The 72,089-nt window shown below is 45.3% G+C and overlaps 1 protein-coding gene across 1 annotated transcript; it reads left to right on the forward strand.

Moving 5' to 3' along the window:
* Positions 1 to 22,864: 22,864 nt before the first annotated feature.
* LOC134949816 (transforming growth factor beta activator LRRC32-like) lies at positions 22,865 to 54,448 on the forward strand. The gene is made up of 4 exons (XM_063938537.1): positions 22,865 to 22,952; positions 23,325 to 23,524; positions 41,664 to 43,499; positions 54,431 to 54,448. The coding sequence occupies exons 1-4, from the start codon at positions 22,865 to 22,867 to the stop codon at positions 54,446 to 54,448; spliced, it is 2,142 nt and encodes a 713-aa protein (XP_063794607.1).
* Positions 54,449 to 72,089: the final 17,641 nt, after the last annotated feature.

Raw genomic sequence — 72,089 nt, forward strand, 5'->3', positions numbered from 1 at the left:
GTCAATTATACTATCCATCCATACCTGTGGTGCATTTCAGTTTTGCACAGTTTGCTGACCACCAGTATATAATATATAGCAGTATGGTACAGAAGGCCACTGCTCTACCTACCTCTGTGCCGTCAAGTATACTATATCCATCTATACCTGTGGTGCATTTCAGTTTTGCACAGTATGCTGACCACCAGTATATAATATAAAGCAGTACGGTACAGAAGGTAGAGATGTGCACCGGAAATTTTTCGGGTTTTGTGTTTTGGTTTTAGGTTCGGTTCCGCGGCCGTGTTTTGGGTTCGAACGCGTTTTGGCAAAACCTCACCGAATTTTTTTTGTCGGATTCGGGTGTGTTTTGGATTCGGGTGTTTTTTTCAAAAAACCCTAAAAAGCTTAAATCATAGAATTTGGGGGTCATTTTAAACCAAAGTATTATTAACCTCAAAAACCATAATTTCCACTCATTTTCAGTCTATTCTGAACACCTCACACCTCACAATATTATTTTTAGTCCTAAAATTTGCACCGAGGTCGCTGGATGACTAAGCTCAACGACCCAAGTGGCCGACACAAACACCTGGCCCATCTAGGAGTGGCACTGCAGTGTCACGCAGGCTGGCCCTTCAAAAAACTACTCCCCAAACAGCACATGACGCAAAGAAAAAAAGAGGCGCAATGAGATAGCTGTGTGAGTAAGCTAAGCGACCCTAGTGGCCGACACAAACACCTGGCCCATCTAGGAGTGGCACTGCAGTGTCATGCAGGATGGCCCTTCAAAAAACACTCCCCAAACAGCACATGACGCAAAGAAGAAAAAAAAGAGGCGCAATGAGGTAGCTGTGTGAGTAAGCTAAGCGACCCTAGTGGCCGACACAAACACCTGGCCCATCTAGGAGTGGCACTGCAGTGTCACGCAGGATGGCCCTTCAAAAAAATACTCCCCAAACAGCACATGACGCAAAGAAAAATGAAAGAAAAAAGAGGTGCAAGATGGAATTGTCCTTGGGCCCTCCCACCCAGGGCCTCCAAATTGCCTCTTTTTCCTGCCAGTATAAGTACGGACTGTCTGACGTGCCTACTTGGATGCGGTCACTCATATAATCCTCCACCATTCTTTCAATGGGGAGAGAATCATATGCAGTGACAGTAGACGACATGTCCGTAATCGTTGTCAGGTCCTTCAGTCCGGACCAGATGTCAGCATCAGCAGTCGCTCCAGACTGCCCTGCATCACCGCCAGCGGGTGGGCTCGGAATTCAGAGCCTTTTCCTCGCACCCCCAGTTGCGGGAGAATGTGAAGGAGGAGATGTTGACAGGTCGCGTTCCGCTTGACTTGACAATTTTGTCACCAGCAGTTCTTTGAACCCCAGCAGACTTGTGTGTGCCGGAAAGAGAGATCCAAGGTAGGTTTTAAATCTAGGATCGAGCACGGTGGCCAAAATGTAGTGCTCTGATTTCAACAGATTGACCACCCGTGAATCCTTGTTAAGCGAATTAAGGGCTCCATCCACAAGTCCCACATGCCTAGCGGAATCGCTCTGTGTTAGCTCCTCCTTCAATGTCTCCAGCTTCTTCTGCAAAAGCCTGATGAGGGGAATGACCTGACTCAGGCTGGCAGTGTCTGAACTGACTTCACGTGTGGCAAGTTCAAAAGGTTGCAGAACCTTGCACAACGTTGAAATCATTCTCCACTGCGCTTGAGACAGGTGCATTCCACCTCCTATATCGTGCTCAGTTGTATAGGCTTGAATGGCCTTTTGCTGCTCCTCCAACCTCTGAAGCATATAGAGGGTTGAATTCCACCTCGTTACCACTTCTTGCTTCAGATGATGGCAGGGCAGGTTCAGGCGTTTTTGGTGGTGCTCCAGTCTTCTGTACGTGGTGCCTGTACGCCGAAAGTGTCCCGCAATTCTTCTGGCCACCGACAGCATCTCTTGCACGCCCCTCTCGTTTTTTAAACAATTCTGCACCACCAAATTCAAGGTATGTGCAAAACATGGGACGTGCTGGAATTTGCCCATATTTAATGCACACACAATATTGCTGGCGTTGTCCGATGCCACAAATCCACAGGAGAGTCCAATTGGGGTAAGCCATTCTGCGATGATCTTCCTCAGTTGCCGTAAGAGGTTTTTAGCTGTGTGCGTATTCTGGAAAGCGGTGATACAAAGCGTAGCCTGCCTAGGAAAGAGTTGGCGTTTGCGAGATGCTGCTACTGGTGCCGCCGCTGCTGTTCTTGCGGCGGGAGTCCATACATCTACCCAGTGGGCTGTCACAGTCATATAGTCCTGAGCCTTCCCTGCTCCACTTGTCCACATGTCCGTGGTTAAGTGGACATTGGGTACAACTGCATTTTTTAGGACACTGGTGAGTCTTTTTCTGAGGTCTGTGTACATTTTCGGTATCGCCTGCCTAGAGAAGTGGAACCTAGATGGTATTTGGTACCGGGGACACAGTACCTCCAACAAGTCTCTAGTTGCCTCTGCAGTAATGATGGATACCGGAACCACGTTTCTCACCGCCCAGGATGCCAAGGCCTCAGTTATCCGCTTTGCAGCAGGATGACTGCTGTGATATTTCATCTTCCTCGCAAAGGACTGTTGGACAGTCAATTGCTTGGTGGAAGTAGTAAAAGTGGGCTTACGACTTCCCCTCTGGGATGACCATCGACTCCCAGCAGCAACAACTGTGACAGCCCACTGGGTAGATGTATTGCCTCCCGCAGCAAGAACAGCAGCGGCGGCACCAGTAGCAGCATCTCGCAAACGCCAACTCGTTCCTAGGCAGGCTATGCTTTGTATCACCACTTTCCAGAAGAGGCACACAGCTGACAACCTCTTACGGAAACTGAGGAACATCATCGCAGAATGGCTTACCCCAATTGGACTCTCCTGGGGATTTGTGACATCGGACAATGCCACCAATATTGTGCGTGCATTACATCTGGGCAAATTCCAGCACGTCCCATGTTTTGCACATACATTGAATTTGGTGGTGCAGAATTATTTAAAAAACGACAGGGGCGTGCAAGAGATGCTGTCGTTGGCCCGAAGAATTGCAGGCCACTTTCGGCATTCAGCCACCGCGTGCCGAAGACTGGAGCACCAGCAAACAGTCCTGAACCTGCCCTGCCATCATCTGAAGCAAGAGGTGGTAACGAGGTGGAATTCAACCCTCTATATGCTTCAGAGGATGGAGGAGCAGCAAAAGGCAATTCAAGCCTATACATCTGCCTACGATATAGGCAAAGGAGGGGGAATGCACCTGACTCAAGTTCAGTGGAGAATGATTTCAATGTTGTGCAAGGTTCTGCAACCCTTTGAACTTGCCACACGTGAAGTCAGTTCAGACACTGCCAGCCTGAGTCAGGTCATTCCCCTCATCAGGCTTTTGCAGAAGCTGGAGAGATTGAAGGAGGAGCTAAAACAGAGCGATTCGGCTAGGCATGTGGGACTTGTGGATTGAGCCCTTAATGCGCTTAACCAGGATTCACGGGTGGTCAATCTGTTGAAATCAGAGCACTACATTTTGGCCACCGTGCTCGATCCTAGATTTAAAACCTACGTTGTATCTCTCTTTCCGGCAGACACAAGTCTGCAGAGGCTCAAAGACCTGCTGGTGAGAAAATTGTCAAGTCAAGCGGAACGTGACCCGTCAACAGCTCCTCCTTCACATTCTCTCGCAACTGGGGGTGCGAGGAAAAGGCTAAGAATTCCGAGCCCACCCGCTGGCGGTGATGCAGGGCAGTCTGGAGAGAGTGCTGACATCTGGTCCGGACTGAAGGACCTGCCAACGATTACTGACATGTCGTCTACTGTCACTGCATATGATTCTGTCACCATTGACAGAATGGTGGAGGATTATATGAGTGACCGCATCCAAGTAGGCACGTCAGACAGTCCGTACGTATACTGGCAGGAAAAAGAGGCAATTTGGAGGCCCTTGCAGAAACTGGCTTTATTTTACCTAGGTTGCCCCCCCTCCAGTGTGTACTCCGAAAGAGTGTTTAGTGCAGCCGCTCACCTTGTCAGCAATCGGCGTACGAGGTTACTTCCAGAAAATGTGGAGAAGATGATGTTCATCAAAATGAATTATAATCAATTCCTCCGTGGAGACATTCACCAGCAGCAATTGCCTCCAGAACAGGGACCTGAGATGGTGGATTCCAGTGGGGACGAATTAATAATCTGTGAGGAGGGGGATGTACACAGTGAAAGGGGTGAGAATCGGACGATGAGGAGGAGGTGGACATCTTGCCTCTGTAGAGCCAGTTTGTGCAAGGAGAAATTGATTGCTTCTTTTTTGGTGGGGGCCCAAACCAACCAGTCATTTCAGTCACAGTCGTGTGGCAGACCCTGTGGCTGAAATGATGGGTTTGTTAAAGTGTGCATGTCCTGTTTATACAACATAAGGGTGGGTGGGAGGGCCCAAGGACAATTTTATCTTGCACCTCTTTTTTCTTTCATTTTTCTTTGCATCATGTGCTGTTTGGGGACTATTTTTTTGAAGTGCCATCCTGTCTGACACTGCAGTGCCACTCCTAGATGGGCCAGGTGTTTGTGTCGGCCACTTGGGTCGCTTAGCTTAGCCATCCAGTGACCTTGCTGCACCTCTTTTTTTCTTTGCATCATGTGCTGTTTGGGGACTATTTTTAAAATCTGCCATCCTGTCTGACACTGCAGTGCCACTCCTAGATGGGCCAGGTGTTTGTGTCAGTGACCTCGGTGCAAATTTTAGGACTAAAAATATTATTGTGAGGTGTGAGGTGTTCAGAATAGACTGAAAATGAGTGGAAATTATGGTTATTGAGGTTAATAATACTATGGGATCAAAATGACCCCCAAATTCTATGATTTATGCTGTTTTTGAGTTTTTTTGTAAAAAAACACCCGAATCCAAAACACACCCCGAATCTGACAAAAAAATTTCAGGGAGGTTTTGCCAAAACGCTTCCGAATCCAAAACACGGCCGCGGAACCGAATCCAAAACCAAAACACAAAACCCGAAAAATGTCCGGTGCACATCACTAATTAATATATATATATATATATATATATATATATATATATATATATAGATATAGATATATATACATAGTCCAGAAATAAATTGCACACACTTATGTAAGCTCCAGGGGTGTCGCGTCAATTCATTTAGATACAATCCATTCCCTGTGTTTCCCAGAGAGGTCTAACACAAGGAGACCAGCACACCACCATATAGCAAAATTGAGAAATTTTTTTATGTAATAGCAGCATTGTCAGGCCTTAAAAAGCAAAGCTTATGCTCATCACAGTTATGTGGAAAAGTCCAAAGGTAAGTACACAGCCATCCCAACGGCCCGTTTCGGTTGTCACACCTTCATCATGGGGTCAGCTACAACACAATGCTCAAGTATAAGGCCTTATAAAGCAGTATAATTGGTGTGAATTACATACACCTGTCCATCCCAGCCCACAAGTGATGGAAAGCACCTCCCAGCACATGTAGCACGCCAAAGTGGAACCCTAATGTCCAGCCCTTGTTCCCAGCGGTGTGGACTCAGGTTCAGCTGTACCGGAAGTGACGTTGTGGGAACGCGATCATCAACTTCTGCCCGGCCAGGAACCAGCCTCACCTCATGGGCAGTGGCGTTAACACTCGGGCTCAAAGCACAAGGCCTGTCACATGACGGGGAGGGGCAGACCAGCCGATAAACAAAACATACATATCAAAATAACAAAACAGAAAACAGAATACATATGTATGTTATCATCTGCATCTGTGCGCAACACATCAATATTTATAAATAATGTGATAAGAGAGTGATTATCACACAATTGGATCAGTATCTGCACTAAAAGCTAAAAAGTATTGAACACATACATATACATAGAGAATCACTACTAAGAATGAAAAAGTATGACAGGTGCAAATGCATAAATGTCAATATAGGATCCAAAAACAAAAAAATCGTATAGTAGTTACTAATTATGTTCACAGATAAAAGGACATTCTAAAAAAAGAAAATAAAGAAAAAAAAAGGAGAAACAGAATTGTCTGGACATTAGCATAGAAACACTATTAGTATTAACAGCCTAAAGGAGCAATCAAAGAAATGGAGTCATAATCAATTCTTCATTCAGACCATCTGGAGCAGTGGAATTGAGTTTATATATCCATTCACATTCGCGCTGTAGTAACATGCAATGTCTGTCGCCTCCCCTACGCAATGGGGAAATGTGATCAATTGGCATGCATTTGAAATCCGACAATGTATGTCCACAGTTTACAAAATGTCTAGCTACAGGTGGTGTGCTGGAATCTAAGACAGTACAGGCCTTTTTTATTGAACTCCTGTGCATTGATATACGTTCTTTCAGCATATGGATAGTTTGCTTTGGGAGAGCACATATGAACACACAGGAATCTGTCTAATTTATCTGTGGTTAAATCCATTGTTTTTTCACCCATAGTGGGATTCTTATTCATTTTTGATATTGGACCTGCATACATTGAGAATAGAGGTCTGATTGGTTCATAAAATTGTGCAACAAACCCAAACTGTTAAGAGGTTCAATGAGCCTGAATATTCCTTAGATTGTCACTGTTTGAATTGATTTTGTAGCTACTGTGACCATCCCTCTGAAGAAGTCCGTAAAGGACGAAACGCATCAGGGTTGAAGAGCAACAAATAATACCCTTCATTTCATCTATGACACAAATCATTGACTGTGTATTTGAAAGGGTTATCTCTGTCTGCATAATGTGCTTTTAATAAATTATTATTAATCAATATATGTGGTCAATTATATGGTATATGGTATAATTGTAAAGTGATTATTAGCGCCCTCTGATTCATTGTTTGGAGATATATATATATATATATATATATATATATATTTGTATGTAATGTCTGTGCATGGAGAGCCAGCACTCACTGTAGTGGAATGTGTGCCTGGGTGCCATCAAGTACAATGTGTATAGTCCATCAAACAAGATGCGGCATTAACAGGTCCTAATGTAAGCCGTACACAGCAGGTTTTCATTGGCTTGTCATTTTTTCAATTATTTGTATACATTTTGTCAGGACACAACTAAATTTAAAATGTAAACAAGCCAGGAAAACCTGCCGCATCTCATTTGATGGACTAGTTTCGGCTTCACAACACTCCCACCTCCCCTCAAAGTCCACCACACAGCACTCCCCTCCCTTGTCCATAACACAGCACACGTAGCCCCTTTAACAACGACCTCACAGTACCCTTTGGCCCATCAAATGTCCTCCTCAAAGTACTCATTACTCTCTAGCATACTGCGTCAGAAAGTTAGAGCACCCCCTTCCAACTAGGGGGGTCATTATGACCCATTCACTCGCTGCTTTTTATCACAGCCGAGTGAATGGGTACCCACTGCGCATGTGCCGGCGCCGTAGTGCACCGGCGCATGCCAGACGGCCGAAGGCCATAGCTGGGCTGTGTTCACCTCTGCCTGATTGACAGGCAGAGGCGGTCGCTGGGCGGGAGGGGGCATGGGCGGCCAACGCAGGCGAGGCCAGACCGTGCGGGGGGGGGGGCGGGCCGCAGTGGCTGCATGATGTCATACGCAGCCACTGCGTGCCAAGGAGCGACGAGTAGCTCCCGGCCAGCACGCTAAAGCTGCGCTGGTCGGGAGCTACTCTTGAAGTGCAAAGGTATCACCACTGTGCGATGCCTTTGCACTTCTGCGGGGGGGTCTGGCCTGACATGCGGGGTGGACTAGCCCTGGCGGACTAGCTGGGCGTCCCTCCACATGTCAGTGTGAATGATCGTAGCTGTGCTAAATTTAGCACAGCTACGATCATCTTGGAATGAGGGCCTATATCCATAATTTATACTTTTACTATTTTTAATATTAATATTACAAAAATACAAACATTGGCTCCCATAGGAAAAAAATAAATCATATTGCCCCCCACAGAAAAACACTCACATTGGCCACCTCAGAAAAAAATAAAAATAAACATTGGCCCCACAGGAAAAAGAAACAGAAAAAACATTGGCCCTGACATTAAAAAATAAAATTGCTCCCATGGCAAACAAATATACACAGATTGACCCCATAGGAAAAAAAAAAACACATTGTACCCACAAAAAAAAAGTAAAAAACACAAAAAAAACAACAACAAAAAACACACAGTCCCTGACAGGAAAAAACCCACATTGGTGTCCATGAAAAAACAAACATACACATTGGCCCCCACAGTTTAAAAAAACACAAAAAAACATTGTCCCCCATGGGAAAAAACGAAAAAGACACATTGTACCCCACAGGAAAGAAAGAAAACATTAATCAGGTGATCAGGTTGAGAGAGAAAAAAAGGCATTTTGTTTCCCTCAGCACCCTGAATGATAACAGTAACCAGATATAAATCCCACATAATAATAATATAATTCAGAGATCTTCATTACACATATTTGCGCAAATGTGTGGTTAAGCCCCAAAGCCGCATCAAGGCGTCGCTGTATATTTGGGGTCCCTATCGCTATATCTAGGTGCAGGGTGTGGCACCCCAAAACACCTGCATAAGCCAGAAAGCCCAGCGTAGCATACCAGTGAAAAACTATAGTGTTAATAAATTAGTATTTAGGAAGCCGAAGCTATAGAGAAGGTGATACAAAAATGAAATGTAATTAAAATAGAGAAATAGTGTTAAAAAATGAATAAGTGAAAAGTGTTAATAGAATGTAAAGGTATGCCACACTGAAGCCATCTAGCTCAGCCAGTCCAGAGGCACCACACCTCCATTACCCCCAATCTGGGTCTAAGAATAACCAGCAAGGAGCCACATGATAATGGCTCCTTACTACAATATGTCTAAGCTAAAAGCTACCTACCTTGGAGCAACCCCATAATGCTCCATGTGGCATGTCAGGGCCTGCACCTCCTCCTAATGCAGGAACCTCTCTGCCTCTCACAACAAACATATATATTGGTAGATGCTCAATTAGCTTAGTGATATCATTCAGGTGCTCGAAAGGGAGGGGTATTTCTAAGCAAGAAAAAAAGGCATTTGTTTCCCCCAGCACCCTGAATGATAACCGTAACCAGGTATAAATTCCACATAATAATAGAATTCAGAGATCTTCGTTACACATATTTGCGCAAATGTGTGGTTAAGCCCCAAAGCCGCATCAAGGTGTCTCTGTATATTTGGGGTCCCAATCGCTATATCTAGGTGCAGGGTGTGGCACCCCAAAACACCTGCATAAGCCAGAAAGCCCAGCGTAGCATACCAGTGAAAAACTATAGTGTTAATAAATTAGTATTTAGGAAGCCGAAGCTATAGAGAAGGTGATACAAAAATGAAATGTAATTAAAATAGAGAAATAGTGTTAAAAAATGAATAAGTGAAAAGTGTTAATAGAATGTAAAGGTATGCCACACTGAAGCCATCTAGCTCAGCCAGTCCAGAGGCACCACACCTCCATTACCCCCAATCTGGGTCTAAGAATAACCAGCAAGGAGCCACATGATAATGGCTCCTTACTACAATATGTCTAAGCTAAGAGCTACCTACCTTGGAGCAACCCCATAATGATCCATGTGGCATGTCAGGGCCTGCACCTCCTCCTAATGCAGGAACCTCTCTGCCTCTCACAACACACATATATAATGGTAGATGCTCAATTAGCTTAGTGATATCATTCAGGTGCTCGAAAGGGAGGGGTATTTCTGAGCAAGAAAAAAAGGCTCAGAAATACCCCTCCCTTTCGAGCACCTGAATGATATCACTAAGCTAATTGAGCATCTACCATTATATAGATCAGGTTGAGAGAGCCTACTTGGGGCAGATGTGATAGGTAACAGGATGATAGAGTCTGCAGAGAGATGTGGTGGGTGATGGGGTGAGAGTCCATGAGGACAGGTATGGAAGATGACATGGTGAGAGAGTCTGCAGGGACATGTGTAAAGGGTGACAGGTTGAGCGAATCTGCAGGGACAGGTGTGGAGGGTGACAGGGTGAAAGTCTACAGGGCAGATGTGATGGGTGATAGGGCAAGTGTCTGTGGGGCAGATGTGGGTGACAGGGTGAGTGTCTGTGGGCAGATGTGGTAGATGACAGGGTGAGAGTCTGTGAGGCAGATGTGGTAGATGACAGGGTGAGAGTCTGTGGGGCAAATGTGGTAGATGACAGGGTTAGAGTCTGTGGGGAAGATGTGGTGGGTAACAGGGTGATATCCTGTTGGGCAGGTCTGGTTTCAGCAAACCCCCTCAATGCACTCTCCTCCTTCAATACTCACCTCACAGTGCTTTCCACTTTTTGAATACTACCTCACAGTACTCTCCCCTCATTCAATAATAGCACACCACTTTAATAATCACCTCACAGAGCCCCACACACACTTCATTAATAATCTCACAGCACTTTCCTCCCTACACACACACACACACACACACACAAAATGTATATATATATATATATATATATACACACACACACACACACACACACACACACACACACACACACAGTATATGTATAATTCTTGCACTTTTAGAGACAGCAGGTGAACCCCTTTCCCCCCCCTCCCGTACTTCCTCACCTGCCGTGACAGCCAGCAATGGACACAGCAAGCAGCAGCAGCAGCCGGTGTACTTGGCGCCGGCGTCCGGCACTGCATCGCTCTACTAACAAGAAACTACACCTCCCAGCAGCCTCTGGTTACTGATTGAGTTGTGTTTCATTGTGTGTGCAGTGTGAATAAGTTGCAAATTTAGGGGGTCATTCCGACCCAGTTCGCACAGAGTGGTTCTTCCCTGCGGTGCGTACTGGTCGTAACTGCGCATGCGCAGCGTTGTTGGCCGGCGATGGATGTTGCCGGGCAACAGTGCACACAGCGAAAAAAGAAGACGCAGCGCCGATCGCAAGAAGACTGACAGCGGAGAGGCGTTCCGGGGCGGATACTCACCAGTGGATGCCATTTTCAAGGAGTGGTCGTCTGAACGCAGGTGTGTCCAGGCAAACGGAGGGCGGATGTCTGACGTCAAAGCCGTGAGGAACATCGCTGGATCTGTCGCACATGGTAAGTATAACCAGCCTAACTCTTCAGCAGCACAAAACTTTTATAGCTTAGCAGGGCTGCACAAGCGAACACAGCCCTGCTAAACTAAAATACACTCCCCCATAGGCGTAGATTAGTTGATCGCACCAGCAGCAAAAAGTTGCTGGCTGCGATCAACTCGGAATGACCACCTTAATTAAAAAGTAATTGTGCTACACTGCATGGTGCAGCAGGCCCGGCAACAGAGGGGACAAAGGGGACACACGTACAGGGCCCTGAGGATCAGGTACACAAAAAACGGGTCAGCAGTGCCAATATTGCTTTTTAAAGTGCTCAATTTATGAAAACTATTAACAGGCCCCCAAACCTTTTCCCCCTCCTTTTACCCTATCACTTTGTCCAGGCCCTTTGGTCCATGCTGTATTGCCATAATTATGCATAGCGCTGTGCTGGCACTTCCCTGTCTGTCCCTGCCACCATCACCAAAGAGCCAGGTAGCCCAGGAGTAAAACCGCCCACCGACAGCCTGAGTCCAGATGGCTCCAGACAGAAACTGGCCTCAGCCCCACTGCTGTCCAACTCCACTCACTACAGACAAGAGACACCCTGTCTGTGGTGTGCCCCTGTTCATACAGTATGTATATATATATATATATATATATATAGGTATATATAGGCCACTGCACCCCAACCTGGGAGTGGCGAGTGCAGGTGTGCACCCCATTCCTAGGAAATGGCAAGTGCAGTGGATTTCTGTGTGTGTATGTATATATATGTACATATATAAGTTGATGTACAGTATGCCAGGGCTACCGATGAGCCCATGGCACACCCACTCTTCTGCACATAATACTTTTTGTTGAATAAAAAATAATTCATACTCAATATAATCTTAAACATTTTACATACCACGTTGTTCTGTTCAGTGCTAAAGCTGCTGTATGTAACTAGATGTTCCCCAACAGCAGCAATTCCTTAGGTATGAGGAATTATTGTGTACAGACTTGTAACATCCATAGAGACCAACTACACCCCCTGTGGGATTTGCTGTATTGATTCCAATTGTTTAAGCAGCATGGTGGTGTCTAATAAAAAAACATTTGAGACTGTACAATGGGTTGAAGAGTCCAAAAATACAGCTGAGTGTTGAAACAGAGAATCTCAGGCGGAAACTATCGGGCGACCTAGAGGGAGAATTTACCCCCTTGTGTACCTTCGGCAGAGTATAAAGTAATGGGGTCTTTGGAAAATCAGGAAGTAATATTGAAAATATTTCTTTATTTATTAAATCAACTTCAAGAGCCACCAACAATGCTTCTTTAAGCTTTCCCTTATATCTCGTAGTAGGATCATTGTCCAACGGACTATAGACCTTATTGTCATTTAGCTGCCTCGTGAACTCTTGTCTGTAATCTTCATGATCCTGCAAGACCACGCATCCCCCCTTGTCTGTTGCAAGAATAATCATGTTTGAATTCTGGGCAAGGTTCCTCAGTGCAGTTCTCTCAAGTTTATTCAAATTTGGTCAAACTGGTGGAGCATACTTCACACAATCAGCTACTTCATCTTTCAACATTCTTGAGAAGGTTTTAATAGTTGTACTGTTAGATAGTGGTTCGAATGTTGATGGTCTTTTTCCTGCCTGCAATTGCAGATGAATAGTTCTCCCTTTTCGTATATCAGAGGTAACATTGTTTTTCAGAAAATATTCCTTTAACTTTAGTTGTCTTATTAATCAAAGTTTTTCCACTTGCCATTTCACATTATTAAAAACTGTTGTCGGTACGAAGGAGAGCCTTTGATCAGGAGACTCCTCTCACTGTCTTTAAGTTTATAAGATGACACGTTGTAAATCACTTCCTCCCATTTGAAGGTGTTTTTTTTGCCACCTGTTTTTTATTTTGTCCGCTTTTTCGGTTGTATCTTTTATATTGCCACGGGCTTGCCTTCTGATAGTCTGCCTAAAGTGACAGCGGGCATGTTTTTATCTTTATTTTTGTTAGTATTCTACCGATGGGCACCACAAGTTTCTGATCCACTACTGTCATTCTGTGCTTCCCATGATGAATCTGTGTCAAATGCAGTTTTGGGGTAATGTCCACATCTAAACAAAGGGTTTTTTCATTCCATTTGTCATCCCCCGGTCAGCCACTGAAACACTTTATGATTTTCATAGTCAGTTTCCACTTTTTGGAGCTTTTCTCTTTTGAACTTAATAAGATCGCGTTTATAAATTGCAAGTTTCCCTGGAGATGTGGTAGGTGGACGTGCGTCGTGCAAGTGCACGATAACGTCACTGGATAGCACCGCCAGGAGGACTCCTGCGACAGATTGCGCTCACATGGTGAGCTGATGAATATAAGGTGAGATGTTTAGTGTTATTATTTGTAACCCAATGAAAATCTTTTAATAAGATTGAAATGTTGTTGACTATGGTAGTCGTTTGCATTGTTTCTTCCTCCTCTGACCTTTGAGTAATGCGCATCTGCTTTTATATATATATATATATAAAAACAGCAATTGTGGCAGCACTCCATAGTAACAACGTTACTTGCCAGGTGCCCTCCTAGGTACCTCAATAGCTTAAGGTCCAAAATAGCAGACAGATGGGCGGCACTCAGAAATAATATCAGGCAACAAGCAGGGTAAGGCAACGTTTCGAAGTGTTTACTTCTTCATCAGGACAATATAAACAGTGAAACACCAACCTTATAAATGCTCACCACAGCGTGTCAAACAGCTCAGACGCGGGACGCGAGTGCAGACGCCCATAGATGACGTCATCAATACTCAACGCGTAACCGGGGCAACTGTAAGCAAAACTTCACAGTTTCAGACAAGATCAGAAGAGTACCGAGCTATCTGTCACAGATACAAACAGTAACACAATAACATACAAACATAAACAATCATTAATTACATTTAAAAACATACTGCAGCGGTTTGGAACAGGGAAACCGGTACCTGGCCATAATGATAAATGACAAGTTTAAAGATAAGTTTAGCGATAAAACAGAGCATAACAAGGGCATAAGCGGCACACCAATAATGTTACAAATAATACCTTATAGAGAACGATTTAAAGAAAGCAATGTAGTCCCAGGGTTTCGTTAAGTCCCCGGGGGGCAAGTGTTTGTAACTCGTGAATCCATCTGGATTCTTTCCATAGTAAATCTGAGCGATCTATCACCGCCGTGCTGTCTCAATGGTTCATGATCAATGATCATGTATTTTAAACAGGCAACGCTATGTTTTGCCTGTAAGAAATGACGCGCAACTGGTTGATCACTCCGACCAGTTGCTAAAGCATTCCTAATGGCCAATCTATGATTGGCAATCCTCTCGCGAAGCGTGCGGTCGGATTTGCCAACATAGTTAAGGCCATATGGGCAGGTGATCATATAAATGATAAATTTTGTTGTACATGTGACCCTGTGCTGGATGAAGTATTTTCTACCACTAAAGGGATTGCAAATTTTTTTACCAATGGTGAGGTCTCTGCAAGTAGTGCAATTGAGACACCTGAAACAGCCTTTCTGCAGTGTCAGAAAAGTATTTTGTTCGCTCTGGGTGCTGTCAAGTCCTGTAATGTCGGACTTAACCACCCAATCCTTGATATTCTTACCCCTGGTATATGAAGGCATGATAAATGTCTCCTGTAGTCATAGACTATTGTCCGTGCTAACAATGGGCCATAGTTTTTTAGCAGCATGTGAGATATTCCCGTTCAGAGTGTTAAAATGGTTAATCCACGGTAACCTCTTATTTTTGGGCAAAGGTGCCTTGGGCAACAGGAGTGTATTTCTATCACAACTCAAAGCCTTTAATTTAGCCTGCTGTAAAGATTTAAGTTCATAACCCCTCTGCACGAATTTACCAATCATGCGGTCAATCTGAGCACTAGCAGTACTAGTATTGCTACAGATCCGTACCGCCCTTAGAAACTGGGAGTAGGGTAAACCAAATTTTAGTGTTTTAGGATGGCAGCTATCTGAATGAAGGATGGTATTCCAATCAGTCGATTTTTGGTATAATTCAGTAACTAAATGTCCGTTAACCAAACGGACCAATACATCTAGATAGCTAACACAATCAGGGCTGATATTGTATGTGCATTGGATAGGATGTCCAGTAGAGTTGTGTGTCTCAAGTCTCTCAACCAGTGACTCATAAGTATTGTTCCAAACAATAAATAAGTCATCTATGTATCTAACAAAAAATAAAATAGACTCAGAAAAACGAGGATTATCGAAAAGAATCTCCTGTTCTGCTAAGAACATGTAAGTATTAGCGTATGATGAGGCCACAGGGGACCCCATTGCACAGCCAGAAGTCTGCAAATAAAATTTACCGTCAAACAAAAAATAATTAAATGTAAGCACCATCTGCAGTAGATCCAGAAAAAAATCTATATCTGGACCTAGGTATAAGGGGTTGTTACTGATTCATTTTCTAACTGCACTAAGTCCTTCATTGTTCGGGATTACTGTATATAGACTTGAGATATCAATACTGCAGAGTAAACAACCTGGTGGTATTTCACCCAAAGATTTCAATTTGTTAAGAAATGAAGTAGTGTCTAACAAATATCTCTCATTATCAACAATACAAGGTTGCAGCATGGCATCAAGAAAGTTAGAGACTCTCTGAAACAAACCATCACGGGTCTAAATTATCGGGCGCCCGGCGGATGTAATAAAGATTTATGCACTTTAGGCAATGCATAAAGCACCGGTACCATAGGTGTCTCAATAAATAATGCCTTCATGAGGGTTTCAGAGATCACACCAGTTTGTGATACAACCAGTAATTTATTATATAGCAATTTGGAAAATTCACGAGTGGGATCACCCACTAATAACCTGTAAACACTGGTATCACACAATTGGCATTCTTACTCTGCTTTGTAATCAGACAAGTTCTGAATCACAATACCCCCGCCCTTGTCGGCGGGGCGAATTGTGATATCAGTGTAACTAGACAGATCTCTAAGTGCTTGAAATTCATCTCTACTCAAGTTATTTCTAACCACAGCAGACGAGTCAGACCCCACCTGTTTGGTGACTGACTCACTTTTTTTTTTTTTAATATAATTTTTATTAAAGATTTTCAAGAAATATCAAGACAAAGACAGCAGGTAAAGATTCAAATTGTAGGTGACATAACAAAATGTATTTGACACTAACAAATCAGTCTAAGCAGTGCACTTTCTCAGCTAGGAAACATGTTAGTCAAGCAGTAGTGATATTATTGTCAATACAATCCGATGAGGGAAGTTGGACTGATTCAGACTGAGTGAAACTCAGCAAGATTATATTGAATCAGAATTAGGCTTGAAGAGTGTCATGATTATACATATATCAATGAAACCACCTACAAAATGTTATAAAATAAAAACAAGAACATTTTTCTCAAAAAGGGGCTATTCTAGTTACAAGACAGACGTTAAGGAAATGTGGGATGTGGGTAGGAAGAATAGAAAGAGAAGAGAAGAAGAAAAAGAAAGACATCAATCTGGCATTCTGTCCAAACTAGATATCAGTAAGGATCATACAGTCTTAAGACTACCCCAGTACTTCAGGTACGTTTAGGAGTAGGGTACACTTATTCAAAAACCGACATAATATGATTTTGTATGTGAGCGTCTAAAGTAATAATAAAAGGCATCCATTTCTGATAAAATTTTTGAACACCGGATAGTGCTTCCAATCTAGCATATTTACGTTCAAAATACAATATTTGGAGGAGCTTCTGTTTCACTGCAGCCAACTGGGGAGCCGTTTTTTTAGTCCAGTGAGCCAAAATACACTTTCTGGCCACTGTTATAATTGTAATAAGTAAAGGAAAGACAGGTCTCTTCAGTTTTTGTGCAATCCAAACAGAAAAGTTAAGCCCCATGCATGCAAGCGGGTCAAAGGTTAACTTAGTGTGAAGAAGTGAGTTAATGTAAACAATTAGCTTGGACCAGAAGTGTTTCAGCTTATAGCAATTCCACATGCAGTGGGAATAATCCGCAATCATGGTCCTACATTTCAGACAGTATCCTTGTTCCTCGATGACCATGTGGCGCCTTTGACTTGGTGTTATATAAGCCCTATGTAGAGTTCGAATATACACCTCTTGGAGATAACTGGACTGTAGAGTTTTCAGGGAAAGAGAGTGTAGAGAAAATAAATCACCAATTTGAGTAACAGATGGGATATCTAGTATCCACTTTTGTACCAAAGCCGCCCATTGAGGGTGAGTATTGCAACAGGCCTTCAAAAGAATTGTATATAAGTATTTTACCTTGTAGGGTTTATTTAGGAGAAATTCTAGTAGGATATCTATATTCATAAGTTGTGAGGGGAAAATTGGAGTGGGATGAGTAATATTCCAGGCTATTTTGATACTATTTAGGTAGTGTCTGACTTGGAAATACATAAATCTATGAGTATGGGGCAGTTCAAAACGATTAGAAAGCTCTGAAAATGGATATATATTCCCTCCAGGGTCAAAAACTTTATGTGAGGTATCTAGTCCTCTAGATTTCCAGTAATAAAAAAGTGAGTTAGTCAAGGACGGGGAAAAGGAGGGATTACCCCATAAGGGGAGGAAACGAGAGATGCAAGGATTCCTATGACAAATTTTATTCAAAGAAATCCAGGCAGCATATGTATCTCTAAACAAAATGTGCGATTTTATCTGGGTAGGAATCTTTGAGAGTTTGGTCTGAATCAGGGCTCCAGGGGAATATGGGTGAAAAATAGCTTGGTCCAGGGTAGAATCTGTAGAAGTAGAATTGTTTAAAATCCAATCATTAATGTATCTAAAAAAGGTAGCTAAGGAGTAATTATTTAGATCTGGGCATCCCATTCCTCCATTTGCCCGCGGAGTGATAAGCTTAATTTTAGCAATTCTGGGTCTTTTGCCTTGCCATATAAATTTTGAAAACAAATTCTCCACTTTAGCAATATCCGATTTATGCAATGCTAATGGGATCATTTGCATGCAGTAGTAAAGCTTCGGGAAAATGATCGATTGGATTATGGCAAGTCTGCCTAGTAAGGAGACCGGCAAGTCCTTCCATGATTCCAGTTTAGTTGCTATGTTGGATATTATGGGGGGGAAATTTAGGGAATACAATTTAGTTAAATCCGAAGGAATTTGTACACCTAGGTAGGGAAAATGTGCGGAAGCTATTCTAAAAGGAATATCAGCTTCGTCGATAGAGTCTGGGGCAGCTCCTCCGAGCAACATTATTTCAGATTTTGTCAAGTTGACTTTGAACCCTGAAAGAGTTTCAAAGGAGTCAAGAAGGTGGAGCAGGGCAGGTAAAGATTGTGAAGGTTTAGATAGGAAAATAAGTGTGTCATCAGCAAATAGAGCTATCTTCGGTTCGAGAGAATGTATGCTAATTCCATGTATAAGGGGGGAGCTACGTACAGCGACAGCAAGGGGTTCAACAGCTAGAGCAAAGAGAAGAGGGGATAAAGGACATCCTTGGCGTGTACCTCTTTGAAGTAGAAAAGGGGAAGATAAAAGACCATTGCAAGATACCAGTGATTTAGGGGAAGTGTATAACGTCTGAATTATCTGTATAAACTGAGGGGGGAAGCCAAAATTGTGTAAAGTTTGAAAAAGATGGGGCCACAGTACCAAGTCAAAAGCTTTTTCCGCGTCTAACGTAATTACCATGTTGGGAGGGGAAGTGACAGATGCCGAGGAAGCTTGTTGGATGGCTGCTAACAGTCTTCGGACATTCACTACAGAATGTCTGCCGGTGATAAATCCTGTCTGGTCTGAGTTAATCAAGAGGGGTAATATAGGTTTCAATCTCTCTGCCAAAAATTTTTTCAATATTTTGTAATCTACGTTTAGCAGAGAGATCGGCCTATATGAACCAGGGAGGCTGAGGTCTCGCCTAGGCTTTGGGATGACTTTTATAATAGCATCAGAAAAGTATATAGGGAGAGATTGTTGGTCTATTATAAAGTTGAAAGTGTCCGCCAGCGGTCTGGCTATCTGTGGAGACAGTATTTTGTAGAATTCATTTGAAAATCCATCAGGGCCCGGTGCTGAGGCCAGTTTCAACTTTCCAATAGCCCAAGAGATCTCTTCAGGGGAAATAGGATTCGTCAGGGTCATCATTAAGTGTTCTGGCACTTGCGGTAAGGTAAGGGAGTTCCAATAAGAAGAAGAAAGAGAAGAGGTATGGGTTGAAGAGGAGGGGGGGGGGTGAAGGGAGGGTCGGGGTAGAGTCTCCTCCCAATGACTCCTCTGGAACCGCTTCCGGAGCTGAGTACAGAGACTGATAGAAACATTTCATAGTCTCGACTATTTGTGATTTAGAGTCAGTCTTGGAGCCGTCTGGACGTATCAAAGGGTGCACAACTGTGTGTGGTCTGGACCCTTGTAACAGGTTAGTTAGGAGTTTTCCAACTTTATTCCCGAACTTATAAAATTTGGAATGCACATTGAAAAGGTATTTATCTCCTGAAGTTTGGAGAAATTCATTATAGATTAGTTTGGTTTCAAGGTAAGTAGCTCTGTGAGCTGGTGTAGGGTGTGTCTTGAACACTTGGAACGCATTAGAGAGTTTCTCTTGCAACTGCAAATATTCTTGTTTATGGCGCTTTTTAGTATTTGCGACAAAGGCTATCAGGTCGCCTCGAAGGACCGTCTTGGCCGTTTGCCAAAAAAGAGAGGGATTAGTAGAGGAATGGGATGCATTTAATTCTGCGTAATTGTTCCATGCTGTCAGAAGTTTTTGTTTTAGACCCTGGGATTGAAACATGTGAGAGGGGAATCTCCACATCGGAGGGGGAGTTTTACTTTTTGAAAGAACTAATTTTGCAGTGACCAGTGAGTGATCTGATAAAAGGGGGGGTTCTATCTCTACTGAGGCAAGGGAAGAAAACATGGATTCAGCAAGTAATATGTAGTCTATCCTGGACCAAGTATTATGGGTTAGTGATAAGCAAGTAAACTCCCTCTCCGTAGGGTTGAGAGCCCTCCAAGAATCTATTAAGTTAAGATCTTTGCTGAGGTAGGTGACACCCAATCTAGGGAGAGGAGTCTGCCGTTTAGAGGGAGGGGATCTGTCTAAATATTGAGAAGATATTAAGTTTAAATCTCCACATACTATCAAGGAGGACATGTCGTATTTATGTAGATGAGTGAGGAGCTCAACAAAAAAGGATTTTTTATATTGAGTAGGGGCATACACATTGCAAATAGTGAAGGAGGTGCCTGCATGGAAAAAGGATAAAGTCAGGTATCTACCCAGCGGGTCAGCAAAGGCTGAGGTCACCTGCAAATTCAAAGCTTTTTTTGCTAACACTGCCACACCACATGACTTAGTATTGAGGGACGCTGAACCTAACACTGACCAACTCATAATTTGTAGCTTTTTCACTTCGTCTGGCATCAAATGGGTTTCCTGTAAACATATAAGATCAACATTGTGCTTGTTAAGGTAAGTAAAGAGTTTACGTCGCTTAGCCGGTGTATGGATACCTCTAATATTAAGAGAGCCTATATTAAGAGACATTAAAGTGGTTTTTAAATGTTAGATGCAAAGGAAAGTCAGAGAAAGAAAAGTGAAGAAAAAGGAAGGGAAAAACACAAGGGGAGGGGGAGACATAGGACACGGGGAGCCAAGCCATTCCTAAAAATAAACTAACGGACCTCCAGAAGAATCCCTGGTATCCAAATCAGTATGACTCTAGATATCAGGGGGGGTCTCTTAGTAACAGAATTTCAATACAAACTATGAACGGCAGAGCTCCGCTCTCCAAGTTACCGAAACATATAATATTCAAACTCAGGTAAGGACATCCACTGAGCGTGGACTGTCCTCCCATTATAACATTATTATATTATATAAGTATATCGATGGATATACATCTTTCAATGTCAGACAAGGGTATATACTCATCAGGTCTAAGGTTAAACATATGGCATATGCCTCATTTAGGGGTGTTAATAGATGTTAAAGTCAGATTCCAGGTAACAGGTCTACGGAGGTCTCACACAGCCATATCATCAGGTTCTGGGATGGCATCAGTCCCTCTCTCTTCAGACTCTTCTTTGAGATATGCTGCAGCATCCGCTGCGTTAGAAAAATCAGCAAAGCCTGTCGTCGTGAATATTCTGAGTTTGGCAGGGAATAACATGTGAAACTTGCGGTTTGTTTGTATCAGCGTGGTGCACACCGTCGAGAAGGAACGTCTCGCTCTGGAAAGTTCTACAGAAAAATCTTGGAACAGTCGCAGGGTGTGGGATTCCCAAATGAGAGGGTTTTGCTTTCTAGAAGCAGACCAAAGCACCTGCTTGTGCAGGAAGTTCAGTGTTTTAAAAATGACAACCCTCGGTTTATGTGCTGAGGCATTTTTAACTTCTCCCATCCTGTGAACTCTTTCAATCACTATATCTGAGCATTCAGATTCCACATGTAGTAACTTAGGTAGTGTGTGGCGGACAAAAAATTCCAACTGCGTCCCTCTAATAGATTCAGGGAGTCCGGTAATACGTAGGTTATTACGTCGTGTCCTGTTTTCAATATTGTCCAGCTTATCAGACATGCGTTTATTCTCTAATACCAAGTCTTTGACTGACTTTTGTAATTTATGGATGTCATCCATATTCTGACTTATGTGTGTCTCAGCCCCTGTTATGCGGTCAGACAAGCGGGAGATCTGAGTGGTAATGTCTGCAACCGCCTTCTGTAATAACGGCGCCATGGTAGTTTGCATAGCTTTGGTGAGTTCTTCATATGTAAGGGAAGCTGATAGTTTATCGTCCGACATACCTTTGATCTCCTCCGCGGCTGGGATAGGTTTCTTCGCCGCTGGCGTCCCCGGCCCCTTGTCTGTGTCAGGCGCCATGTTATGGTCTCCACGCCGTTTCTCCTGACGCTGCTGCTGCGGTGTCTGAGGCTGTTTTGCGGGTGGCGGGGGACCCAGGAACTTATCCATATCAATACCCGATCTATAGGGAGACCGGGAGCGGTGTCTCGCGGAGGCTGACAGGGTTAAAGCTGGGTGAGGCTGCGTGGAGAGCGGAGCTGCCGGGAGAAGCTGTTCACTCTCCCATGCCGGAACCGGAAGTCTGGTGACTGACTCACTTAACATTTTACCATAAGTCTTAATAGATGGATTGTATGAAATGGGATCAAAATGGCTGCATCTCTGGAGCCTGGCCAATTGGGGTGGTAAAGCTTCCACAGGTGTACTGGTGGTAATGTTCTTAGTACCACTGAAGTGTTCGTGTAGATTAAGCTGGCGGTTCAGTTTATATTTCTCTATTTCCCATTGGTGTGATGAGAAATGCACCGTCGGCACAAATGATAGTCCTTTGCTTAAAACACGCACCTCCGTGGGAGTCAAAGTGTGGGTAGAAAGATTAAAAATTATTTCCTCCTGGATAGGGGGGTCTGCCCACTCGCCCTCGACCACGCTCTTTTACATTGGCCGCCTCGCCGCATCCACCTCCTTTTCCGCCGACAGCCAGGCGCGTGCATGCCCCTAAAGGGGAATTAGAACCGGAGGCTTGATTATCAGATATTACATCAGAGTCACTGTTAGTATTTCTGTCACCAGAAGAGTCTGACTGCCATAGCTGTTTATAGTTTCTTTGACGGAATCTTTGCTGTCTTTCATTACGGGTACCGCATGCCCAAAGATATACCCGGTTTTGCTCATAGTCGGCGTTTACTTTAGCCAGCTTTTGACGCTTGAACTGGATAAGTTCTCTTCTATAGGTGGTAACCTGTCCCTCCAATTTCTCCAACCAGTTGTTCATGGTGTCGGCAATAAGTGTCGATTTAAATTTAGCTTCAAATGCGGCTATCTTATCACGTGCTATGGATAGCTCTCTTGATGACTCTTCTATATCCAATAGCAGCAAATCAAAGCTGCACTTGTATCGCTATCCAGCGCTTGCAAAAAGTGGTATTGAACCTACCGATCGTAGGTGTATTGCGGATACGGAACCCACGTGGGAACCATTTTTCTTTGTAGTAGTCACTTAGCGTGATTGCATGATATCGGTAGTCCACTTCTTTTTGTTTTAACCTAAGCCAATCCTTGTACAGGGATTCAGTGGGCTGTGCATCTGCCTCATCATTTAAAGCTTTTAAATGTAATTAATGATTGTTTATGTTTGTATGTTATTGTGTTACTGTTTGTATCTGTGACACATAGATCGGTACTCTTACTGATCTTGTCTGAAACTGTGAATCGGTAGGTTCAATACCACTTTTTGCAAGCGCTGGATAGCGATACTTAACAAGTGCAGCTTTGATTTGCTGCTATTGGTTATAGAAGAGTCATCAAGAGAGCTATCCATAGCACGTGATAAGATAGCCGCATTTGAAGCTAAGTTTAAATCGACACTTATTGCCAACACCAAGAACAACTGGTTGGAGAAATTGGAGGGACAGGTTACCACCTATAGAAGAGAACTTATCCAGTTCAAGCGTCAAAAGCTGGCTAAAGTAAACGCCGACTATGAGCAAAACCGGGTATATCTTTGGGCATGCGGTACCCGTAATGAAAGACAGCAAAGATTCCGTCAAAGAAACTATAAACAGCTATGGCAGTCAGACTCTTTTGGTGACAGGAATACTAACAGTGACTCTGATGTAATATCTGATAATCAAGCCTCCGGTTCTAATTCCCCTTTAGGGGCACGCACCCGCTGGGCTGTCGGCGGAAAAGGAGGTGGACGCGGCGAGGCGGCCAATGTAAAAGAGCGTGGTCAAGGGCGAGTGGGCAGATCCCCCTATCCAGGAGGAAATATTTTTTAATCTTTCTACCCACACTTTGACTCCCACGGAGGTGCGTGTTTTAAGCAAAGGACTATCGTTTGTGCCGACGGTGCATTTCTCATCACACCAATGGGAAATAGAGAAATATAAACTGAACCGAACACTTCAGTGGTACTAAGAACATTACCACCAGTACACCTGTGGAAGCTTTACCACCCCAATTGGCCAGGCTCCAGAGACGCAGCCATTTTGATCGAATTTCATACAATCCGTCTATTAAGACTTATGGTAAAATGTTAAGTGAGTCAGTCACCAAACAGGTGGGGTCTGACTCGTCTGCTGTGGTTAGAAATAACTTGAGTAGAGATGAATTTCAAGCACTTAGAGATCTGTCTAGTTACACTGATATCACAATTCGCCCCACCGACAAGGGCGGGAGTATTGTGATTCAGAACTTGTCTGATTACAAAGCAGAATTAGAACGCCAATTGTGTGATACCAGTGTTTACAGGTTATTAGTGGGTTACCCCACTCATGAATTTTTCAAATTGCTATATAATAAATTACTGGTTGCATCACAAACTGGTGTGATCTCTGAAACCCTCATGAAGGCATTATTTATTGAGACACCTATGGTACCGGTGCTTTATGCATTGCCTAAAGTGCATAAATCTTTATTACATCCGCCCGGGCGCCCGATAATTTCGGCCCGTGATGGTTTGTTTCAGAGAGTCTCTTCCTTTCTTGATGCCATGCTACAACCCTGTATTGTTGATAATTAGAGATATTTGTTAGACACTACTTCATTTCTTAAATTGAAATTTTTGGGTGAAATACCTACAGGTTGTTTGCTCTGCCGTATTGATATCTCAAGTCTATATACAGTGATCCCTAACAATGAAGGACTTAGTGCAGTTAGAAAATTAATCACTAACAACCCCTTATACCTAGGTCCAGATATAGATTTTTTTCTGGATCTACTGCAGATGGTGCTTACATTTAATTATTTTTTGTTTGACGGTAAATTTTATTTGCAGACTTCTGGCTGTGCGATGGGGTCCCCTGTGGCCCCATCATACGCTAATACTTACATGTTCTTAGCAGAACAGGAGATTTTTTTCGATAATCCTCGTTTTTCTGAGTCTATTTTATTTTTTGTTAGATACATAGATGACTTATTTATTGTTTGGAACAATACTTATGAGTCACTGGTTGAGAGACTTGAGACACACAACTCTACTGGACATCCTATCCAATGCACATACAATATCAGCCCTGATTGTGTTAGCTATCTAGATGTATTGGTCCGTTTGGTTAACGGACATTTAGTTACTGAATTATACCAAAAATCGACTGATAGGAATACCATCCTTCATTCAGATAGCTGCCATCCTAAAACACTAAAATTTGGTTGACCCTACTCCCAGTTTCTAAGGGCGGTCCGGGTCTGTAGCAATACTAGTACTGCTAGTGCTCAGATTGACCGCATGATTGGTAAATTCGTGCAGAGGGGTTATAAACTTAAATCTTTACAGCAGGCTAAATTAAAGGCTTTGAGTTGTGATAGAAATACACTCCTGTTGCCCAAGGCACCTTTGCCCAAAAATAAGAGGTTACCGTGGATTAACCATTTTAACACTCTGAGCGGGAATATCTCACATGCTGCTAAAAAACTATGGCCCATTGTTAGCACGGACAATAGTCTACGACTACAGGAGACATTTATCATGCCTTCATATACTAGGGGTAAGAATATCAAGGATTGGGTGGTTAAGTCCGACATTACAGGACTTGACAGCACCCAGAGCGAACAAAATACTTTTCTGACACTGCAGAAAGGCTGTTTCAGGTGTCTCAATTGCACTACTTGCAGAGCCCTCACCATTGGTACATTTTTTTGCAATCCCTTTAGTGGTAGAAAATACTTCATCCAGCACAGGGTCACATGTACAACAAAATTTATCATTTATATGATCACCTGCCCATGTGGCCTTAACTATGTTGGCAAATCCGACCGCACGCTTCGTGAGAGGATTGCCAATCATAGATTGGCCATTAGGAATGCTTTAGCAACTGGTCGGAGTGATCAACCAGTTGCGCGTCATTTCTTACAGGCAAAACATAGCGTTGCCTGTTTAAAATACATGATCATTGATCATGAACCATTGAGACAGCGCGGCGGTGATAGATCGCTCAGATTGCTACGGAAAGAATCCAGATGGATTCACGAGTTACAAACACTTGCCCCCCGGGGACTTAACGAATCCCTGGGACTACATTGCTTTCTTTAAATCGTTCTCTATAAGGTATTATTTGTAACATTATTGGTGTGCCGATTATTCCCTTGTTATGCTCTGTTTTAACGCTAAACTTATCTTTAAACTTGTCATTTATCATTATGGCCAGGTACCGGTTTCCCTGTTCCAAACCGCTGCAGTATGTTTTTAAATGTAATTAATGATTGTTTATGTTTGTATGTTATTGTGTTACTGTTTGTATCTGTGACACATAGATCGGTACTCTTCTGATCTTGTCTGAAACTGTGAAGTTTTGCTTACATTTGCCCCGGTTACGCGTTGAGTATTGATGACGTCATCTATGGGCGTCTGCACTCGCGTCCCGCGCCGGAGCTGTTTGACACGCTATGGTGAGCATTTATAAGGTTGGTGTTTCACTGTTTATATTGTCCTGATGAAGAAGTAAACACTTCGAAACGTTGCCTTACCCTGCTTGTTGCCTGATATTATTTCTGAGTGCCGCCCATCTGTCTGCTATATATATATATATATATATAGTCCAAATGAGACCAGCACTCCTTACTTAGGTAAATGATAGCCCCAGTACCATCCAGTACATAGTAAATACCAATTGTGCAGAGATGATGGTGGCACTCGTGGGTCTTGCGATATAAACTATAGCAGTCAAACAGCTTTCATGCTATAAAGCTGTCAACAATTCATTTATTTAAAATACATTTTGTCAGAACATAAATATATTATATATATATATACTATTTTTTTTAATGCCAACCTCTGCAAAGTCAAGGGGGATTGCGTGGGGCCCCAGAGATATCAGTGTACCGGGCCCCAAGATTTCTGTTGCCGACCCTGCAGTGCAGTAAACGTGCCATGCAATGTATTGAGGCTTAGTGCCTTCTATTATGTATAGTGGTGGTTATTCATTACTGTGGTTTGACTTAGGGGTTTATTTATCAAACTGCAATGAGCCAAAAATCCATAAAATAGTTCTTTCCTCATGCTCTTCTTCAGTTCAATTGTACTCTGGCATTGTCGCATTGGGAGCCAGCATGTAGTCAAAAGGTCAACATTCATAATGTCGACACTAGACTGTAGACAGATAACATTGTCAGAATGTCGACATTAGGGTCAGGCTGTGGATGGCAGGCTTAAGGTTAGGCTGCAGGGGAGGGTTAGGGGTAAGGATTAGGGATAGGATAGAAATACTTACTGGACCACTGCAGCATCAGAGGTCAGACCAGGAAGTGACAGTCACATAACACTAAGACCCATTAGATGCCACTGCGACCACCAGGATAAAGGTAAGTCACCGCTGGGCCACCAGGGATGATATGTCCACATTCTAATGTGTCGATATTTCATCACTGTCTACATGATGAATGTCGATGCAGACAGCATCAACATTATGCAACAGGGTAGACACACCATGAGGGGTAAAACAAATGATTGATGACCTAGGTAGATTTGAAAAATGGTCAAGAACATGGCAACCACAGTTTAATGCTAAAAAATGCAAAATCATGCACTTGGGTCTCAAAAACCCAAAGTCTAAATATAGTATCAAGGGTACTATAATGGAAACTACTGAGGAGGAAAGGGATTTAGGAGTCACTATTTCAAGTGACTTAAAGGTAGGAAAGCAATGCAACAAAGCAATGAGAAAGGAAAGTCATATGCTTGGTTGCCACTGGCGTTTCTATAATGGGTGCAGTGTGTGCGGTGCACACGGGCCCCTGAGTCCAGAGGGGGCCCCCACCGCACACGCTGCACCCATTCTGTGAATACTCACCCCTCCGGATTCCCGCGGCGACGTCCACGGCGGTATTAAAACTCAGTGAAAATGGCCCAGCGGCCATTTTCACGGAGTTCTGCGCATGTGCAGTAGAGAAATCTCAGGGAAAATGGCCGCCCCGCCATTTTCCCGGGGATCTGCGCATGCGCAGTAGAGTCTGAGCACACTAGTGCTCAGACTCTCCCCGCTGCCGGCAGAGAGGAGGGGGCCCGAACAGAGGAGGCTGCACTCGGGCCTCCTTCTCTCTTAAAACGCCGCTGTTGGTTGCATAGGGAGAGGAATCAGTAGCAGGAAAAAAGAAGTGATAATGCCACTGTATAGGTCATTGGTACGGCCTCATCTGTAATACTGTGTACAGTTCTGGAGACCATGGGGGTCATTCCGAGTTGATCGCTCACTAGCTGCTTTTAGCAGCAGTGCAAACGCTAAGCCGCCGCCCTCTGGGAGTGTATCTTATCTTAGCAGAAGTGCGAACGAAAGGATCACAGGACGACGGCAAAAAATTTTCAAGCAGTTTCTGAGTAGCTGCAGACCTACTCCTACCTTGCAATCACTTCAGTCTGTTCAGTTCCTGTTGTGATGTCACAAACACGCCCTGCGTTCGGCCAGCCACTACCCCGTTTCCCCAGGCACTCCTGCTTTTTTATTTGACACGCCTTCGTTTTTAAGCATGCTCCCGGAAAACGGTCAGTTACCTCCCAGAAACGCCCCATTCCTGTCAATCACTCACCGATCGGCAGTGCGACTGAAAAGCGTCGCTAGACCTGCATCGGCTTTTGTGAATGTACTTCACGTGTGTGCAGTGCGCACCATAAGCATGCGCAAAAGTGCCAATTTTTTGCCTGATCGCTGCGCTACGAACAACGGCAGCTAGCGATCAACCCGGAATGACCCCCCATATCTCCAGAAGGATATAAATACATTAGATAGTGTACAAAGAAGGGCAACTAAAATGGTGCATGGCCTACATCACAAAACTTACCTGGAAAGGCTAAAAGATCTTAACATGTATAGTTTGGAGGAGAGAAGGGAAAGGGAGGACATGATAGAAACTTTCAAATATACCAAGGGTTTTTACAAAGTTCAGGAGAGAAACATTCTTCAAAGGAAGAGAAGTATTAGAACTCGAGGACATACACTGAAACTGGAGGGAGGCAGGTTCAGGGCAAATTTAAGGAAAAATTACTTCACAGAAAGGGTAGTGGATAAGTGGAATAGCCTCCCATCAGAGGCGGTAGAGGCTAAGACTGTAGAGCAATTTAAACATGCTTGGGATAGGTATGCGAATATCCTTACAAAGAATTAAGGTTCAAAAAGGGCTGAGATGACCTAAAGGATAAAAAAGGGGCAGACTAGATGGGCGAAGTGGTTCTTATCTGCCTTCAAATTCTATGTTTCTATGTTTCTATTATGATCATGTCAACATTATGGCTGTTGACATATCGTACCCAACTCTGTGAGCCAAATCAGACTTGCATAAGAAGCATTTATACCTTAAAGCATTTACAGGTTATGTTTGTCTTCTGACTGGCTCTTTATCTTTATTTGCTTTCAGCAAGACATCTGTATCACTTGCTATATTTCACCAGTCGTGTTATAATTCATCTTTGAATCAACTATGGATCCTGTAATTAGATTTCCTGGTGTCCCTTGTGTTGTGGCATCTAAGATATTGTGCTATACAATTTACAAAAAAGGGAACTAGACAATACAAATACAACAGGGTTAAAAAGAACCTTTTGAATGACTTCTGGCTATTTAAAGTTGTGGTTAGTTTATTTCTCAGAAAACGGATATGTGCTCTGGATGGGATATCTCACAAGAATGACAATGCATTATGCATCTTTATTTTCAACAAAAACAACTTTTACATTTCAGAACTGAGTGTATGCATCAATGGGTGATGAAGTTATAATGTATCTCAGTTCCATCACTACTAGCAGAATGGGAATAAGTGGGTGATATTGCAGCATTCGCACATTTGTTACGCAGGATTGTGTGTTCATTAAGTCTATTTAAAAATGGAGCTCTTACACCAAGAATAGAATTGGTGCAAGTGCACACTGACAATGGCTATATAGATAGTAGTTGTGTGGTCATATACATTGGCTACAATCAGGGCCAGACTGGCCCACAGGAGTACAGGGGAAATCTACCGTGGGCCCCACTGCCTGCGGGCCCACTTCATACTTGTCTACTTTTGAAAAAGTATTTCAGGGAGATTGAAAGTAACACCTATCAGCAAGGACGTGTACGGCTACATCTGAGAGGCGTGTCATAACGATGACTTATATTCAGATGTAAATGAGCCCCAAAGTTAGTAAGATCTACTTGTTGAATAAAATACACTGATACTTTTTAGGATTTGTTTGTGTATTGTGTTTTACAAAGGGTTCTATATACTGTAAGTGGCCACAAGAAACCTTATTTAAAATGCATGTAGCCTAGTAGCCATAGGGATCATTGCCCCTTATAACCAATGCTGGGAAATGACACTGATGATCCCATTTGAATGTATGTATCTCTGATTTCTTTTTGTTCCCCAAGAATGTAACAGCTACATAATGGGAGTAAGGTGCAATCAGGGAGATTGCGGTTCTATTCAGGGAGTGAGGGAGATTGCTACTATTTCAGGGAGTCTCCTGCAGAATGAGGGAGGGTTGGCAACTATGGCCCACCTACTCTTCTAGGGATCAGATTACAGACTCTGCACTTGAATTATACATTATACATAGGATCAGAGCCGGATTAAGGGGGGGTCACAGGGGGTCAGTACCCCAGGCCCTCTAATCTTAGGGGGCCCCCCTGACCGACGATCATCAGCGCTGCTGAAAGATGTTTTTTTTTTTCATTGCGTGTATACAATACACGGCTGCTCCAGCTCCCTACACTGTCAGGCGGCTGGCTGCCTGTAGGGGGAGCTGCAGCGATAACGAGCAGCTCCTCACAGGCAGTACACGAACGTGCCTGACTAATGAGTCTTCTTTGAAACAGAGCCGTCCGGGTGAGAGCAGGCAGCGGCTGCTGCTGTCTCTCTCTCCACTGACTCTGCAAGCAGCCAGGTGAAGAAAGGGCCAGTAGCTATGTGGCATGCTGTCCCATATACTGCAGCAGTGTGTGTGTGTGGTGAGTAGCATGTGATTGAATGGGTGGCCTCTTAATGGTGTGTGTCATCACAGTGTATGTATATATGTATATATGCTGTGTGCATGTAATATAAGTATGTATGCTGTGTGCATGTGTACTATGTGTATGTATCATGCTGTGTGCATGTATAGTGTGTGTGTATATGTACAGTATACTGTGTGTGTATGCATGTATACTTCCTGTATGTATGTTTACTGTGTGTGCAAGTATACTCTGTGTATGTATGTATGTATGTATGTATGTATGTATGTATGTATGTATGCTGTGTGTGCTGCGTGTGTTTGTTTAAGTATGACAATGTATGTGTGTGTGTGTGTACAGTGGTCTGACACTCAGGTGCTTCTGTATTTAATTGTAATCCGGTTAAAAAAGTCAGGAGCCCGTAGCCTCGACACATTGGTATACCGTGACCTTGTATATAGTTTTTTTTTTTTAAATAAAATCTAATTGCCGCTGCCATTTTTTACCAGGGGAAAAAAAAATAAAATCTATCATATAGTGGGGGCGGCACTCAACGGACTTCATAAGGCAAATACTAACGTATCAGAACTTTATTCCTTCATCAGAGTTCACTGATGAAGGCTTAATGTTTCGAAACGTTAGTGCTGTACATGTGGTTGGTACAGTGATTTTTGTTTGCCTTATGATGTCCGTTGAGTGCCGCCTCCACTATGTCTGCTATTAAATCCTCATGGGCCATTGCGAATATTGCTGAGAGTGCCGGGCACTGCTGCATCTGTATATGTATGTAACCTTATATATATATATATATATATATATATATATATATATATAAATAAGCATACAGTACATACATGTACGGAAACCCCCCAACGAAAATCCTGCGTTTGCCACTGCCCTAGCTAGAGCTGTTCTGCCTCTGACACAACCGCCCCCTGCTGTCTTGCACACTGAAGTCACGCTGCATCGCTGAGTGGCAGCACGAAAGGTAACGCAGCTACTGTACAGTGTACAGCAGTAGCAGCCAGTAGCAGACCAAGCGGATTGAAGCAGAGAATGAACAGACCTCTGACTGCAGCTGATAAAAAGTGGCAAAGGTCAAACAAGTAAAGAAATCTGGATTTTGAAAAGGCGAGTGACAATTCCACACAGTGATACCAGTAGCATGTGTTTCAGTGTGCACTGTGCAGCAGTGGGCTGGGGGGGGGACGGGGGACGGGACATATCATGAAGGCTATGTCATCTTCTGTGTGAATGTATGCCATGAAGTGTGTATGTCAGTAAGTATGTTTGTGTCAGTGTGTGTATTTGTGTCAGTAAGTGTGTTAGTGTGTGCATGTCAGTAGGTTTGTGTGTCAGTAAGATGTATCAGTCAATAAGTGGTGTCTATGTCAGTCAGTCAGTCAGTCAGTCAGTCAGTCGTATCTGTGTGAATAAGTGTGTTGTGTGTGTCAGTAAGGGGTATCTGTGTTAGTAAGTTTTCTCTCTGTCAGTAAGGTGTGCCTGTAAATATGTATGATAATGTGTCAGTAAATAGTGTCAGTAGGGGATATCTGTCAGTAAGTGGACTCTGTGTCAATAAGTGTGTGTTTCAGTAAGTGTTTGTGTCAGTAAATGTTTGTATCAGTAACTTGTATCTGTATCACTAAGGGGTGGCTCTCAGTATGCATATGCCAGTAAGTGGTGTGTAAGTAAGGTGTGTTTGTCTGTGTCAGTAAGGGTGTCTGTCAGTAAGTGTTGCCTGTGTCAGTAACCTACACTGATGGTCTAAATCTGGCTCTGGATGTGGGTACAGCGAATTGCTGTAGTGGGAGGAGCAGGCACACACATAATGGACATAACCAGGGGGGTAGTTCTGATAAGAGGGCCCCCCTATCTAAAGTACCCCAGGCCCCCTGAAGGCTTAATCCGGCCCTGCATAGGATACATTATACTGCACAGGACTATGGTGTATTTTGTACAGTGCAATGCTGTTATTAATCTGCTACATTTTATGCATGCACTAGTAGTATTTACTATATATATATATTTATCAAGGGGCCCAGATCATGTTCTCCCTAATGGTTAGCCAAACCTCTGTAGCGGCTGGCCACACCCCTAAGCATGGGCCCCTACCACTGCATTCCCCCGGTGGGCCCTTTATGCCCCAGTCCAACACTGGCTACAATGTTGCATGTGGCCGTATATCCACATTTAGTTCTGTGCATGTAATCAGGGCCGGCAACAGAAATCTTGGGGCCCTATACTCTGATATCTCTGGGGGGCCCCTCAACACACATACATATATGTATATGATAGATAGATAGATAGATAGATAGATAGATAGATAGATAGATAGATAGATAGATAGATAGATAGATAGATAGGCTCATTAGATATACTGCAGTGATCGGTTTTTCATGATGACTGTGATCGTTCAAATGATTCATTTAGATATTTTACTACAGTGGCAGAGTGGGAAAGAGAGAGAGACCGGGGCAGATAGAGAGAGGGAGAGACCAGAAGCATAGAGAGATAGACACGTAGACCAGGGGCAGAAAGAGAGGGAAAGACCAGAGTCTTAGATAGAGAGACAGAGAGCGAGACCAGGTGCAAAGAGAAAGAGACCAGGGCAGAATAAGGGAGAGACCAGAAGCAGGGAGAAAGTCCAGAAACAGAGAGAGAGAGAGAGAGATGCAGACCAGGGGCAGAGAGTGAGAGACAGTCCATAGGCACAAAGAGAGAGAAAGACCAGAGGCTTAGGGGGATATCCTATTAGCCCCGGTAAAATATCGGGTGCGAAAAACGTATGTTTTTCGCAATTTTTCCTGGTGTTTCACTGATTTTTTTTTTACAGGCTATCCAGATTGATTGCCTGTAAAAAAAAAAAAATTCCCTTTCTCCCGAAAACACACAGGTTCAGTGAAACCTGTGTGTTTTCAGTAGAAACAGACCCGTTTTCGCATGAAAACAGGGCTGTTTCTGGGGATTTGGTTTCGCCTGCCTGAGGTAGGCGAAACCAAATCCCCGATGGCCGGTAAAACCTGCAGCGTCCCCGTTCTCCTGCTGATGTCAGGGATGCTGTGTGGCCGCTGACTGGGGGAAGCCGCCGGGTGACTGCTGCCGCTGGGGATCTGTGTGTAGCTGCGGTGTCCCGTTGACGCGGGTGCTGTGTGGCCGCTGGCTGGGGGAAACCGCCGGGTGACTGCTGCTGAGTGTCTGCGTTCGGCGCAGTGCCTGTGTGTCTCACAGGCAGTCGGCGGCAGCGCGCTGCACCGGGAGCTGTCAGGAGCCGGACCCTGTGCAGTGTCAGGTAACCCCCGATAAGCCACCGCTTGTGATGGCTTATCGGGGGTAATAGGATAGCCCCCGGAGAGACAATTAGCCCCAGTAAATTACCGGGGCTAATTGGATATCCCCCTTGGAGAGAGAGAGAGAGAGAGAGGAGAGAAAGAGGGAAAGAGCAGATGAGGCGGAGAGAGAGGGGAGGGAGACCAGAAGATAAGGAAGGGGAGGACCATGGGCACAGAGAGACACAGATCGGGGACAGAGAGGGAGACACCATGGAGAGATAGAGAGCCAGACACAGACCAGAGAGAGACAAACACACACAGATCAGGGGCTGACAGACAGAGAGAGAGAGAGAGAGAGAGAGGGAGGGAGACACCAGTGTTTTTTCACTAGTGAGGCTGCCACCTCACACAGCTCCAGGGAAAACGTTCTTTATTTCTCCAAGCACCCAGGATCCCTTTTAATACTAACTGGGACTCCTACCTCTGTCTGCTAGTGTTAGGGATTAGGGTGCTTCTCCTGCTGAGGCCATGCTTTTTAGTTTTCAGCTTTTCAGTTTTCCCCACTCTATTGACCTTCGGAGAGCACAGTCTCCGATTCGTCCAATCTTCTGTGCTGCTGTTAAACAGTTATGCAGTCGCTGGGTCCTAGCTCCTGCAGTGTTTAGAGGCTGTCTGCCGGACTCCCACTGCCAGCACATCACAGCTGCACTGTGTGAAGAGAGAAGAGGGTGATGCAGCGATCAGCGCTCCCACTGCACCGGCGTCCAGGCCAGGAACCCTGTTCACTCTTTTAGCCCTGCCCTCTGTTACTCTCTCTGCTCCTCGGCAGCAGAAAGCGTCAGAGAAGGACAGGCACAGCGCACATATGACGTAGCGACGTTGGAAAAGGAGGCGTGGCCAGCTGATTGGACCAAGTGACAGAGTATCGGCAGTGGGGTTGGACTGGCTGCGGTCTGTTAATTTTTTTTTTTATCACTTAACTTTCGGGTGGGCGGAGCGGGCAGTGCAGTTTGAAAACTATTAAAAGGCATTGTGGCCCTGATTTTTGTGCCTGTGATCCTCGGGGCCCCTCTGCACCTTAGGGCCCGGTATGGGTGTCCCCTTTGACCCCTCCTGTCGCCGGGCCAGCATGTAATGAGAGTGTAATTACACCTAATTTGCATTTAGCTCTACATCAGCCCTAATATAGCCATAATTCTTAGGAACACTTGTACTCTTTAGTATGAGGTCTATTTTTATTATAAAAACTTATATTTTCAGATTGGACTGCATCAATGCCATTGGTGTTCTGGTGCACCTCAGATCTCTCACCTGGCTCGCTCTCCATGCACGGTATCAGGGAAAGCACATGGGGGTATGTATAGTGAAGTACTCTGCCACTATCCCTTCCTCCTAAATCCGTGTATAATACAGATGTGTCCACATACACCTTTACTCATATTGTGACAAATAGCCCACTTGGCTTGCCATGAAGATACTGTGACAAAAGCACGAGGTACGCATACCCTGTACACCACTAGTGAATATGCATGTGTAAGGTATGCAAAATAAGAAGCAAATTTGTGAAAAATGTAAATAGACTGAGGACCAATATGACTGAGCAGTGCCATGTATCCCGTAATGCTGTATTGTGCAAACTTACAGAGCTAAGTGTGCGAGAAAAGTGCAAATACCAAGTCCCCAGTGCACTACTAGTCTGTTGGTATTTGGATCAGTGGTTGAAGTGGAAATTTTGAAGTGGGGGCATGCAAAAGTCAAGGATGTAGTTATGCGCGCGCCAAAGGCGTGCACGCTCCAGAAAAGGGGGCATGGTCACCCAAAAGGGGGCGTGCCCTGTGTAGTAGAACCCCTTATACTATCTAGTACTGGTGCCCCTTTCACTTTATAGCACACGGTACGAGCCTAAATTCACATTAAAGCACATGGTACGAGCCGAAATTCACATTGTAGCACATTGAATGAACCGAAATTCACATTGTAGCACACTGAATGAGCAGAAATTCACCTTGTAGCACACTGAATGAGCAGAAATTCACCTTGTAGCACACTGAATGAGCCGAAATTCACATTGTAGCACACTGAATGAGCCGAAATTCACATTGTAGCACACTGAATGAGCCGAAATTCACATTGTAGCACACTGAATGAGCCGAAATTCACCTTGTAGCACACTGAATGAGCCGAAATTCACATTGTAGCACACTGAATGAGCCGAAATTCACATTGTAGCACACTGAATGAGCCGAAATTCACCTTGTAGCACACTGAATGAGCCGAAATTCACCTTGTAGCACACTGAATCAGCCGAAATTCACATTGTAACACACTGAATGAGCCGACATTCACATTGTAGCACACTGAATGAGCCGACATTCTTTCACATTGTAGCACACTGAATGAGCCGAAATTCACATTATACCACACTGAATGAGCCAAAATTCACAATGTAGCACACTGAATGAGCCGAAATTTACATTGTAGCACACTGAATGATCTGAAATTCACATTGTAACACACTGAATGAGCCGACATTCACATTGTAGCACACTGAATGAGCCGACATTCACATTGTAGCACACTGAATGAGCCGAAATTCACATTGTAGCACATTGAATGAGCCGGAATTGACATTGTAGCACACTGAATGAGCCGAAATTGACATTGTAGCACACTGAATGAGCCAGAATTCACATTGTAGCACACTGAATGAGCCGAAATTCACATTATACCACACTGAATGAGCCAAAATTCACATTGTAGCACACTGAATGAGCCGAAATTTACATTGTAGCACACTGAATGATCTGAAATTCACATTATAGCACACTGAATGAGCCGACATTCACATTGTAGCACACTGAATGAGTCGAAATTCACATAGTAGCACACTGAATGAGACAAAATTGTGACAGCAGGGACAGCCAGAGTGACGACAGCGAGAGAAATAGTGACGACAGCGAGAGAGACAGTGACGACAGCGAGAGAGACAGGGAGAGAGAGACAGTGATGACAGGGAGAGAGAGAGAGTGACGACAGGGAGAGTGACGACAGGGACGACAGGGAGAGTGATGACAGGGATGACAGGGAGAGTGACGACAGGGAGAGTGACGACCGTGACGACGGGGAGAGTGATGACAGTGACGACAGGGAGAGTGACGACTGGGACGACAGGGAGAGTGACGACAGGGAGAGTGATGACAGTGACGACAGGGAGAGTGACGACAGTGATGACAGGGAGAGTGACGACAGTGACGACAGGGAGAGTGACGACAGTGACGACAGGGAGAGTGATGACAGTGACGACAGGGAGAGTGATGACAGTGACGACAGGGAGAGACAGTGACGACAGGGAGTGACGACAGGAAGAGACAGTGACGACAGGGAGAGACAGTGACGACAGGGAGTGACGACAGGGAGAGTGACGACAGGGAGAGACAGTGACGACAGGGAGAGTGACAACAGGGAGAGACAGTGACGACAGGGAGACAGTGACGACAGGGAGACAGTGACGACAGGGAGAGTGACGACAGTGACGATAAGGACAGTGACGACAGGGAGAGTGACGACAGTGACGACAGGGAGAGTGACGACAGTGACAACAGGGAGAGTGACGACAGTGACAGCAGGGAGAGAGGTGACAGCAGGGGAACATTACCTAATTTGTTGCTGGCAGCAGTGAGCGGTGGACTGCTGGCGACGTCGGGTGGCTGGTGGCTCGTGGCTGGCGGCTGGTGAGTGGGGGCGGCGGAGACGGGTGGCTGGTGAGCGGTGTGCGTGGGCAGCTGGCGGCGGTGACCGGCTGTGAGTCAATACAGCGCTCTACACAGCCGCCGCGCATCGACGGGGAGCACCATGTGCAGCAGGATGCCACTTCCCTTGCCTCCTGCTGCACTTTCATGGGCTAATTTCCGGGTCAGTGGAAGAAGTGGCGGTATACCATACCGCCATATACCGCCCCACTTTGACCACTGATTTGGATGCAATAATATAAAAGACAATATGTGGTGCGAAAGTAAAAAATTGCATATACAAAGCACAGTTTTTAAAACTGGGTACACATCTAGGCCGATCTGCCGACCTATCTAGCAATTGGTAAGTACATACATGGCCAATATATCACTCAGTATGTACCCAGCTTTAAAGGCCTTTATTGACGGGCAGATGTGGGTAAAGATGTGTGCTGAGCTAACCGCTCAGCACGCATCTCTCCCCCCCACTCAGCACAGCGCGTGTTGTGCTGAGCGTGTGTGTATGGGGGGGGGGGGGGGCAGCTCATTTCACCCAGCGGGTGAAATGAGTGACCTGCTAGATTGAGCATGCTTGCAGGCCAATCTAGCATTAGCGATAACAATGCACGGGGCCGCGCATCGTTATCGCTGTGGGGGGTACACACGGACAGATCATGCTAGCCAGATTGCTTAGATTATCACTCCGTGGGTACCCCCAGAGCCGGCGTGACCTGCTCAGCAAGGGGATGCAAAGCAGGTAGGCGCCAGTATGCAGAGGTGCTCTCCCTGCTCTGCATCCCTGTGCTGTACAAGACCGTTGCCGCTGGCTGCTGCTGTGCCTGTCACAGCGGCGCCGAAAGCTGTGTTTGCAGCATCAGTTTATTCCCCTTCCCTCCCCTAACGAGACTGCAGCAAGATGTTCCCCCCGGTCACCCCGCAGCACCTCATATTGCTGCCTGCCTGCAAGCCACCGGACTCATCACAGCCACGCTCTCCGGCCCAGTAACCATCTATACAAGGCAGCACTGTGGGTGCCGTGGGCAAAAACAGGCAGCGCTGTAGCAACAAACACAGCATCCCCAACGGGCGGACGCGGCTTTGAGCGCTGCGCTTCACTTCACTGTGCAGGGGAGGGCATGAGAGTGCAAGCAGGCTGGTTAGCAAAACCACAGAGACTCTGGGATCTCGCACTAGGTTACCATGCCAGTCTGTACTTCAACATGCACCAGATTGAGGCAGCAGCAGCGGAGAGTGGAATGCAGGAGAGGGATCCATTTAGGTTCCAGGAGGTGAGATCACAAGGGATTTATTGGTAATTCTGTGTTCTGTCCCACGCCCTAATGTTCTGCCAAAGTAAATGTGTCACCCCACACTGTGTTCTGTCACTGTGCCCCCCCCTGTGTTCTGTCATTGTGACCCCCCGTGTTCTGTCACTGTCCCCCCCTCTGTGTTCTGTCATTGTGTCCCCCCCTGTGTTCTATCACTGTAACCCCCCTGTGTTCTGTCATTGTGTGTGTGTGTGTGTCCTGTGCTCTGTCACTGTGCCCTCCTGTGTTCTGTCACTGCCCCCCCCCTCTGTATTCTGTCACTGTGTCCCCCCGTGTTGTGTCATTGTGTCCCGCCCCCTGTGTTCTATCATTGTACCCCCTGTGTTCTGTCATTGTGTCACCCTCTGTGTTCTGTCATTGTATACCCCCGTGTTCTGTCACTGTGTCCCCACCCCTCTGTGTTCTGTCACTGTGTGTCCCTCGCTGTGTTCTGTCATTGTGCCCCCCATCTGTGTTCTGTCATTGTGTCCCCCCTCTGTGTTCTGTCATTGTGTCCCCCCGTGTTCTGTCACTGTGTACCTCCCTCTGTGTTCTGTCACTGTGTCGTCCCCCCTTGTGTTCTGTCATTGTGTCCCCCCCTCTGTGTTCTGTCACTGTGTTGTTCCCTCCTCTGTGTTCTGTCATTGTGTCCCCCCCTCTGTGTTCTGTCACTGTGTCACCTCCCACCCGTGTTCTGTCACTGTGTCAACCAAAATTCCCAAAATCAGTCCCAGCCACTGTGTCAACCCTTTTGGTTTTTTTTTTGGTTTTTTTTTTGTCCCAGTCACCGTGTCACCCTCCTCTATGTTCTGTTACTGTGTCACTCCTCCTTTTGTTCTGACCCAGCCATTGTGTCAGCCCCCCCTGTGTTCTGCCCAGTCACTGTGACACCCACCCCCTGTGTTCTATCCCAGTCACTATGATAACCCCCCTGTGTTCTGTCCCAGTCACTGTGTGACACACTTCCACTCTTTGTTCTGTCCCAGTCACTGTGCTACCCCATCTCTCACATCTGTGTTCTGTCCCAGTCAATGTGCCATGATCTGATGCAGGACATGAGCCAACTGGAGCTTGCACACTGGCAGCCAATCAGGAGTGGCTGCAGGGGCTCGAAAACAGTGCCACAAAGTTTAAAAGGAATTACTGTGTGTGGCATAATGTGTAAGGAGCATTACTGTGTGTGACATAAGGTGAAGGGGGAAATACTTTTGGCATAATGTGTATAAGGGGTACTACTGTGTGGCATAACATGTGTAAGGAGTACTACTGTGTGGCATAACATGAATAAGGGGCACTTTCCTGTGACGTAATATGAATAAGAGCCACTACCGTGTTAGGCACTACTGTGTGGCATAATTTGAATTGGTGGCACTATTGTGTGGCCATGCCAATTCCTTGTGAGACCACACCACTTTTTTTTGTATCGCGAAGTATGGGAGGGAGGGCGCAAATTTATAGTTTGCAGGGGGGAGCTGTACACCCTAGCACCGGCCCTGGTACACCCCTTAAGTTGTGCCATACACAGTAGCGGATCTTGTTACGGACACACAGGATTTTTGCCCGGGGCGCTGCCTTCCGGAGGGCGCCGGCGCCATGGCAAGATCCGTTACTGTTTGTCAGTGCCCCCTGGTGCTGTGCGGCGCTGTGAAGGAAACTAGATGGGTAGACGCTACCCGTCTAGTTTCCGTTCGTGTAGAGGACCTTTGCTGTGTGGTGCACGATGACGTCATTGCACACCATTGTGGGACTGGCACATAGACGCTAGGGGTCAAAATTGACCTCTAGTGTCTATGCTGTGCTATGGGAGAGACGTCATGACATCTCTCACATAGATCCGAGGAGCGGAGTGGAGCAGCGCGGCGGAGGTCAGCAGCGGTCGGGAATCAGGAGCGGGGATAGTAAGTATTAAATTTTATTTTTTTGTGTGTTTTTTTTTAAGCGGTGCTACTCTACAGGGGGCACAAATGGGGGCACAACTCTACATGGGGCACAAATGGGGGCACAACTCTACAGGGGGCGTAACTGACCATGCCCCTGTATAAACCACACCATTATTTTTGCCCGGGGCACCACAAGGGCTAGAACCGGCCCTGGCCATACGATAGGTGAATGAGGACATGTGTACAATGGTGAGGGTGGAATATAACTAGTGAGGAGGAAGTAAGTATACTTATGTCTTCCCTATCTCCTCTTCATGAGTAAAAAGCTGGTAACCAGAAGAAGTGAGCTGGGATGATGTCTTTCACTTACCAAAAATGCCACATTTGCTTGCGCATCATTAATTATAAGGAGGACCTTATTGATAGTGAATGGGAACGCTAAGGGAGGTTTATACAGTACCTTGAATGGCACTATATTATAGATCTTTACCTTTATTGTATTTTATCTCATATGTGCACCAAATCTAAAGTCTTTTTTTTTGTTTCAGAGTGTATTTGAAATGAAATGCCAAAACCTCTCCCTGCACACTTTACCCAGGAGCCTGTCAAACAATATTAAAACGCTAGATCTATCACATAACCTCATTACAAAACTAACAAATAGATCCATGTCACATTTTTACAACCTTGTAAATTTAAATCTTTATTACAATCAACTGGAAACCATTGAAAATGGAGCCCTGGATGCTTTATCACACCTTCAGTCTCTTAACCTTGAATCAAACAGGTTGTACAAACAAAACTCATCTCACAAAGGGGTTTTAGACCATCTCCAGAGATTAAAAACATTAAATCTTGCAAATAATAACTTGGACAGTGACATGATGCACTGTTATTTATCAAGCGCTACTTCACTGCTAAATCTGGACCTGTCAAGGAATGCAATAATAATCCTGTTCTCTGAAATGTTTGCTGGAGTTCCACGGCTGTCAACGTTAGATCTTTCCGACAATTACATAGAGGAGATAGAAAGAGGTACATTCAATTCGCTGAAGGATCTCAGAGTTCTAAACCTTGCGTTGAATGCCATGCATTGTATTGCTAGCTTTGATCTTCTCCAGCTGCGTTTACTGAACTTAAGTTCAAATTCCCTTGAATTCTTTATTGGTCAAAATTCTCAAGAATCCTACCAATTGAGCAACCTAGACCTAAGCCAAAATAATCTACAGCACTTTCCAATCCTGCCCAAATTTCATATGTTGCAACATCTCAACCTCTCAGGAAATAATATAGGTGAATTGATCCCTTCTTCATATGAAACAGAGCACAGTTTGGGAGCTACAACTTGGCACGAAGCTACTGCTGAACTGGAACTTCCTGCTGCCATTGAAAATATAATTTCACATTTAACACACCTAATTAACTTGGATCTTAGTAACAACCATCTTGTCACATTTCCATGGTATTTTCTATCCTATCTGAGCACACTTCAAAAGTTAAACATGGCTGAGAACTGTCTTCATAATGTGACAGATGGTTTTTCTATTAAGATCTCAGATAAGATGAAAAACAGAAAAAACATGTCTTTGAGGGTCCTAGATCTTCGGGCAAACTCTATTCAATCCATCCCTTATTGGCTATTTGATATGCTGCCAGGAATTGAGCAAATCAATCTAAAAAACAACAATATTAAGTTTTGTTCATGTTGTCATAATGGACAGAATAACTCTGCATCATCCGTAGATGTCTGCAGTAATTTCTCTGATGCTCATAATCTCCATTACTTAAACCTGCAAAACAACAGCATTCAAGACATTCCACCCCATGTTTTCCACCATAAGTCTTTGTTCTCGCTGGATTTGTCACATAATGCAGGGTTAAATATACAAGCAGGAGCTCTAAAAGAAGTAGAACAGTCACTACAGACACTTTCACTTAACAGAAACTGGATGAATGACACTCAAGCAAATCTCCCCTGTCTGAAATGGTTAAAATCATTGGATTTATCCAACAACAGACTTCAGGTGTTTCCACCCTCTCTACTCTGTTCTTCATTGGAGAGTTTAGATCTTCAAAACAATTCTCTACGTAGTATAGATGAGAGAGCAACTCTTATCTGGACAAATAGTCTTAAAAACATATCTATCAGTGGTAACTCATTTGACTGCTGTTCCCTTAATTGGGTGCACTCCTTACTTATTGCTGAAACAAATATTCTAGATCTTGATAAAGCATATTGCATCTATCCAAGTAGTAACACAAGAGTTCCATTTATTAAACAAAGTAACCACGCTCAACATTGCCACCATAAAACAGGTGTTGGGTATCTTAAATTTGTGATCATGGTTTTAGTATCTGTCACCCTTTGTTCTATATTTGTTATGGTTAGAAAATGCAATAGAAAGCTTTGTAGATTGTGCAAGCTCAGGAGTAATAAGATTGCCTCTGAAATACACAACCCAATAAAAAGTGTCAAAGTGGAGTGCAAACAAGTCTGCCCTGCAGTCAGCAGTAATGGAATATGTTAATAAAAAGAACACATAAGCTATAATACATAATAGCATGGGATCATACTTTGGTATTGTGCTATAGTGATGGGCAACAGGCCACGCTAACTCTTGTAGGCCCTACACACATGCCGATTTGTTTGAAAGATATGAACGATCTCGTTCATAAATGAACGAGAACTTGTTCATATCTTTCAGTGTGGAGGCTCCAGCGATGAACGATGCGCGGCCCTGCGCTCGTTCATCGCTGGTCCCTCATCGGCTGTGCATGCAGGCCAATATGGACGAGCTCGTCCATATTTGCCTGCAGTTCTATAGAGCCGCGTGACGGGGGGAGTGAAGAAACTACACTCCCCCCGTCACCACCGCCGGGTCGCCCGTCGGACGTATATGCCGTCGGGCAGCTCGGCGGCGGATCAGCATGTCTGTAGGGCCCTTTACTTTTGTCCACATCTTTGATGCTATATTTGCTAGAGCTTGTAACACTTGTTTAAATGTCTGCTGATGTTGCTATAGACAGATTTGTCTTTCTTTAAATAAATGTATTGCAATTATTGAGATTATCTTAAATTGACATATCCTATATATATCAGATTATGGTGGTCATTCCGAGTTGTTCGCTCGTTGACGATTTTCGCTATGCTGCGATTTGTTGCTAAATGCGCATGCGCATGGTACGCAGTGCGCATGCGCTAAGTTATTTAACTAAAAACTTAGCAGTTTTGCTGGTGTTCGTGCGGCGCTTTTCAGTCGCACTGCTGAACGGTAAATGATTGACAAGAAAGGGGCAATTTTGGGTGGTAACTGAGCGTTTTCCGGGAGTGTGCTAAAAAACGCAGGTGTGTCAGGGAAACGCGGGAGTGTCTGGAGAAACGGGGGAGTGGCTGGCCGAACGCAGGGCGTGTTTGTGACATCAAACCAGATACTAAACGGACTGAGCTGATCGCAATCTAGGAGTAGGTCTGGAGCTACTCAGAAACTGCAAGAAAATATTTAGTAGCAATTCTGCTAATCTTTCGTTCGCTATTCTGCTAAGCTAAGATACACTCCAAGAGGGCGGCGGCCTAGCATTTGCAATGCTGCTAAAAGCAGCTAGCGGGTGAACAACTCGGAATGACCCCCTATATGTATGTGTGAAATGAATCAGCACCTGCAGGGATCTTGCTTGTGTTGGCGTTGATGGTGTTGAATCTGATCTCCAATGTATTTGGTTCTGAAAGGCACTGAGAGTTTAGGAAACCCTTTTCTTGGTGGACATGCATTTTAAAAAATTATTGCGTTCAGGGCTATAGCTCAGACATGGTGGAGTTTATGTTACAGGTTTGAAGTTCTGCCAAGCAGCGCAATTCTGGGTGTGTCTTGGCTGCAGATTTAAAGCAGCAATAATTTAAAAGACAAAACCAGCTTGAGCTCCGCATCCGAGATTGTGGGAAATGCACAGCTTCACAGAGCATTGAACCTATTATATAGATCCTGATTTGCATTCTCTTAATACTCTGACAATTATTTTCCCAGTGGTCATATGTAAACTGTATGAGGCATAGGAAAATAGGAAGAGGACAAGAGTGTGTGTGGTGGATGGGCTGGGAGGGGATCGGGGTTTGGGAGGGGTGCTAGCCTTGCCTATAAGCATTACATTTAATATTCATTACCATGATCAGAGGCGTAACTAGGGTTTTCGGAGCCCAGGGCAAGATGAAGAGTGGCCCCCCCCCAAAAAAAAAAAAAACAACAACAACAAAACACCAGAAGGGGTGTGGCCACTGAAAATGCCCAACAGTGCCAGTTACATGCCCCACAGTGCCAGTTACATTGCCCCACAGTGCCAGTTACAATGCCCCACAGTGCCAGATACATTCCCCACAGTGCCAGATACATTGCCCCACAGTGCCAGTTACAATGCCCCACAGTGCCAGTTACAATGCCCCACAGTGCCAGTTACATTGCCCCACAGTGCCAGATACATGCCCCACAGTGCCAGTTACATTGCCCCACAGTGCCAGATACATGCCCCACAGTGCCAGATACATGCCCCACAGTGCCAGATACATGCCCCACAGTGTCAGATACATGCCCCACAGTGCCAGTTACATTGCCCCACAGTGTCAGATACATGCCCCACAGTGCCAGTTACATTGCCCCACAGTGCCAGATACTTTGCCCCACAGTGCCAGTTACATTGCCCCACAGTGCCAAATACATGCCCCACAGTGCCAGTTACATGCCCCACAGTGCCAGTTACATTGCCCCACAGTGCCAGATACATGCCCCACAGTGCCAGTTACATTGCCCCACAGTGCCAGATACATGCCCCACAGTGCCAGTTACATTGCCCCACAGTGCCAGATACATGCCCCACAGTGCCAGATACATGCCCCACAGTGCCAGTTACATGCCCCACAGTGCCAGTTACATTGCCCCACAGTGCCAGATACATGCACCACAGTGCCAGTTACATTGCCCCACAGTGCCAGATACATGCCCCACAGTGCCAGTTACATTGCCCCACAGTGCCAGATACATGCCCCACAGTGCCTGCCCCCAAAACGCTGTGCTCTCCTCCCCTCACATTGCGGCGTGACGGGGGCGAGTGGTGCATGATGCCCTGGCCGCCGGCGGCGCCCCCCTATGCTGGGCCTGCCAAGGCGCCCTACCCTAGTTACGCCTCTGACCATGATGCATCCATACTTGCCTACCTGACCCACTCCATGAGGGAGAAAATGCTCTGTTCCTGGACTTTCCTGGTAATGTATGATTGCCATCACCTGTGGTGAGCTACTGTAGTTAATTGATAAGAAAGGTGTTTCACCGCAGGTGATGGCAATCATACATTACCAGGAAAGTCCAGAAACAGACCATTTTCTCCCTTATGGAGAGGGTCAGGTAGGCAAGTATGGATACATCTGAAATTGCATTCCCATTTACCCCAAGTCAACATGTATTAAGTAAAACAACCTTTTAACATTGATGACATGTTTTCAGTGATAACAGTATGTACTTGTATGTGGCTTTTATTCAATAAACATAATAATTTCATTTAAAATAAACTATTCTATTTGGTGAGTTTGGTGCTTAAAGAAATAGTCCCCATTTTATTATATATAGAGAGCATAAAGTGCATTCCTAACAATAGCCAGGATTACCAGACCCCAAGGAAGTCTCTGATTAAAGAATGGATCTAGTATAATTTCAATTACATGTGTGCATGACTAAGCTGATTGGGGTGTGGCTTGGGTAGGTACCTACTCACTTGTGTGATTGAAATGGAAAATATGACGGCTTTATAAACAATTTGATAAAATGCTAAACCTACCCAGCATGGAGAATATATATTGTTTACATGATGTATGTACAGGTATATGCACAAATAGTCATACTGGCATAATATAATATAACGTTGGCTGTGTCATCTCCAAACAGTGTACAACAGAGGCAGACATAGCAAGGGTTAGAATATTTTGGATAGACATTGCTACAGTAGCTGGTGCATAGAGTGGGTTATGGATCAATAGAATTACAGTAAGAAAGACCACAATCATTAGGTCGACACCATATGGTTGACAGTGAAATGGTCGACATAACAAGAGGTCGACCTGTTCATTAGCTCAACCTATGAAAGGTCGACACCGGAAAAGGTCGACATGTTTAAAAGGTTGACACATGAAAAGGCCGACGTGGAAAAGGTCAAAACAGGAAAGGTTGACGCAAGATTTGTGCATTTTTAGTGTCATTTTTGCCGTCTGAGCTCGTGGACCCCCAATTAGTGCACCGTGTCCCCTTGCATTTTTTGATCCGCTTGCTATACTTCGGTCAAGGAGCCTCGCTCTGATATTGACCTAATAAACATGTCAACCTTTTGACCATGTCGACCATACGGTGTTGACCTATTGACTGTCTAACTAGACACTGGGGATCTATTGACCTCATACCCATAGGATGTACAGGGGATATGTATGAAAAAGTAATGGGAAGAGGAATTATTCACCATATAGAACTGGGGAAAAGGATATTATATTGGTAGGTAGAAGTTTCCACACAGACCAGTTGGAAAAAAAAAAGGAAAGCTGGGTCATAGGTATAAGTGCAAGACTATCTCAAAGTAAGACTGATCACAGACTGTAGAGAAAGTAATAGGTAATGGCAGGTTAGTGGGCTAATATGTGGTAGCAAAATGGAGCAGAAGTATTAGCTGTGAATAAACAGAGGGCTAGATTGTATGTGAGGAACACTAGTTTGCACTAGTGAAAGTGTACATATTAATTAACTTTCTGCTTGGTCTGTTTACTTGGTACATATTAGTTTCTATCTGGTACCTTACCCAGGCCTACCATCAAGGGTCTTGGGTGGCAGCCATTCAGAAGCTGCCGAGTGGCTCAGGGCCGGCTCTATAGTCGTAATACTGCCACGCATCTGTCCCTGCTGGTGTACATCTGGCTCGGCCCCCGATCCACACTGCTAGCTGACAGCTTGGAAAACTTACAGCAATACGTGCTGCAAATTTGGCCTGGTGATTTAAGGGTGTTGAAAACCCAGGTACTGACACAACATGTAAAAGATACAACTGTGAACAATGCTGTTATCAACCTGTGTGGAAAACAGCTGGAAGAAGTATGATCATTTTGGTACCTAGGAAGCTTAATATGTGAGGACAACCGCCTTGAGGCAGAAATTGCTACACATATTGGCAAAACTGCTGCTGCTTTTAGAAAACTCAATCAGAGAGAATGGAAGTCTGACTTTCTCCAGCTGCAGATGAAGGGCCTAATTCAGACCTGATCGCAGCAGCAAATTTGTTCTCTAATGGGCAAAACCATGTAGGATCTGATGTCAGAATATCCAGTGAGCAAGACTCCATCTTGATACAAAATGCAGTGGCGCACCCAGGGGGGGTTTCCGAGCACCCAGAAACCCCCTCCACCAAAAAAAAAAATGTTTTTTTTTCTTTTCTTTTTTTTCTGCATGAGTATTATTAATGGCTGTCTAGCATCCTCTGAAGCCTGCTGTCTTCCTGGTGGCACTTGTAAGTGCTTAATAAAATTTTACTTTCTTTTAATTATAGTACATATATATCCATGTGCATACATATATACACATGTATATACGTACATATAAACACACACAGAAACGTGGTATATATACATGTGTATATATATGTGTACTGTATATGTGTATATATATATATATATATATATATATATATATGGCATGTAGGACCGGCACTCACCTCTCACAGGATACTTGCTCCGGTGCCCTCTGAAAATAATCAATATTCCAAATACATCGCACAAGCAGCGGCACTCAGAGGCTTTCACAGGTGAAAAAAACGTGAAGATTTAATCCATATTACAATATGTTCAGGCCAACGTTTCGGGGCACACACGCCCCTTTGTCAAGGTGAACCAAAAGTTGGTTCACCTTGACAAAGGGGCGTGTGTGCCCCGAAACGTTGGCCTGAACATATTGTAATATGGATTAAATCTTCACATTTTTTTCACCTGTGAAAGCCTCTGAGTGCCGCTGCTTGTGCGATGTATTTGGAATAAATATATATATATATATATATATATATATATATATATACTAGGGGGCACCAGCCAAAATTTTGCCTAGGGCATCATATTGGTTAGGGCCGGCTCTGTGTAGGGGGTCTGGAGGCACAACGTGTGGGGAGGGGTGGAGTGCCGCATGTGGTGGAGGGGAAGGTGCGGAGGTGTGGTGCATTGAGGAGGGGCCTGGAGGCGCTGCGGGTACTGTACCTGCCAAAAAGTTAGTTGGAGGGCATGCAGTAACAGGGCCAGGACAGGAGTAACAGGGTCAGAACAGGGGTGACGGGGCCAGGACAGGGGTGACTGTGTCAGAACAGGGGTGACGGGGCCAGGGCAGGGGTGACGGGGCCAGGACAGGGGTGACGGGGCAAGGACAGGGGTGACGGGGCCAGGACAGGGGCGACGGGGCTAGGACAGAAATGACAGGGAAAGGATAGGGGTGACAGGGCCAGGGTAGGGGCGGCAGGACCAGGACAGGGGTGACAGGGCCAGCATAAGGGTGAAAGGGCCAGGATAAGGGTGACAGGGCAAGGCCAGGGGTGACAGGGACATGACAGAACACAGGGCACGGGAGAGATTGGTATTAGGGACAAAACACAGTGATGACAGACAGATGTGTCTTACCGGAGTCACTGCTGCTGGCTGCTGCTGTTCCACTCCAACCTGTTGGGATCTGCTGCTGGTGGAGACTTGGCATGGCTGACTCTCTCAGGCTGGAGTCCTGCTTCCTCTGCCCGTCAGCATCCCCCCCCCCCCCCCCCTCTCAGTCACACACCGCGGACCTCGCGCAGCTGCCGGGCACTGTAGTAAGGGGAGACTGGGAGTGACTGGTTAGCCCCCAGGAGACGCTGTGACTGGAGGGAGGAGGGGGTCATAGCATGCACGCGGCGCGGACCTCGCGGCTGCTGGGCACTGTGGTAAGCAGTGGCAAACGCAGGATTTGCATGGGGGGGGTTCCAGAACTGGGTGGAGCCAATCACGGGGGAGGGGACTAAGGTGACCCAGTATATGCTGGGTCCGTAAAACTAGTGTGTCTGTATGTATATATATATATATATATATATATACACACACATATATATATATATATATATATATATATATATACCGTGTATATATATATATATATATATATATATATATACGTCCACAATTGGGGCAGCACTCCCATTAAAAAATACGTCTGCTCCGGTGCCCTCCTAGAAGCCCACAATATACTTCCCGGTATGGCGGCACTCAGATATCAATCACGTCTCAAGGCAGAAGTTACAACGTTTCGGAGAATTTTATTCACACTCCGTCATCAGGTAAGACAAACATACAATAAACATACCTTAAATAAAATCCCCACCACGAGTGACGCTAGGCGCGCGGCTTCGGAGGACGGGCGCCCGCTGATGACGTCCGTGCTCGTCTCGATCACACTAAGGCCTCCATGTGACCCAGCGTGTACTGTCAGAGGACGGGCGCTCGTTAATGACGTCCGCTCTGGTCCTAGCAACACCATAGCAACCACTATAAACAAAAAAACGGAAAATACATTACATTTAAAAACAAAGGAACATAACGGAACCTGTGTCAAAGACACTTAGCAAAACACTCCCATGAATACAGTTGGTCTGAAAACATCTAAATAGCAGCAAAATACATCCTAGAACAAATCCCTTAATAAATAGAGAATCAAGTTGTAATCCACTGGAGTACATACAAACTCCACAAATATGCAAAAAACATATTTAACAATCTACAAAAAACAGTGTAGACCAGGAGTTTCATTTAAGCCTCTGGGTGAAAGTGTTCCTAGCTCATGGATCCACCGCGCTTCCTTCTGTAAGAGGAGTAGAGATCGATCCCCACCTCTAAGCTTAGCCGGTTCATGGTCTATGATAATATACTTAAGTGATGCCAAACTGTGGCCAGCACTTAAAAAGTGACGTGCCACAGGTTGGTCACTGTTACCAGAACTAAGTGCATTGCGAATTGCCAATTTATGATTGGCCATGCGCTCTCTAAGAGTGCGATCAGTCTTTCCTATGTAATTTTTACCACAAGGACATACAATCATATATATTATAAATTTTGTGGTGCATGTAAGTGGAGGGGGGTTTCTGGGTGCTCGGAAACCCCCCCTGGGTGCGCCACTGGTAAGGGGAGACTGGGAGTGACTGGTTAGCTCCCAGGAGACGCTGCAGCTGGAGGGAGGAGGGGGTCGGAGCCTGCAAGCAGCTCGGACTTCTGCAGCGCTACCCGCTGGCTAAAGTGTGTGAAGGAGCTGGGCGCACCTCACTGCGGGCGGCAGCGCTGCAGCTAGCGGTGGGGTTGCCGGGTCTGGAGATAACAGAGGCAGTACGGAAACTGCACAGCGGCAGGTGCCCCACAAAACTGCAGCTAAGAAGCGTGGAGTGTGCTAGAAAGTGACGCTCCTCCGCGCCAGAGAGACCCTGCTGAGTATGCTGATGTGGGGAGTCAAGCACACAGTGAGCCGGTGCCCGTCTGTCTGTACGGCATACCCCCTCACACACCCCCATACCTCCCAACTGTCCCGGGGTTCCGGCAGCAATGCCGGTTTAAGGGAGGGGGGGGGGGGGCAGGGGGTACGTACCGTGGGCCCCACAGTTTTAGGGGGCCCCCCGGCTGGAGTAGCTCTGTCCCAGCTCAGAAGCTCCTCCGTCCTGCCAGCAACAGCGGCAGCATTGTGCTACAGTCAGCACACGCTGCTGCGTGTTGGCAGGTCTGTGGTGTTGCAGGGAGGCAGCAGTCTCCCTGCTTTCTTCTTGCAAAAAATGTAAATAAAAATATACTAATGAATTAGTATATTCTTTCCGGGCGCTTTAACAGGGCTGTTTTCCTAGAGCAACTGTTTGATTAAGGTGATAGTCAGTCACCACATGAGGCAAAATAAAACAATATATAAACAGCGCTACCAGGTGCTAATTCATATAAATATGTAAATTTTATTAAAAGATATTCAATATCCTAAACACATATAATTAAAATCTAAAAAATCAGATGAATAAGACAAGCCTCATATGCCAGTAGTATGACCAAATAGACTTTCCATGGACTCTTTATACAGGCCAAGTGTGTTTAGGATATTGATATTGACCAGCCCCTGCTCTGTGGGGCTGGTCTCTTCCAAGTGCTGCTGGGATTTCTAAGTGAGAGTTGGAAACAGTAAAAAGGAGCTGGAAGCTGAGTGAAAAGGAGGAGCAGTGAGCTGGAACAACTGCAACTGCTAAGTGGAGTATAGGTGCCACAGGAGAGAGTACTACGGCTGCATAAAAGAGAAGGACCAAGAACCGTACAAAGATAGATAAGTATAAGCCAGCTTAATTATTGTATAAGTGATATTGCTTGTCTTCTATTTTTTATTTTTGCTGCTTTTTCTTTGAGTGTAACAGGGAGTTAGACCTTGCAAACAATATGGGAGGGGCTGTGATTGAGGACCTCACTCAGTGCATGTCGTGCAAGATGTATGCACACCTGGAGCTACCGGCCCAGTGTGAATACATCTGCACGAGGTGTGTGCGAACGGTTGCCCTGGAAGCCCAGGTAACTGATCTAGAGCAAACCGTTACGCGACTGAGGGAGATTCACAATCTCGAGCGTAGTTTAGACAGAACGGTGGAGGAGTTGCGGGAGGGGTCACTGGTAGAAGAGGATGATGATCAGGTAGCCAGTTGGGTCACAGTTAGAAGGAAGAAAAAGAGGGGGAGGCACGACATCTCCGAACTATCAAACCCGAACAAATTTGCCCGATTGGACGAGGAATCGGAGGATGATAGCGAAGAAATGACGGTGCCGGAGGAGACTGCTCCCTCTAGCATCCAGAGGTGCGGTCCCTCTGGCGCGGTTGGGATAAAAGATAGAGAGGTACCTAGTCAAATGGTGGTGGTAGGGGATTCTATCATCAGGAAGGCAGATAGGGCAATCTGCTACCGGGACCGTGATCGCCGTACAGTCTGTTGTCTCCCGGGTGCTCAGGTACGGCACATCGCGGACCGGGTAGATAGATTGTTGGGAGGGGCTGGCAAAGACCCGGCGGTCTTGGTGCACGTTGGCACCAATGACAAAGTTAGCGGAAGGTGGGATGTCCTTAAGAAAGACTATAGGGACTTAGGAAAGAAACTGAAGGCAAGGACATCTAAGGTAATATTCTCTGAATTATTACCAGTGCCACGCGCTAGTCCAGGGAGGCAGAGGGAGATTAGGGAGGTAAATGTGTGGCTTAGGGATTGGTGCAGGAAAGAGGGGTTTGTGTTCCTGGAACACTGGGCGGACTTCTCAGTCAGGCGCCATCTCTTTTGTCGTGACGGATTGCACCTGACTGAGGAGGGGGCAGCGGTGCTGGGGGGAAGGATGGTTAGAAGGTTGGAGGAGATTTTAAACTAGGAGCCTGGGGGGAGGGTTTAGCTAGTAACTACGGGTCATGCAGTGAGAATAGTGGGGACTGCAGTAGTAAACGAAATGGGGGAGAAGTTGGGGGGAGGGTAAGAGCAGGCTGTAAGGTTACTAACATGGGTACTAAAAGGGATTTTACCAAAGCACTAACCAATGACGATTACAGGTCATCCTTGCCACATAAGGTGAAAGATGTCCCTAACGCAAGGGAAAATACTTATCTTAGTTGTATGTATGTAAACGCCAGAAGCATTACTGGTAAAAAGGGTGAACTAGAAATACTTGCAGCAAGCAAACAGTATGATATTATAGGCATTACTGAAACTTGGTGGGATGAATCTCATGATTGGACAGTCAATCTAGAGGGCTATACACTGTTTAGGAGAGACAGACTAAATAAAAAGGGTGGAGGGGTGTGTCTGTACGTAAAGCCGTTTTTAAAACCTAATATATGGGAAGATCGTCAGGAGGGGACTGTAGACACTGTTGAGACATTATGGGTAGAAATTGCATGCGGGGAAAAAGGAACAAAAAAGTTAGTATTGGGTGTATGCTATAGGCCGCCTGGTATCAACGCATCTGATGATGAATTGTTACTAAAGCAAATTGAAAAAGCAGCAGGAGTAGGAGACATAGTAGTGATGGGAGATTTTAACTATCCAGATGTAACCCTTAATAGCTCCCACTTTATGCAATACAAAGGTTACTATTCCCAGATGACGTAGTGCCTCCACCCAAGCAATCTATAGACCAACCCAGGCTTGCTTGGGAAAGCGGTTGCCAGTAGTGTTGTAGTTACTGTTTAGAGTGTGGGTTGGGTGATGTGTTTAATTTACCTTGTTCTCTTCTTTTGTCTTTCAGATCCCTAGGTCCAGCTGACGGCGGCCACTTGTCCACATCCACGGTAAGTATTTATGGACCTGAATTTATACTTTCCTATACGTGGTTGGTCTCAGAATTAACACACCATTAACTTATGTCCCTATTAGGGTATGCATATTCATATTGTGTTAACTCACTACACACAGAATAAAGATATACTATACTACAATATTTTCATTTAAATATCTATATTGTAACAGTGTGTTCAATACAACAATCTTATAACTACTGTATTGCATATATATATTAAACATACATATACCATAACCTTATTTGTCTTTCTGCAGTCTCTTTCTTCACTCGGTGGTTTTCGTTGGTGCACTGTTGGGGCCCAATTTACGTTGGTTAAAATGGCATTAGTCGTCACTTAATGATGAATGCAGTACGATAATTGTACTCAAATAATCAATGTCATTAAATATATACCCCCTATGTTTTACCGTTGCTTTGGTAGTCAGGTGTGGTATGATAATATTCCACTGATCGTGGACTATCGGTAGCCTATTGCGGTTCAAAAGCGTCTCGATATTTAAAGGGAGAATACCTTTACTGACGTCACTGAAATCCAGTACCTATGTACCCTATTTATATCCTTCTTATCACTATAAATTTGGAGGTTTCCACTGTCACTATTCCAGTCGGTTTATCTGACTTGAGGATCCTTGTCAAGTTATAAGATACTGGTCCACATGAAGTAGGAACGGGAATCCATCAATGGGAATTCATCAGGAGATAACTGATTCCCTTGCGATTTATACAGGGTACAGCTATTATATTTCTCCCCCAACTATCTACTTCATCTAATCCTGGGGAAGTCACAGTTTATCATTCCACTTATGTGATCATACAGTCTATTGTCCTCACACAGGATATGTAATTATTATACTTGAACGACCAAACCATATATGCAATGGGGTAGTGTATCACGAAATATTATCCTGCCCTGTGCATAAGATAATCAGGATTGCCCGATGTGAGAAAAAGTCTATGCACCTTTGTTATACCTTTAGTAAAGGGCTTTTCCACTCCTTCAATTCCGTTTTCACAGGTAAGGCAGTTATTCTCTTACCCTTTCTATATGCTTATAATGGCATTTAGTATATTATACTGTGAACATAGGGGAAGGTTGGATTCAGATACTAACAAGTCAGTTACTTTCTTCTACCTGCTACAACATCATCCTCTTACGGGGAGAGTATTATTCCTTTCAATAATATACAGTCAATGTTATAAGTCCTGTTCATATATCCATTACAGCAGAATGAACAGCTTCCTTGCTAGAATTGGATATAAATTCCCTTCACTGTAATGCTATTACATATGTAACATCCCACATAGGGGGTGCCCTTTAGGTGCTGCAGTTTATTCAGGTCCATACCTCTCATACTATTGTATGGCAGAAACCACCTCCTCCCCTCCCTTATACAGTCACTCACAGTTGTGTCACCACTGCCCTGATCGGGTTGGTGGAATGCGGATTAGCCGAGCCCCTGGGGGTGGGTTCTGGAGAGAGCTTTTTGGGCTGCCCGAGTGAACTTCTCTTCAGCGCCGCTTTCCCTGATGCAGCTCCTCCGTTACCTGGGGCCTCTGCTACCGGAGATCAGATCACTCCACACCGCTTACCGGGGTTTGCCGCTGGTAATTCTCGTCACTCCATCTGGGCGCCCAGTCACTATACTCCTTGGCCGCCACTTGCCGTCACTCGGGTACAGCGCGTCTCCCTTTCCTCAGCGATGCCTCTCTCTCAGCCCTTCGTCGCACACCTTCCCGCGTCTCTCTCTTTGCCTCGGTGGACTCACGGGTGGGCTCCGACGCCGGACTACACCGCGCCTTCGGTACTTTTCCTCAGCCGCACTCAGATCTCCTCAGAGTCTCTCTGTCCTCGTGGCTCTCTCTCCAGCTCGAGCTTCCCTCTCCAACGGCTCATCATCCTGGCACCCACTACCCGGCACGAGGGCTTCTAGAAAAGTCTCACTAGCCCTTCTCGTGCCAAAGTGTCCTGGTATTAATTCTAATAGTCTACATTACACTGTATTTACCAACCACCATCCACCCTCCTTTATAAACAATTCAGGGATACAATATACATCTTAAATATATTTCATGTATTTACACATTAATTAAATAATTAATATATATTTATTATAATTTTCAGAGAATTTATACTCTAAAACATCTCATTATAAACAAATAGTTTAAGGGGCTACATTCTCCCCCTGGTGAATACACTTAAATACAATTAAATATGGTGATTTAAGTGGAGGTCACCACCTACATGCACATTCTATGGTTCTATCTAAGTATAACCAGTTACATTCCATCCAAAATACGGCCATGACATCACCATGCTAGGGTGCAATACCAAGGGAATTTCATTAGGGGTTCCTAACTGGTCATAGGTAAGTATTCTAGGAGCCCTCCTAACTCGTTGAGGCCTAGGCGACCAATGGGGTTGTTCAGAAATAACTCCCTCACCATTATCAACCATATGAATGGGTTCCGGAACTTCAATTAGTTCACCTCTGAATTCATTTCCATTACCATCAGTGCTTCCCACATTCTCCTGTTCTTCCCCGTGGTAGGAAAGGGGTATTTTTACTTGTCCCCCAGGAAATGACTCCAATCCATGGGTTCCTGATTCCCACGGCTCACTATCCCAATAATAATATCCTGCATTAGAGTCATCCTCAATCTCTTCATCTTCCTGTCTCTGGTCCAGAAGGTTAATTTCCTGAGTACCAATACTTTTAGCTTCGGTATCTTCCCTAGGACACGATACATTATTTTCCCACCTAATGTCCTGTGCAATAGGGAGTAAATGTTTTCTATGGTAAGTTACCATACTTCCCTGTCCATTTGCTGGTGCAAGTTGGTATACCGGAATGTTAGGGAGCTGTCTCACTACTGTATACGGAGTAGGTTTCCATTTATACTGTAACTTTTGCTTTCGAGGTACCCCCAGGGCTCTAATCAGCACTAGATCTCCAGGCTCTAGGAGGTGTTCCTTAACATGCCTATCAACATATTCTTTGTTTCTGTCACCCATTTTCCGAGCAGCCTCTGCAGCTATTTGATAGGCTTCTTGCAAGTGTTGACGAAGTTGTCTAACATATTGGCTGTGAGATATCTTTGAACCAGAATTATTATAAGTTCCTAAACAAATATCTATGGGTAGTCTGGCCTCGCGACCGAACATGAGGTAATATGGGGTGTATCCCGTAGTGTCGTTCCGAGTGCAATTATATGCATGAACTAAAGGAGCAATATATTTCCGCCAGTTGGACTTTCTTTTAGAATCTAATGTACCTAACATGTTTAATAACGTTCTGTTAAATCGCTCAGGCTGCGGGTCTCCTTGTGGATGATAAGGGGTAGTTCGGGATTTAGTTATACCACAGCAATGACACAGTTCTCTAATTACTTTACTCTCAAATTCTCGACCTTGATCGGAATGAATTCTTGCTGGCAATCCATAATGTATGAAGAATTTCTCCCACAAAGTTCTTGCAACAGTTATTGCAGTCTGGTTCACAGTTAGGTAGGCTTGGGCATACCTCGTGAAATGGTCAGTTACCACAAGAATATGACAGTCTGATCTTCCAGGGCCATCTAAAGTGAGAAAATCAATGCATACTAACTCCAAAGGTCCCGTGCTATTGATGTTAACTAATGGAACGGCAGATACAGGTAACGTTTTTCGGAGAATACAATTTCCGCATGTTCTACAGAAGCGTTCAATATCCTGATTCATATGAGCCCAAAAAAAACGATCGGACACCAACCCCTGGGTTTTCTCATAGCCAAGGTGACCGTGGTGATCATGCAATGCTTCTAGCACCATCTGTTTATACTTGGTTGGTAATACTATCTGCATTTTAGTACCTCCTTCTTTCTTAATTACTTTTCGATATAATACCCCATTCATAAGGGTTAACTTCCTGTACTGTCGCATTAACACTTGTGCCTTCCTTGGTAATTGAGAGCGATGTAAATGATAGGTATGATCTTCGAGACTCCGTACAATAGGAAGAATACTAGGGTCATTTCGTTGTTCTTGCGCCAATTGATCGGATGTTATTAATCCTAACCCCTGCAGTTCATCCCTTCCTAATCTACAATAGGAAGGAGGAATAGCTATTTCAGAAGCTCCTATAGTATATACAGCAGCCACTTCTTGATGTCTGGTGACATTAATATTTCGACACAGTCCTTTCACTACCCCAGCGGGTACTTCAATCCAATCAGATTCACATCCTGGAGCTTCTGGGTGCGGCATCCTAGATAGAGCATCCGCATCTTGGTTATTAATACCTGGCTTATATTTGATAATGAAGTCATAGTTGGTAAGGGCTGCCAGCCATCGATGTCCAGTGGCATCCAGTTTAGCTGATGTCTGTACATAGGTTAATGGATTGTTATCCGTCTGTATAATGAATTTAGCTCCGTAAAGATAGTCGTGAAACTTTTCGCTAACCACCCATTTTAAGGCGAGAAATTCCAATTTGTGGACCGGATAATTTCTCTCACTACTGGAAATTCCTCTACTAACATAGGCAATAGGTCTCAACAGTTGCTCTTGTCTTTGGTACAACACCCCGCCAAGTCCGTCTAATGAGGCATCAATATGCACTTCGTAAGGCAAATCAGGTATAGCATATGCCAACACAGGAGATTTAGTGAGGCGATCTTTCAGGGTAACAAAGGCTTCCTCACACTGGTCAGTCCACCTATTTCCAAACAATTCTCTGGGCTTATGGTAAGACATATCTACCTCTGATTTCTTTCTTCGGTCTTTATTGACAGGCGGATACCCTCTTGTTAAATCAGTCAATGGTTTAGCGATTTTAGAATAGTGCTCTACGAACTTCCGGTAGTATCCACAGAAACCCAGAAAAGACCTCAGTTCCTTAAGGTTGGTGGGTCGGGGCCATTTCTTCACTGTGGCTACTTTATCAGGATCAGTAGATACCCCTTGCCGACTCACCACATGTCCCAAGTATTTGACTGAAGATCTACACAATTTACATTTTTCGGCTGAAAGTTTTAACCCTCGAGCTCGTAGACGATCTAACACCTTCAGTAATCGTTCATTGTGTTCATCTAGATCTTTTCCGAACACGATGATATCGTCTAGATACACTAATACTTCCCGGTAACACATGTCGCCTACAGTTTGTTCCATGGTTCGTTGGAAAGTAGCAGGTGCTCCCTTGATTCCTTGGGGCATCTTTAAGAACTCATAGAACCCAATAGGGCAGGGCTGGTATTAATTCTAATAGTCTACATTACACTGTATTTACCAACCACCATCCACCCTCCTTTATAAACAATTCAGGGATACAATATACATCTTAAATATATTTCATGTATTTACACATTAATTAAATAATTAATATATATTTATTATAATTTTCAGAGAATTTATACTCTAAAACATCTCATTATAAACAAATAGTTTAAGGGGCTACATTCTCCCCCTGGTGAATACACTTAAATACAATTAAATATGGTGATTTAAGTGGAGGTCACCACCTACATGCAGGTTCTATGGTTATGGTCTTAGACCTGGTATTAACAAACAATCAGGATTTGGTATCGGGTATTATAGTAGGGGAACCCATAGGAAACAGCGACCACAATATGGTCACATTCAATATCAGTTTCTACAAACAGCCCTATACTGGCTCAACTAGGACTTTAAACTTTAGCAAAGCCAACTTTGAAATGATGAGGGTATTTTTCAGGGATATTGAATGGGAAGGTTTGTTTGTAGGAAAAAATACTACGGAGAAATGGGAGGTACTAAAATTCCTGCTAGCTAAAAATACACTCAAATATATTCCTATGAGTAGCAAAAAAGGGAATAAAAATCATAAACCGATGTGGCTTAACAAAAAGATTAAGGAACTTATGGGCAAGAAAAGGCGAGCATTTAAAAAATACAAATCTGACGGGGAAGCAGAGTCATTTCAGCAATATAAGGAATGTAACAAAAATTGCAAAAAGGAAATAAGAGCGGCTAAAGTAGAAACTGAAAAACTAGTAGCAAAGGAAAGCAAAGCGAATCCCAAAAAATTCTTTAAATACATTAATAGCAAGAGATTAAAAAAGGAGAGTATAGGCCCTTTGAAAGACAAGTTGGGAGTCTTAAGCAAAAATGATAATGACATAGCGGACACACTAAATGAGTTTTTTTCAACAGTATTCACTAGAGAGGACCCAATTCAGGGACTGACACACAATCTCAATAATGACAATATCACACTGATAGGTACTTATTTAAGCGAGGAAGTAGTCTGTGACCGATTAAAACATTTAAAGATTAATAAATCACCAGGGCCCGATGGTATTCATCCAAGGGTTCTAATGGAGCTTCACTCTGAACTGGCAAAACCACTATCTTTGATCTTTGAGGATTCAGTTATATCAGGTATGGTTCCCAAAGACTGGTGTATAGTGGAAGTAGTGCCTATATTCAAAAAGGGAAGTAAAGCTGAACCAGGTAATTATAGACTAGTTAGTCTTACATCTATAGTGGGGAAAGTATTGGAAGGTATTCTAAGAGATAGTATTCAGAAGTTCCTTGAAACCAATAAGGTCATTAAAAGGAATCAACATGGGTTTATGAAGGACAGATCCTGTCAAACCAACTTACTTGGCTTTTATGAAACAGTAAGCGCAAACCTAGATCAGGGTAAAGACGTGGATGTAATCTTTTTAGACTTTGCCAAAGCGTTCGATACTGTACCACACATGAGACTTATATACAAGCTACAAGAATCAGGGCTAGGAAGCACAATATGCACTTGGGTCAAAAACTGGTTAGATAATAGGAAGCAGCGCGTTGTGGTTAATGGATCTTTTTCAACTTAGACTGAAGTGCTAAGTGGTGTGCCGCAAGGCTCAGTATTAGGACCGCTATTGTTCAATATTTTCATTAACGACCTGACAGAAGGTCTAGAGAGCATGGTGTCAATTTTTGCAGATGATACCAAATTGTGTAAGGCTATAAATACAGAGGAGGATGCTGAGTCTCTTCAGAACGACTTAGTTAAATTAGAAGCATGGGCAGCCAAATGGAGAATGCGCTTCAACACAGACAAGTGTAAGGTAATGCACTGTGGTAACAAGAACAAAAATTACACCTACCTACTAAATGGGGTAAAATTAGGGGATTCTGTACTGGAAAAGGACTTAGGTGTCCTCATAGATAGCAAGCTAAGAAGTAGTATCCAAAGTAGGACTGCAGCAAAGAAGGCTGATAAGATATTAGCATGCATAAAACGGGGTATTGATGCTAGGGACGAGAGTATTATACTCCCGTTATATAAATCACTAGTGAGGCCACACCTTGAATACTGTGTACAGTTCTGGGCACCGTACTACAAAAAGGATATCCTGGAGCTTGAAAAGGTACAGAGGAGGGCGACCAAACTAATTAAGGGCATGGAGACGATGGAATACAAGGAAAGGCTTGAAAGACTAGGCATGTTTACATTGGAAAAGCGGAGACTAAGAGGGGATATGATCAACATCTACAAATATATAAGGGGACAATACACAGAGCTTGCGCGGGACCTGTTTTTGGTTAGATCAACACAGAGGACTCGTGGACACTCGCTCAGGTTAGAGGAGAGGAGATTCCGCACAATACGGCGTAAAGGCTTTTTCACGGTAAGGACAATACGTGTTTGGAATTCCCTGCCCGAGGGAGTTGTAATGGCGGAATCTGTCAACACCTTTAAGAATGGGTTAGATAAATTCCTATTGGAAAAGGATATCCAGGGGTATGGTGCATAGTCATGCATTATAGTTACTATAAATAGGGATTAAATGCAGTGGCTGACAGCAGCATCAGTCAGAAATTTTAGTCAAATCATCATGCATAGGACACCACAAATAGGTTGAACTCGATGGACAATTGTCTTTTTTCAACCTCAGATACTATGACTATGACTATGATATCTGGGCTATTATATAGGAGATGTATGCATGTTTAATATGCTATGTATATGTATGTGTATATATATATATATATACAGTGTATATATATATATATAATATATATATATGTGTGTGTATATACGGTATATATATATGTGTAGATATGTATATATATATATATATATATATATATATATACACACACACAGACACACTAGTTTTACGGACCCAGCATATACTGGGTCACCTCAGTCCCCACCCCCGTAATTGGCCCCACCCAGTTCTGGAAACCCCCCCCCATGCAAATCCTGCGTTTGCCACTGAAATGGAGTATTTATTCATAACCTTTAGTTTTACAGATTTGACAACCATGTGCACTGCAGTGTGTGTGTGGGGGCGGAGGGGCAGATATAACATGTGCAGAGAGAGTTAGATTTGGGTGGGCTCAAACTGAAATCTAAATTGCAGTGTAAAAATAAAGCAGCCAGTATTCACCCTGCACATGAACAATATAACCCACCCAAATCTAACTCTCTCTGCACGTTATACCTGCTCCTCCCCCTGCAGTGCACATGGTTTTGCCCATTAGGGAACAAATTTGCTGCTGAGATCAGGTCTGAATTAGGCCCTATACTCTATGTATATAAAGAAATCGTGCTACCCTTACTCAGGGCCGAATTAACAATGGGGCTAATGGAGCTGCAGCTCCAGGCCCACGCAAAAAAATAGGCCCACAGCTTCTGCAGCAAGTGTGTGTGCTGTAGATAGAAAGAGGAAAAAAAGCTTGTTGCTGCAGCATCCTAGGTCCTGTTAGTCCGTCTGCCCCCTCTGCATCAGCAACCTCTCACTCTCCAGGCGCGGCGCCAGTGAACCAAACAACCAAAGGCTGCTGTGGCCGCCAGCATTACACAGACGTTCTTGAGGGCGGCGCAGCGGAAGGCTTTCATAGCCCTCCCTGAGCCTCCTCCGCGTTTGTGACGCAACATACGTGCCTCCCCACAATCACCGCGCCCAGATGCCATGACTCTCTTCAACACAGCAAGCATCTGGGCTGACGGCCCGGAAGCCCTGAGGTGGGGAATGGCATGCAGAGTGTGTCTCCTCGCCGAACCGATTTCACAGGTGAGCATGCGCCGCTGTGCTGCATCCAGTGTGAGCTGGGGGCCAGGAGAGTGCGCAGCTATCGGCACACATAGTAACACCCCCCTACCCAGTGATGTATGTGGAGGTCAGGGTGTCACTCCACCTCTGATCACAACCACCAAGCCCCCCATAGTTTAACAGGATCTGGAGCCGGCCCAGCGCACTACCATATTAATTTTAGACAGGGCAGTATCCGTTCCTCTTAGCGATTCACTAGGTCTCAGCCCCAGAGTCCACCCTCTCCACTACTTTTCCTCCTCTTCTCCCTCAGCTTCCTCACTGGGGACTTTTGTCAGACACACTGCCCAAGAAAAATACTGCTTCTCTTAATATCTATCCCCTCCTTACCACCCTGCGTCTCTCTATGCCCTCCCTACTGCCCTGCGTCTCCCTATCCCCTCCCTACCGCCCTGCGTCTCTCTATCCCCTCCCTACCACCCTGCGTCTCTCTATCCCCATCCTACCGTCCTGCGTCTCTCTATCCCCTCCCTACCACCCTGCGTCTCTCTATCCCCATCCTACCGCCCTGCGTCTCTCTATCCCCTCCCTACCACCCTGCGTCTCTCTATCCCCATCCTACCGCCCTGCGTCTCTCTATCCCCTCCCTACCACCTTGCTCATTTGTTCCTGCTTCCCCCTCCTTCACTCGACACAGGTTACTATTCCAAATAGTTGGTGATGTGGACCCAGTGCACTATGGGATAGGTCCTCTCTACGAAGGGAAACTAGACGCTACACGGTCTCCCCCTGTCTTTGTCTCTACACTATATAGTTTAGTATATGTGCCTCTGCCTCCCACTTCACACCCCATGTGTCTTTGCCTTTCCACCACTTCCCACGTCTCTGCCCCTTCTTCACTCCACATGTATGCCTCTGCCCCTTGTCAATTTCATTTTTCCTCTGTGTCACATTATCCCATCTTTCTCCCCATCCCATCTGTTCCCCAACCTCCTTCTCCTATCTGCCAGAATCATTCACAAAATATTTCTACAACACTGATCACACCCCCATATCATTATCCACACACTCGCCATGCTGGTACACCCCCTGCAGTGGCACATAATAGGCCCTGCAGAAATTTCAGCTCCAGGCCCATGACAACCTTAATCTGGCACTGCCCTTACTGCTGTATGCTTCTGAGATCTGGTGCCTCTACAGGGAAGACATCAAACGACTGGACAGCTTCCACCTGAAATGTCTCCAGGCAGAGTCGGATTAAGGTGGGTGCTCCGGGGGAAAGTATTCCGGGCCCCCTGTCTGAAAGGGCCCTCTGCCAGTGCCACACGCCACATATCAGATCTCTATTACCGATCTGTGGTTCTCCGAGTCCCCACTGACAGCAAATACACACAGCCGCTGGCGCCGCGCTCCGCCTCCTCCTGCCTACTACTAATCGTGGAAACTCGCCCGCACATGAGATGAAGACAGGGTTGGACTGGCCCACAGGGGTACATGGGGAACCCCCCGGTGGGCCCTACTGCCTGGGGCCCCACCCAGGTTTCAGACTGTGCATGTGAATTCTACATTATACATATGATACATTATACTGCACTGGATTATGCTGTATTTTATACAGTGCATTGTAGCACTGTATTTACTATATAGATTTATCATGGGCCCCAGCCCATGCACTCTCTAAAAGTTAGGCAAACCAATGTGATGACAGGCTACACCCCTCTGGAGACTGGCCAACTCCTAAACATGGGCCCTAACAGTGCATTACCCCAGTGGGCCCTTCATACCCCAGTTTGACACAGGGTGAAGATATCACGCCGTGCGCATGCTGAGCTTTCTCTCCTCCCCAGCGGTGCAAGTGGGCGGGTATGAGTGGGTACGGCGTACCCTTAAGAATTTAGCCGTGGGTGCGCAGTACACACCGCCGCCGGGCTGCCGCTCCCTCCTTCCCTCCCTCCGCTGCTCACCGCGCCGCTGCTGCATGAGGGGAGGAGAGTGCATCGTGCGCCTCTCCTGCCCCTCAGTGTCTACCTTCAATTCGGCACCGGCCCGTGAGCCAATCAGAGCTCGCGGACCGGCAGCCAAGGCTCCTGATTGGCTGCCGGACCACGAGCTTTGATTGGCTCACGAAGAGTGACACCAGAACTGCTACCAGAGACTGAGGGGCAGGAGAGGCACACGCTGCGCTCTCCCCCCCTCACACACAGAAACAGGACAGCAGCAGCGTGGTAAGCAGCAGGGTAAGGGGGGGGTGGCATGTGTACCTGCCACTGGGGGCATATCTTTTCAGCTTATACATTTCAGCTCATTCAATTAAGCTTTTTTCAAGCAGGTAACATGACCCTTGATGAAGTCCAGATGGGACGAAATGCGTTGGGCTCCCCTATATTGACCTCCACCATGCACTGAGATAAGTTTTTATCCTTCAGACTCAGTTATTTATTGTTCTTGTTTTTATTTTTTGTTTTTATATTTGTCATTTTGTTCAGCTCCTTTGTGATATTAAATATATTCTTATTAATACTGGCTTTTAGGTTCCATTTCTAAACGGTCATATAGAACATTTACCTTGTATCACAATTGGTCGCCGTACCTCTACTCTTTTTATCTATCTATCTATCTATCTATCTATCTATCTATCTATCTATCTATCTATCTATCTATCTATCTATCTATCTATCTGGGATGTGCAGTCAATGGAGGCAGGGGAGGCACTGCCTCCCCTGTCATTAATGATTAAAATAATATAAAGAAGATACTTATGACACATATTCTGTGTCATAAGTATCTGCTTAATATTAATGTAATCACATTCCACACCTTTATGTGTTTGGGAGGCACCGATCGTGGTGCCTCCCGGTCAGAATGGGAAAGGTATGGGAGCGGGGGGCGGGCGCGGGGCAGGACCTAGCAATGGGCATTAAAAGCCCATTGAAAATACATGGGAAAGCGGCACCATTAGAGGTGCCGCTTTCACACAGGGACGTGCTTTCAACCTATGAAAGCACGCCCCTGTCAATGAGGCCACAGTGATTGGCCAGCGAATCCGTCACTGGATCCGCTGTCAATCACTATGTGGGCACGGCGGAGGTGCGGGCGTCGGTGGAGGTGCTGGCGGCGGCGGTGCGGGCGGCGGAAGGCGGCGGTGGTGCAGGCGGCGGCGGTACAGAGTTTGGCAGCGGAGCGGTAACTCATTTTAAAAATGGTGCCTCAGCGTCATTTTTTAAATTGGAGATGGCCGCCGCGAGCCAATCACGGCTCGCTGTGTCATTGCCCCGCCCCCTCTGACTGACTCTCGCTGAGGGAACGTCGGTCAGTCCGACGGCGGAGGAGGAGCAGAGAAGAGCTCCTGAAGTCAGAAGACAGCGGAAGTCCTGGATGGGCGGCGGCTATGCAAAAGAGCTTAGCAGCCGCCGCCCACCAGGTGAAGACGCTGGAGGCCCTGGGGAAGGCTGCGGGCATGCAAAAGAGCTTAAAGGCCGCCGCCTCCCAGGTGAAGACGCCGGAGGAAGACGCTGGAAGCCCTGGGGAGGTGGCGCCCCCCCAGGTGAAGACGCCGGAAGCCCTGGGAAGGCGACGGCCACACAAAAGAGCTTTAAAGCCGCCGCCCCCAGGTGAAGACCCTGTGTAATAAAACTTTTTTTTTTTAAAGACAGTGTGGTGGTTTTATTTTAATATTTTCTTTACAAGTGGACAACAGGTGCCAGCAGACAATTTATGTCCGGGCATGCTGGCACTTGTGGTTCTCCATGTGCCAGCATGCTGGGGCAGGCTTGCTGGGACCTGTAGACCACCTGTAAAGAACAGTATTACTATTCTTTACAGGTGGACCACAGGTGCCAGCGGGCCAGGGACGTGTAGTCAGGGGAGGCAGGGGAGGCAGGGCCTCCCCTGTGATTAATTATTAAAATAATAAAAAGAAGATACTTATGACACATATTCTGTGTCATAAGTATCTTCTTCATTTTATTCAAATAATTTTCCGTGTCTAAATTAGTTTGGGAAGCACTGATAGCAGTGCCTCCCGTGGATAATGGGAACGGGGACAGAGCAGGGGGCGGGGCCAAGCACTGGGCTGTAAAAGCCCATTAAAACAGATCAGGAAAGTGGTGCTGAAACAAGTGGACACCACCCGCATGTCAGCGAGGCACCTGTGATTGGACAATGGATCCAGGGCTGGAACCGCTTGTCCAATCACCCACATGCGGCGCTGGAGGCGTCGGGTCCCGGCGGTGATTGGCGTTGGAGGGCCTGCAGTGTGTGCGGCTCTCCCCCGTCCTCCTCCGCTGGCTCCCGCTGACCTCGCAGCCAACTGCTGTGGCCCTGCGGAGTGTGTGTACTCCCCCTGTCCTCCCCCGCCGGCTCCGTCCTGCTGTTCAGCTGACAGCCAGCAGCGGTGGGCCTGCAGTACGTGCGGCTCTCCCCTGTCCTCCGCCGGCTCCAGCAGCAGCAGGTTAGTGTGTGTGTGTGTCTATGTCTCTCTCTGTCTCTCTCTCTGTCTCTGTCTCTCCCTCTCTCTCCCCCCCATCCCTCCTGTGGATGTGTAAGTTTTTACAGGTACCTCTACCCTATTGGATTCTACTGGACAAGTGGACGTGATCGACGTGGGATGTAGGTAAGTCATCTGTCTCTCATTTTTACAGGTACCCCTATTTGATTCTACTAGACAAGTGGGCGTGACCGGCGTGGGATGTAGGTAAGTATGTGTGAGTGTGTAAGTGTGTTTTTATAAAATTTTACTTTCATGGTGTGTGTTGTGTTTTTATTTGGGTATTTTTGTTGTTGTAGAACTACAGGTACCAGCGAGCCCGTTATTTCCCCGCATGCTGGTACTTGAGGTTCTTCATTGGACTAAGATGAACAGAAAGGAGCATTTGCTGATGAGAGGCCAGTTGAGATGGTGTGGACTCCTAGTGTGGATGAATGATTCGAGGTTGCCGAAGTCAGTTTTCTACTCTGGGCTTTCAAGTAGAAAACACAAAGCTGTTGGTCAATACCTGCGGTGCAAGGATGTCTTGAAGCGTCACCTGTCTTAAAGCAGTCTCTCTCACCAAACATCTTAGGAACCTGCACTAGGTAGATTGGAGTGGCAAAATGCTGTCAAATATGGAACTGACCACTTTGAATGTTTGTGCTTAGAAGATCATGATGCCAAGTGCCAAATCCATAAAACCCACTCGAAGCCCTTCTATAACTACACAGTCAACCCTAGCGGGCAGTTATACTGTGCTACCTGCAACCAAATTTTCAAGACCAAGTTTGGCTTTGCTGGACACATAAGAGAGCGCGCTAGAAGATGATGTCAGGGAGTTGCCATCGACGGACACGTCGTGGAGGACATTATCATAATTATAAAATCCCATTAAGCCTCCAGTAATGAGGTGTCCATCCCCTACAGTATATCATCCCACCTAGCTTCTAGTAATAGGGTGTTCATCCCCTACAGTATATCATCCCACCTAGCCTCTAGTTATAGGGTGTTCATCCTATACAATCTATCATCCCACCTAGCCTCTAGTTATAGGGTGTTCATCCTATACAGTCTATCATCCCACCTAGCCTCTAGTTATAGGGTGTTCATCCTATACAGTCTATCATCCCACCTAGTCTCTAGTAATAGGCTGTTCATCCCCTACAGTATATCATCCCACCTAGTCTCCAGTGATGGGGTGTTCATCCCCTACAGTATATCATCCCATCTAGCCTCCAGTAATGGGGTGTTCATCCCCTACAGTATATAATCCAACCTAGCCTTCAATAATGGGATGTTCATCCTCTACAATATATAATCCAACCTAGCCTTCAGTAATGGGGTGTTCATCCCCTACAGTATATAATCCAACCTAGCCTTCAGTAATGGGGTGTTCATCACCTACAGTATATAATCCAACCTAGCCTTCAGTAATGGGGTGTTCATCCCGTACAGCAGGCTTTTTCAACCAGTGTGCCGTCGCACACTAGTGTGCCGTGACCAGTTGCAAGGTGTGCCTCGGAGCCAGAGCAGCTTCCTGCACCTTCAGAGTGAACTGTTGGCCCGGGCTCTTCTTAGAGGATCAGTCATGCTCCGGCCGTGACCTATGCCTTGAAAACGCGGCGGTGTGATATCATAGGTTACAGCCGCCGCGTCCCACCATCCAGCTAGCCCACCCACCTGCATACACATCTTACACTTCCCACCTGCATACACAGCTTTCCTTGCCCACCCACATCCACACCTGCACAACTGCCCACTTCTCAGTATTCGCAGAACTCCACTATGAACAACCCCCACCACTGAGGGACAGGAAGGAGGACAGCTGACCGGTAGGGGCTAATATTTGTTATGTTATTTCTCCTGTGGGGAACAATAGGATTTCAATAGGATTTATGTGGGGAGAATAAGGATTTATGGATTTATGGGGGGAACAATGTGAATAATTCATGTGGGGAGCAATAGGATTTATGTGGGGAGCAATGTGATTGATTTATGTGTGAGCAACATGATTTATGTGGGGAGCAATGTGATTGATTTATGTGTGAGCAACATGATTTATGTGGGGAGCAATGTGCTTGATTTATGTGTTTAGCAATAGGATTTATGTAGGGAGCAACATGATTTATGTGGGGATCAATGTGATTGTTTTTTCTGTGTAGACCAATGTATGTGTGGATTTTTTTTTTACTGTGAGGGCCAATGTGTGTGTTTTGTTTTTTTCTGTGGAGAACTGATGGTGTGCCTTGGTAATTTTAAAATATTGGCCCTAATTCTGAGTTGATCGCAGCATCAAGTTTGTTAGCAATTGGGCAAAACCATGAGCACTGCAGGGGGGACAGATATAATATGTGCAGAGAGAGTTAGATTTGGGTAGGTTATTTTGTTTCTGTGCAGGGTAAATACTGGCTGCTTTATTTTTACACTGCAATTTAGATTTCAGTTTGAATACACCCCACCCAAATCTAACTCTCTCTGCACATGTTATATCTGCCCCCCCTGCAGTGCTCATGATTTTGCCCAATTGCTAACAAACTTGATGCTGCGATCAACTCAGAATTAGGCCCCTTGTTCGGTGTGATGCGAGTAAAAAAACGTTGAAAATCACTGCCCTACAGTATATAATCCAACCTAGCCCTCAGTAATGGGGTGTTCATCCCCTACAGCAGGGGTGGCCAGACTTTTGGAGTCGGCTATCTACTTTGAAAGCTAAAAAGCTTTTGTGATCTACCTAGGAGCAATAATAGCGCTCGTGCAAACAAAAGGGTGTGGGATAACAAAAAAGTGAGCGTGGCATAACAAAGTGGGCGTGGTATAACAAAAAAAAGGAACGTAGCCTTGCTGCACAGGGTATAATGACTGTCTCGCTCGAAATAACACATTGCCCCCACAGGTAAAAACCTCAAACACATATGCCCCCACAGTGCCAGATACACATATGCCCCCACAGTGCCATGTGCCCACAGTGCCAGATATGCCCCCTCAGTGCCAGATACCGATATGCCCCCACAGTGCCAGATACAGATATGCCCCCACAGTGCCATGAGCCCACAGTGCCATATATGACCCCACAGTGCCAGATACAGATATGCCCCCACAGTGCCATGTGCCCACAGTGCTAGATATGCCCCCACAGTGCCAGATTACAGATATGCCCCCACAGTGCCAGATGACCACACAGTGCCAGATATGCCCCCACAGTGCCAGATATGACCCCTCAGTGCCAGATACAGATATGCCCCCACAGTGCTATGTGCCCACAGTGCTTGATATGCCCCCACAGTGCCAGATTACAGATATGCCCCCACAGTGCCATGTGCCCACAGTGCCAGATATGACCCCACAGTGTCAGATATGCCCCCACAGTGCCAGATATGACCCCACAGTGCCATGTGTCCACAGTGCCAGATATGCCCCCACAGTGCCAGATATGACCCCACAGTGCCAGATACAGATATGCCCCCACAGTGCTAGATATGACCCCCACAGTGCCAGATTACAGATATGCCCCCACAGTGCCATGTGCCCACAGTGCCAGATATGACCCCACAGTGCCAGATATGCCCCCACAGTGCCAGATACAGATATGCCCCCACAGTGCCATGTGCCCACAGTGCCAGATATGCCCCCACAGTGCCAGATTGCAGATATGCCCCCACAGTGCCACATATGCCCCACATTGCCAGATATGCCCCCAGTGTGCGATGTGCCTGCAGGCCCGATATGCCCCCACAGTGCCACATATGCCCCACATTGCCTGATATGCCCCCACTGTGCCATGTGCCCACAGTGCCAGACATGCCCCCATAGTAGTGCTCACCGTGCTGTGTGGAGAGCGCAGCGCGTGCTTCTCCTGCCTGCCGCCCTGCCTCTCATTCTGATCTACGGCAGTGACGGCAGCGTGTATATCTCAAATCAGGTGCCGGTCCGCGAGCTCTGATTGGCTAACAAACCGGCGCCTGATTTGAGCTATACACTAGTATACTACTTACTATTAGGTGGGTGGCAGCCCAATGAAGCGAGCCGGCAGCCAATCAGGGAAGCGGCCGCATCAGTCGCACCTGATTGGCTGCTGCGGCAGCTTCCCTGATTGGCTGCCGGTCTGATTGGCTGGCTAGCTACGTA

Source organism: Pseudophryne corroboree, chromosome 8 (genome assembly GCF_028390025.1).
Source record: "Pseudophryne corroboree isolate aPseCor3 chromosome 8, aPseCor3.hap2, whole genome shotgun sequence".
Lineage (NCBI taxonomy): Eukaryota > Metazoa > Chordata > Amphibia > Anura > Myobatrachidae > Pseudophryne > Pseudophryne corroboree.

What these genes read in the sequence shown, in the direction of transcription:
- LOC134949816 (XM_063938537.1), top strand. Translation starts at nt 22,865, where the DNA reads ATGGATAGCTCTCTTGATGACTCTTCTATATCCAATAGCAGCAAATCA. An exon ending in TCCAGCGCTTGCAAAAAGTG is followed by an intron (nt 22,953 to 23,324) that starts GTATTGAACCTA and finishes TATTGGTTATAG; the next exon opens with AAGAGTCATCAAGAGAGCTA. An exon ending in CCGACTATGAGCAAAACCGG is followed by an intron (nt 23,525 to 41,663) that starts GTATATCTTTGG and finishes TTTTTGTTTCAG; the next exon opens with AGTGTATTTGAAATGAAATG.